Source organism: Carica papaya, chromosome 9, assembly GCF_054855325.1.
Source record: "Carica papaya isolate Zhongbai chromosome 9, ASM5485532v1, whole genome shotgun sequence".
Classification (NCBI taxonomy): domain Eukaryota; kingdom Viridiplantae; phylum Streptophyta; class Magnoliopsida; order Brassicales; family Caricaceae; genus Carica; species Carica papaya.
In genome coordinates this window covers 3,711,084-3,780,839 of record NC_142317.1, presented here as the reverse complement: position 1 = coordinate 3,780,839, position 69,756 = coordinate 3,711,084, and the positions used below count along the sequence as shown (strand labels likewise).

Genomic DNA, 69,756 nt, shown 5'->3' with positions numbered 1-69,756 from the left:
GTATGATAATGCGATTGTATTCATTTGATGCATGTATTGCTTGTTTTATGTGATTACGATTGAATTGAGAAATTAAAAACTAAAGGTAAACGGAAAATTGTTTGATTAAGTGGATGGATGAACGAGGATATCCTGGAAAATGGTGGACGGACCGAGTACATAGAGAATCCTACCATGAACATTGCCTTATACCGGATGGAGTATCGAAGATTGGTAATTTAGCGCTCATACCAGACATGGTATTAAGGGATATTATCTTTTGGCGCTCATACCGAACAGGGTATGGGGACGACTTATTATTTGAAAATGTTGAATAAAGGTTCACATGTAGTGGAGATATCTCTATGGACTCCCATAGATACCAGTAGACTGATAAAAGGGAAAGTTGTTGTTCCGACTGATTGTATATGAAATTATGGTTTATGAACTTATGGTATGTGTTATGTTGTTGACTCTATATATTATTTTTGGAAATCTCGCTACAGTAAGTATGCGGTAAATGATTTTATTTATGAGAAACAAATTTTCTTAAATTAAGAGTTCTATTAGTTATTTTCATGATTTCTACCAACCTTTATTTCTGTGTCGGTGAGTAGCGTGATATTCTTACTGGGCTAGTATAACTCACTCTTTCATTAACCATTTCAGATCAAGAGGAGTAGGATCCAGAGCCTGATCCATAAGAGGGTTGCGAGTAGGACATTCAGTTTGTTTACTTTTAATTTATTTCTTTGGTTATTAGTTGTTCTTTTAAAAGGATTATTCCCGTAAGCTCTATTTGGTATTTTCAGTTATTGTGTAAGGAATATAAACCCTGTAAAGGCCCCGGAAATTTAAAATGAAATATGTGTATTAAAAATATCAAATGCGGAAACTAAGTCAAAAATTCGATTAACATCCCTTACACTAAAACCAAAAACGTGTTCACAAAATATGAAAGATCAAACTACCTAAAGGAGAAACTTGAAAGTAAAAGCTACGAATATGACTATGGAGTCTTTAGGCATCCCCTTCGTCGTCCTCCTGCGGAACGGGCTCGGGAACAATGTCTTCCTGATCTGAAATGATTAAATAAGGAATGAGCTACACTAGCCCAGTAAAGACATCACGATATCTCATAATCACGGAGGTAAAGGTGGGTAGAAAACACAAAAAGACCAATGGAGCATAATTTACGACAAATTCTTTTATCAATAATAAATCCTTCACCATCCACTTATCTCGGTGAAATTCATAAAACAGTATACGAAAGCAATACATTATCATCATCATGAAATCATATATAAACTGTATAACATAATACTTATCACGCCTTTTGTAATTCAATCATTACACAACATATTTTCCTCATTTACCAGCCCACTAGTATCCATAGGGGTCCCGCTACTCGTTAATCCTTAACACTTGAAATCAGATTCCAGGGCCGTCCCCATACCCCATTCGGTATGGGCGCCAAAACTATAAACCCCATTACCCCGTCCGGTATGAGGGTGAAACGGGCCGTCCCCATACCCCGTCCGGTATGGGCGCCAAAACACATAAGGTCTTCATACCCCGTCCGGTATGAGAGACCACAATCCCGGTAGGGTTCCCTACGGACCCGGTCCGTCCACCATCTCCCAGGATATCTAGTCAGGCTGACCACATTATACAATTACCAATTTACATAATCTTTCATTCTCTTTTTCCTCAGTCAGCATCATCAATTCATATACAAACAAGCAAAACAGTAATTTATGCCAAACGGACAACATACAGCATCAATATCCCAGTCATTCAATCCATAATCAATAAAACAGTAAAATATACACACGAAACTATAAAATAAAAACATCAAACCTCATACTGCATTTAAAACTGTAAAATAGGCCAAATAACAGTTAACCGACAAACACACTAGACTCGGGCTCCATTAGCGACCTTAAGCAATTTCACACATTCGTTGATTCAAGAAATACCGTTTTATCATTATTGAACTTTAATACCGTGATAGGAAATAGGGTGAGGGGTCCTTACTCGTTTCGGGGTCCGAACACGGCTTCACAGTGCGCCTACAGGCTGTCCCTAATTTTTCCTGAATTTTTTTCGGGGAACTGAAACGCACTACTGGTACCTGCACGTGTTCCAAAAAATCCCAAATTAGGCCCAGGGCCCCTTTTTGGCCAATATCGCAATTCCGGCACGGCGGCTCCGCCGTGCTCCGACGACGGCGCTGCCGCTTGCAGCGACGATTCACCTCGGTTTGGCCGTTTTCGGCCACACTTGCATCGGTCCTTGCGATAAAACAACCATAGGGCCCTCGGGGGGCCAGAAAATTACGAAAAACAGAAGCTTACCGGCGGCGGTGCTCTCGGGTGCGGCGGCTCTCCGGTGAGGTTCGTGTTTTGGTGATTCGGCTCCGATCAACCTGTAAAGAAAAGAATGGTGATCACGGTGATATAAAAATTGCATCAAACGGAGGCCGGGAAGGGCCTCATCGGAGGTAAAAATCGAGGAGGGACGCGGCGGCGCCGCTGGGTTTCGGCCGTGTTTTCTGGCCATTTGGCCGGGATTTTGGCTTCAATTTGGCCACAGGGGAAATCAGCGTGGAAAAACGAGTCGGGGTATGAAATTTACTTCGGTCAGCGGTCGGAAATCTCCCCGGTGCGGCGGCGGGTGGCGGCGGCCGGCGTCTGGTTCGTCTTCTCCGGCGAGGGCAGGCGGCTAGGGTTTTTGTGGTCAGGTGTGGGGGTTCTATTTATACCCTTTTGCCTTTTGATCTCAGCCGTCCATTTTGATTGAATCTGGGCCGTTCGTTTTTGATTGAATCTGAGCTGTCCGTTTTTTATTGAATCTGGGTCGTCCGTGCGATTGCATCTGGGCCGTCCGTGCGCACGCTTGATCTGGGCCGTCCGATCGCGCGTACGCGGATCGCCAACGTGGTCCGTTCCCGGTCGACGTGGTTTTGCCACATGGCAGGTCCTGGTTGGCCAGGACTGCTGACTGGGTCAGCTGACGTGGCTGCTGACGTGGCGTTTTTTTTAAAACCTAATTAAAATATTTAAAATAAAATAATCAATTTTCTTTTTTTTTCATATTTTCTGGGTGTTACAAACCCTAACTATTTATTTCGCTTCCGCACTAAATTTATAATTTATCTCTTTTGGAGTTCCGGGGTCGTTATAGAAACCTAGTCCAAACATGGATAGGTGTTTGTGAATGGGTCACCTAGTAAACATAACTGTTGTGACCAATGTGAGATTTTGTGTGTGCTATTTATACCGATGGGGGATCCATATCGCATCTCCTCGACGACGATATAAACGGCATCGCGCGATGTTAACCTAACTAAGTATTAAAATACTAAACAATGTGAAATTATAAATCTGAGTGGAGTGATGTGTATCTGAGTAAACCTGTTTTGGTTTGAGGAATTTGTGATTCTATGAATGTGATTTGAAAGAAGAACAAGAATTAGGTTAGAAAAGTGAGGATTATAATATGTTTTGTGTGATGATTTATTATATTATGTATTTTGATTGTGATGCTTGTTTGACATTTTTCTTGATGATAAAAATTATTATATTTAACATATTCCATGAATGTATGTATGTAAGTCTCCATTATAGAATCTTTTTTCTTACTGAGCTCGCGAAACTCACCCCAATTCACCCCCATCTAGGTCAAAGGAGATGAAAGAACAACTTCAAGATCAATAGAAGATGGTGAATAAAAACTTTATTAACTTTTATTTTAATATTGTAAATTAATTTAGATGCCTCAATTATTAGTAAACGAATAATTATTCTGTCATAAGGGATGTGTATTAAAGTTTAGTTTTGCTGTATGTTTAATATTTATCTATTCCACTAGTTGAAAATATTGTGCTAACGTCCGTACCAACCGATGCAATTGAGAGCAATTGAGAGCAATTTTAGAAAAAAAATGGATGAAAATTTGAATTAGGTGGGTGTTTTTGAAAGAAAAATTAGAAACAGGAAGTTAAACTGCAAATAGAAAAAAGTTCAGCTATATAGCACTGCCCAGTCAGCAGCCCCGAAAAATCGGAGAACGCTGCATGGCAAGACACGCTGATGTCGGTGCCACGCAAGAGGCCATGCAGCAATCTGTGTTCCTCACGATCGGACGACCCAGGATCGATCCCGCGCGTGTGGACAACCCAGATTTGTTTTCATTTTAGGCGTGATCAGACGGCCGAGATCAATCGAGATGGACGACTCAAATTCATTTCCTCCTTAAGCGCAATCGGATGGACGAGATCAATTGCGATGAATGGTCCAGATCGATGCGGGATGGATATAAATACTTCGCATCATACGGGAACCCAAACCCTAGCTACCAGCCCCCCTAGAGAAGAAAAACCAAGCATCGGAGAAAGAGGCTGACCGCCAACCGCTGACCGCCGCCACACTGGAGCCACCGTTGGCTGCCAAAAAAGGGAAAAAAATCCCCATACCCACTTGAAATTCGATTCTGAGCACCTATGTGGCCAAATTAGAGTAAGAGAAATGACGGATGAGCTAAAAACTGCGGGTAAAGCCCGGTGGAGCTGCCACAGCCAAAAATCCAAAATTCTTCTGATGAGGCCCTTCCCAATTCCTGTTTTACGTGATTTTTTGATTATTGTATTCACCATCCTTTTTTTGTACAGGTTAGCAAAAGAAGGAACTCCAGCTGCAAATGAGGACCGGCGGAGCCGCTGCACCCGGTGATCCCCCGCCAATAGGTTGGATGTTTTTGGTGATTTTTTGGCCAACTAAGGCCCCTGACATATTTTTCTACAGGGATACATGTAAAATCTGTCTGGCTGAGGAGGATCGCCGCCATGGGCAGTAAAGCCGGCGACGTGGTGGAACCCCAAATTTGGCCAAAAAGAGTTTTGGATATTAATTTTAGATTTTTGAGGTATTTTTAGGTACGTGACAAGTGTTTTGAATTCTGCAGAAAAAATTCAGGGAACTCAGTACCCGTTAAGAGGTATGGTAGATAGTGGATATCTTGAGATACCGATCTAGGTAAGGATCCCTCACTCTATTCTCTGTTACGGTAAATTAGGATTTAACAATGTATAATTTTGTGTTTTTGTGAAAAATTAAAAAAATTTAAAAATAATTACAGGTTACTAATAGAGTTAGAACCGGTTAGTTCACAATTTTCGTGATTTTCTGTTTATTTTTCTATACTATCCTACTTATTTGAATTTTGTATAGTTCATATTCTAAATTTATAGTTAAATGGTTTTATCAACTTATCTGGTTATTTTGATTATATACCGTCAGTATGAATATAGTTTAATTAATATGTGAATATGATATGAGATATTGATATGTGTTTGTTGGTTATTTGTTGATAAAAATCTGTATATGAAAGATTTACTGGTTACCTAGGGAAAGGGCGAACGAGCCCGGTACATAGGGAACCCTACCCTGAATGCTACCTCAGTTAGATGGGGCTAGGAAGTCCCTTATTGAAAAAGTTTGGGAAATATGGTTCACTCTCATACTGATGAGTATTGAGGCGATGGAATGTTTGGTGCCCATTACCAGACGGAATATGAGGACAGTCGGTTAATTATAAAATTCGATATTGAGTTCACGAGTAGGGAGAGACATCTTTATGGACCCCCAGAGGTACTAATAAGTAGATAAGAAAGTAAAGTTATTATTTTTTGTTCTCTTATGTATGAAAGTGAAAAGTGGTATAGATATGAGTTTTCATAGGTTGCTTTTTGAAAACTCATTACGGCTAGTATCAAATAAATATCTTCAAGTTTAAAGGTATTTAAATAACGAAAATGGCTCAATTAGTTATTTTTTAAAATTTATACCAATCTTCAGTTTTTCCATATCTATAATTAGTGTGATATTTTTATTGACCTAGTATAGTTCACTCTTTTATTAACCATTTCAAATCAAGAAGAGCAGGATCCAGATCCCGATCAGTAAGAGGGTTGTGAGTAGTTCACCACCCAAACTCCTTTTAAGTGTTAGTGAAGATTGTCTTAGGGTAGTTTTGTATTTGCTATTCTTTTCATTTTTTTTAATTACCGTTTGTCATTCAGAATGGACATTCCCATAGTCATATTAAACATTTTAAATTATTGTGTAAGGAATGTAAAACATAACTCTATTAATCTCTTCCGCATTTAATTTTATGAATTCATTTCCCTTTAAGGTTTCGGGCCTCTAATGTTGGTATCAGAACCACATTCCTCGTAACCATTTCTTACACAAAAACTTAAAAACACCAAATACAAACTATCACTCAACCCTTTCTTATGAAATGCAGAGTACTTCCTAAAGCACATCCGATATTTGAAGGAAATGGAGTTTGCACACATAATCCATAGTGATATGACTGTGTCAGAGTATACCTGAAGGTTTCTAGAGTTAGGGCAGTATTTCCCTGAGAGCATGATGGATGAAGGCAGGAAGGCAAGGAAGTTTAAGTGGGGCCTACGCCCTGAGATCAGACAGTAGTTGTACGTATTTGAGCTCAGTACCTACTCAGCTATTCTGGCCGAAGCACAGCTAGTAGAGAGGAACCTTCGTATCTTTTCTCCAATAGTGGAGAATCTCAAACCCCCGATTTCACACCGCAGACCAGCACTCACTGCACCAGTTCAGCAGAACAAGAGGCCTAAGCCAATGACTCAAGCTCCTTATCAGGCTCCAGTAATAGGACGCAGAAAAACTTGCCAGCACTGTGGTAAGGATCATGGGGACTGACCCTACTATCGTCTCAATAATACCTGATATATATGTGGGAGTACCCAATACTATGCGAGAGAGTGCCTGCGGAATCAGAACTGGGCCAGACCTCTTATCTAGGGAAGAGCTTACAACTTTACTCAGCAGGATGTTGAAGCCAACCCGGACATGATACGGGGCAAACCTAAAAAAAAAGTTTGCATTTAAGAGATCCCAATAGTCTGAGACTTCTCGGATGTATTTTCTGACGAACTATCAGGACTGTTAGTGGACAAAGAAGTTGAATTCACTAAATATTTTCAGCCTGATATTCAACCTATCTCGGTGGCCCCTTATCGCATGAGCCATATCGAGATGGAAAAACTGAAAAAGTAGATCAATGAATTATAGGACAGTGGGTTCATCAGACATAATGTATCTCCTTGGGGTGCTGGAGTTACATTTGCAAGGAAAGGGGATGGAATGTTACGATTGTGTATTGACTATAGGGGATTGAATAGAGTCACGATCAAGAACAAGTACCCCTTCTCAGAACTGATGACATTTTTGACCAGTTGCAGGGTGCCTAGGTCTTCTTCAAAATAGATTTACGTTCGGGTTACCACTAGGTAAAGATCATAACAGAGGACATTCCCAAGACAACATTCAGAACCAGGTACATATATTATAAATTCATGGTCATGCTCTTTGAACTAACCAATGCACTAACTATTTTTATAGACTTGATGAATAAGGTTTTCAGACAATTCCTGAATTAGTTTATTTTTGTATTTATCGATGATATCCTAGTATATTCAAAGAGTAGAGAGGAAAACGTTCACCACCTGACTCAGGTTTTGCAGATTCTTAGGGAGAAATAATTGTATGCAAACGTTCACCACCTGACTTAGGTTTTACAGATTCTTAGGGAGAAATAATTGTATGCAAAATTGAGCAAGTGTGGTTCTGGAAGAGCATACTACTTTTCTAGGACACATTATATCAAGGGATGGAGTATCAGTGAACACCAAAAAAGTTGAGACAGTGCTTGGATGGGAGAAATTGACATCGGTTAAAGAGATTTGTAGCTTTTTGGGAATGACAGGTTATTATCGCATGTTTGTAGAAGGATTTTCTCTTAGTCGCTCCTTTAACTCGGCTCGCAAAGAAGAATGTTAAGTTTGAATGAGACAAGAACTGCAAAATGAGCTTTATAGAACTTAAGAAGCAATGTACTACTGCACCTGTGTTAGCCTTACTGAGTGGGACAGGTGGATATATAGTGTATAGTGATATCTCCTACTTGGGGTTGATTTGTGTTATGATGCAGCATGATAAGGTCATAACTTATGGGTGTAGACAATTGAAGAGTCGTGAGAAAAATTACCCTACCCATAACTTAGAACTTGCCGTCATTATCCACGTCTTGAAGACCTAGCGCCACTACCTATATGGGGAGACTTTTGAGATTTTTACTGATCATAAAAGCTTGAAGCACATATTCACTTAAAAGAATCTGAACATGTGTAAGAGGCATTGGATAGAGCTCCTCAAGGATTATGATTGTAATATCTTGTATCACCCGGGTAAGGGCAACATAGTAGTTGATGCGCTCAGTAGAAAAAGTACTGATATGTTAGCTCACCTAATAATTTCTGAATGCAGGATAATAGGAGCTGCACAACAAATACAACTTCAGAACTTGAAGAGAGTTACATGCTTGGTTCACCTGACTGTTCAACCCAAATTGATCTAGAGAATAAAAGAAACTCAATTAATCGATTCCACCATAGCCACCCTCAAGAAAAATGCAGAACAGGGAGTACATCCAAAGTTTCGAGTCTTTACTGATGGATTGCTCAGGTTTTAGGATAGAGTGTATGTTCCAGCTGATAGTGAACTAAAAAGGGACATCATAATAGAGGCTCACAGCTCCAAGTTTCCCATACATCCCAGAAGTACTAAAATGTATCAAAGTATGTGACTCTAGTTTTGGTGGAGTAGGATGAAAAGAGATATAGTCGACTTTATCTCCAAGTGTCTAGTATATCAACAGGTTAAGACTGAGTATCAACGACTAGACAGGTTACTTCAGCCATTACCGATCCCGAAGTAGAAGTAGAAGTATATCACAATAGACTTCGTGACAAGATTGCCTAAGGCATGCACAGGGTATGATGCTATCTGGGTGATTGTTGACCAGCTCGCCAAGTCCTCTCACTTCTTGGCTATTAAGATGACCGACCCTTTAGATAAGCTAACAAGAACGCATATCCAAGAGATAGTTAGGCTAGATAGAGTTCCAGTGACAGTGGTCTCCAATAAGAACCCTAAATTCACTCTTCAATTTTAGTCTAGTTTTCAGTAAGCCATGGGAATGAAACTATCCCTTAGTACCACATTCCACCCTCAAACCGATAGATAATCAGAAAGGACGATTTGCAGACTGGAGGATATATTCTGAGCTTGTGTTCTAGATTTCGGGGGCCATTGGGATAATCACCTACCTTTGTATGGCAAGCATCGGCATGGCCCTGTACAAGACATTGTATAGCCACCCTTATAGGTCGCCAATATGTTGGTAAGATGTGGGTGATAGAAAATTGTTCGGTCCAGATCTTGAGGAGGAGACTACAACCAAGATAATTAAGATCCGGAGGAACATCTAGACAGTTTAAAGAAGACAAAAGAGCTATGCAAACACTTAAATGAGGGATTTGAAATTTAAGAAATGTGATAGAATATTCCTCAAGGTCACCAATTTCAAGGAAATCAGTAGGTTTGACAAGAGGAAGAAATTAAATCCCTAGATCATTAGGCCATTTGAAATCTTAGACAGAATTGGTACAATCGCAGTGATCAAATCAGAGCAAAAGAGACAGTAGGTGAGCCGAAAACTGTGGGCAAAGTTTGGTGTCGCCGCCGCAGCCAAAACCCCAAAATTCCTCTGATGAGCCCCTTTTCGATTTTTGTTTCACGCAATTTTTCGATCATTATTGTAATGACCCAGAATTTAAAAAGAAATAAATTATAAATTGAATACGGAAACGAAATAATAAAGTTATGGTTTATATTTCTTACACGATAATTCATAATACTCAATAGGGTTACGGAAATGACCATTCAAAAAAAATAAACGAAAAATCAAATAAATAAATAGAAAATAGACAACTGGGCATCCTATTCGCAACCCTCTTATGGATCGAGATCTGAATCTTGGTTCTCTTGATCTGAAATAGTTAATAAAAGAGTGAGCTACACTATCCCAGTAAGAATGTCACACTACTCACCGATACAGAAATGAAAGTTGGTAAAAATTATAAAAATAACTAATAGAGCTCTTAATTTAAGTAAATTTATTTATCATAAATAAAACCATTTATTACATACTTACTGTAACGAGATTTTCAAAACCGATTTATAGAGACAATAACACAAACAACATCATAATCTCATTTTCAATTAGTCAAAACAACAACCTTCCCTTTTTATTTGCCTACTGGTATCCATGGGGGTCCATAGGGATGTGCTCACTACGCATGAAACCTTATTCAACATTGTCAACTAACCGTCGCCATACCTTATCCGGTATGAGCGCCAAATACTAATCTTCAATACCTCGTCCGGCATGAATCAACATTCACGGTAGAGTTTCCTATGTACCCAGTCCGTCCACCATCTCTCAGAATATCAAGTAACACTACCATTCATCAATTCACTTAATCAAAAAAAATTTCGTTTATATTTAATTTACAGTTTCACAATTTAACTGTAAATCATGCAAAACAGATATACATGAATCAAGAAAATAATCGAATTATCTTACCAATTCCAGTGTATAATCATGTATTCGAAACTGTAAAATCAAACAATCAGTTAAAACAATACAAACAGTAATAAATAACCAGTTCCGACTCTATTACTAAGCTATAATTAATTATCGATATTTTCGAAATTATGCAAAATATCGTATTATTTATAATTAAACTTAAATTTTATAACAGGGAATAAGGTGATGGATTCTTACCCGAATCGGTGTCCAAAATACTAAACTTTCAGCTGTGCCTACTACGGTTCCCAAGTTCACTGAATTTTCATTCAAAGATTAAAACACACTTCAAGTACTTAGAAATACTCCAAAAAATCCAAAATCGATGTTAAAATTCATTTCTTGTCAATTTTAAAATTCTGGCACGACGGCAGCGCCGTGCTCCGACGGTGGCATCGTAGCCCATGACGGCATTTTTCCTTGAACTAGCCTTTTCGGCTAGTTTTGGCCAATTTCGGTCAGTTTTATACTCATTCTTGCGAGAAAATATGTTAAGGGGCCTCGGTTGGCGGAAAAATTCAAAAAATAAAAACTCACTGGCGGCGAATTTTTCTGGTGCGATGGCTTCGCCGGCTCACCTTTGCAGTTGGGCATTTTTCTTCGGTCAACCTGTAGAAGATGGAATGATGATTACAATGGTGAAAAAGTTGCACGAAATAGGAATCGAGAATGGGCTCATCGGAGGCAGTTTTTAGTTTTTTTCGCGGCGGCACGGCGGGGCTTTACCCACAGTTTTCGGCACATTCACCAGTTCTTTTACTCTGATTTAGCCATGGGGTGTTCAAAATCAAATTTCGAGCAACTGAGAGAATTTTTACCTTTTTTGGCGGGCGGCAATCAGCTCCCTTCCCGGTGACTGGTTCTTCTTCTCCGGCAGGGGGCTTAACGGTTAGGGTTAGGGTTTGGTATGAAGTGAGCTATTTATATCCGTCTCCCTTTAATCTGTATCATCCATCACGTTTGATCTTAACCGTCCGATCGTGTTTATTGAGAATATAAATTTGAACCATTTATCGTGATTTGATATGGACCGTACGATCACGTTTAAAGAAAAAATAAATATGGACCGTTCATCGCTTTTGATCGCGACCGTCTGATCATGGGTGAGGAGGAAACGGATCCGGACCGTCCGATCGAGGGCACGCAGATCGCTAGCGTGGCCTCCCTTGTGGCACTGCGTCAGTGTTCCTTGCCACGCGGGGTGCTCTAGTTTGTCGGGGTTGCTGACTAGGTAGTCCCACGTGAAATATTTTTTTTAAATTACGTTTTGAGCCTCACTTTCTTATATTTCTTTTAAAAACACCCACAGAATCCAAATTTTTACCCCTTTATCCTAAAATTATTTTCAATTTCATCATCCACCTATTTTTTTCTAATTTTTACATTAAATAAAAATTTATAAATTAAAAAATTATATTTTATACATTAATTTTAAAATTTAAAAATTATTTTCAAGTATTACAATTGTGTTCCCCATCTTTTTCTTTGCAGGTTAGTCGAAAAAGGAACCCCAACCGCGAAGGAGGACGGATGAAGTTGCCGCACCCGGTGACCCCTCGCCGGTAGGTTTGGTATTTTCGGTGATTTTTCGGCCAATTGAGGCTCTCTAACGTGTTTTTTCACAATGATACGTGTAAAACCGACCAAAACTGGTTTGGTCGAGGCAGACCAGCGCCGTGTCGAAACCCTAAATTTGGCTGAGAAGAGTTTTGAACACCGATTTTATATTTTTGGAGTATTTTTAAGTACATGATGAGTGTTTTGAATTATGCATGAAAAATTCAGGGAATCTGGTACCCATTATAAGGCGTGGTAGACAATGCAATATCTCGAAATACCGATCCAGTTAAAGATTTCACACCTTATTCTCTGTTATGGTAAATTATGGCTTAATTATGTATAATTTTTTGTTTTGTAGAAAATTAGAATACTCTAAAAATAATTACAGGTTACTACTGGAGCCGGAACTACTTAGTTAACAATTATCTTGATTTTTTATTTATTTTTCTGTACTGTCCTACTTGCTTGAATTTTGTATAGTACATATTCTTAATTTATAGTTCAATATTTTTATCAACTTATTTGGCTATTTTGCTTATCAATTGTCAGCATGAATGTAGTTTAATTAATATGTGAATGTAATATGAGATATTGGTATGCATTTGTTGGTTGTTTGTTGATGAAAATCTGTATGTGAAAGACTTATTGGTTACCTAGAGAAAAGGCAAACGGGCCCAATACATAGGGAACCCTATCATGAACATTACCTCAGTCGGACAGGGCTGGTAAGTCCCTTACCGAAAAAGTTTAGGAGATATAATTCATCCTTATATCGGATGGGATATCGAGGCGATAGAATATTTGGTGCGCATTACCGGACGGGATATGGAGATGGCCGGTTAATTGTAAAATTAGATATTTGATTCACGAGTAAGGGGAGAGACATCCATATGGACCCCCATAGGTACCAGAAAGCAAGTAAGAAATGAAAGTTATTGTCTCTTGTTCTTATATATGTGAAAGTGAAAAATGATATGGATATGAGTCTTTATAGGTTGTTTTTTGAAAACTCGTTACAGCTAGTATCAAATAAACACCTTCAAGTTTAAAGGTATTCAAGTAAAGCAAAGGCTTCGTTAGTTGTTTTTTCTGATTTTTACCAATATTTAGTTTTTCCGTATATATGATCAGTGTGATATTCTTACTGCACTAGTGTATTTCACCATTTCATTAACCACTTCAGATTAAGAGGAACATGATCCAAATCCTGATCAGTAAGAGAGTTGTGAGTAATTCACCACCCAGACTCTCTTCAAGTGCTAGTAAAAGTTGTCTTTAGATACTTGTGTATTTACTTTTTTTTTTATTTCTTTAATTACTGTTTGTCTTTCAGAAATGATATTCTCATAACCCTATTGTGTATTCTAAATTATTGTGTAAAGAATGTAAATATTAATTTTATTAATCACTTCCGCATTTAATTTTATAAATTTATTTCCCTTTAAGGTTTCAGGCCTCTACAAAAATTGCAATATATATATATATATATATATATAATTTTTGAATGAATTCAATAATAAAATTTTATATATTCTAAAATCAATTTTAGTTTAGAGTAAATTTATATATTTATTAAGTAAATAATATATCTATACCTATCATAAGAGAAATAATTTATTATAGGATAGAGAACGTAACAATTATTTAATTAAATAGCTATTGATAATTTTAATTTAATAAATGAAGATAGATAGCACTTTATTGGATGAAAAATAAAATTTAGTTAATTTGTAAGTGAAATGAATTCTAAAAATTTAATTTCTATATAAGTTTTGATCTTTGCAATAAATATTTATATTTTAAATTATTTTATAAAATTTAGTTGAAGATAATTCTATGTTTTGTGTGTAAATTATATATTTATTTATTAAACAATATGTATACATAAATAATAAAATAATTTTATAATAAAAATATATGAAAATACAATTATACTCAAATTAATAAACATATTGTAAACACATATTTTTTTTAAATATTTAAACCAGCATTAAAATTACAGATTCAAAATAAATTATACGTTATATGCTTTAAAAAATAGCTTGAAATAAATACACCCATATAATCTGAGTTTAATAAAAAATAAATTTTATTCTATTAACCCAAAGTTATTGACGTGACATACATAGTTATACATATATGTATATAATACATTGGTGTTATTATATATATAAATTTAATTAATTGATGTTGAATTCTGAATGACACGTGTCTCTAGCACACCATTCAGTAAGCCCATGGATTTAATTTTCAGTATGCACTAAATTAAAACACATGAGATTTCCAAATCCTCCGAGGAGTAAATATGCATGTACACAGATTTCCTAAACCTACAAGGTCGATACATATAAGATTCTCTATATATACATTCAACTTTACATCCATCGCCATCAACCTATTATTTCTTCTACATCCATATATCGACCTACGTTATCACCCTCTCTGCAGCCTCGCCAAAACATCCATTTGATCCCCCAATCTGTCTCCGATCACACATTCATACACCCATATATATATACATACATATACATATATATTTGTACTCAAGAACTTCATCATGCAACCATCAAGATTTTCCCATGCAGGAATCCAACAAAGTGATGACTTCGAAAATCCTTTACAGCGGCCATCAATGGCGGCCGACGGGGACGACAAACCGGCGCAGCCGCCGCCCCAAGCTCGGAAGGGTTATGTAGCGATTTACGTGGGGGAAGAATGCAAGCGATACGAAGTTCCATTGAAGTATCTGTCGTTTCCTGCTCTGCAAGAACTGATAGGGAAATCATTGAGCGGTGAAGATCAGATTCATGAACCAAAGATCGACGGACCGATTACTCTTGCATGCAAAGTTGGCGCTTTTGATGAATTATTGAAGCTGGCCAAGAAGAACGCCGGCGGATTTAGAAATGTCTTGACCAGTTTGATCCGTTGTACTCGCAATTAATTACCTTTAGGATTCAGTATCTACAATGAAGATATATACATATATATAGATATATGTATGTATATGTTAATATATCTGTTTTGTTTGGTAAACTCTAATCTTGGGATTGTCTCAAAAATAAATTTATAACTTAATTGAAAGTTATTCATAAATTTAGATTTATTTGAATTAGGGAAAGAGAAGTTTGATTAGTAAGGAGATCAAAAAATTGAATTCATGCTTTGAACAATGTATTAAAAAATTAATACTTAAATTTGATAAAAAATTTTAAAATGATTTATTCAATTTCTAAATATAATTCAATTTTTATACTTCATATAGTATTTTTATAGTTGTGTAGGACTTGATTTTTCTTTTTTTTTTTTTTTTGTATCTGTAAGTAAAATTTTCAAAAAAATTAATTTTATCATTATTAAAATTAGTATAATTAGTCTTATGATAGGAAAAAAAATCTACGTTAAAACGAAGGGAGATTTTTTTTTTTTGGGTCTTACTAATTCTACGCTTAAAATAGATAACATAAAGTATTATAAACTGAGATTTAGAAATTTTTAGTTATAATAATTTTATTTTTTTTTTCAGTAGAAAATACGATTATTGTTTTAGTTGAAAAATTTATTTTTTAAATGAATAATTTAATAATTTATTTAATTTTTTTGGTGTTAATATTCAAAAGAGTGCCAAAATCCCCATTTAAGAGAAATCCGAGCGACGAAAAGAAACAAGAAAGGCGCGAAAGAGAAACTCATTTGGAAAAGACCTAATTGAGCTTCAAAGAGACGACGACGTCTCTGGATGGAAGTGCGGGATACAGATCGATGAAAAGATAGACCACCAGAAGGATTGACAGACAACGGAAAGAGTTTTTGTTTGGCCTATAAGGAGAGAGCCAGAGAGAGCTTCTTGGTGGAGGAAAAGGAGGGAGCAGAGAGAGAAGGGACTAGGGCGAAATGAGGGAACTGGGAAAAGAACAATTGAGAGATTGATTTTGCGTGGGGAGAAATTGGGAAGGGAAATCTTCTGGGTTGCAGATACAAATCCAAGGGGTTTTTCTTGGAGATTTCAGGGTTCATTTGGGCTTCGTGGTAAGAGGGAACAGAGGGAGAATTTCGAACTTTTACCTGAGGAATTTGGTGAACTTTCGGGACCATTGAGGTAAAATCTGTTTCTTTGAGGTCTTTCAATTAAAATGTGTGTTTTCTCTTGCTACTGGCTATGATTTCATTTGACGTAAGAACATGGATGAAGGATTCCTAAAATTTATTGCACAGTTATAGCTCTTTAAGTTTCCTTTTGTTGTTCTATAAGTATACATGTATCATGGCCATTCTTGCTTGTTTAGATATTTCTGTCTGTATCATTTTCATTTGTGACAGTCACATTATGATAGTTAACAGCTGGTAAAAATCAGGTGAATTTCTCCCAGACAAGGTCTGCTTTAAGTCTATTGATTTTTGTTTTTGTTATGCACATGCTCTGCCACCATTTTGGGTTGACCTTGGTACTGATTTTACTTGCTAAATTGGAAGGCAAATGAGGTTATGGTTATCAACAATTTCTTTCCAGTTGCTTCACTAACCTAGACATTCTAAGATTTGTGCTTGCCTTAGTTTATTTTATAAGAGTATATAGATCGATGACTTATAAGTTTCCTGATAGCATACAAGCTGATATGATCTTTTTATAAATAAGCAGCTGAATTGTTATTTACATGTTTGGTAAAGGAACAACTTATAAATGTAAATTACCTTAAATTAACGGAAAAGGACAGTTTTTATTATTTTTAGTATGTAGAATTGATCGATGTATACATACATATATATATATATATATTCTTGAAATTCATTGGCTTATTTGCAACAAAAATTTTTAGAGAGCTTAGGAACTCTGTTAAAAAAAAATAGGAATGATCATTTTTCTAGAAATGTTATTGTGAGAGCTTATAAGTTCGTAAGTGTTTGCCAAATGCTTAAAAAGTGTTAAGATGCTGTTAGAAAGCTTATAAGCTCATCTTGACCAGCCTATAAACTTAGCCAAGTATCCTCTAACTTCGCTATTATATCACATATATAATGAATGAATTAGCTTAAGTTTATGCATTCATTGGTCTGCATTGTGGCTTGTTGGTATCTTAATTGGGGCAGTATATAGATTGCAGCTATTGGGACTTTTATTTTCTTGGTTCCCTTTGGCTGTGCTTCAGATGCACCCAGCAAGCCTTCTGCCATGCTAACTGTTGTGATTCTCATTTAGAACATTTCTGCTCTTGTTTATGTGTTTGGTTTTTTCTTTGAATACCCATTCTTAGATGTCTTGAAAAAGTGAAGATTGAAATCAGTTTCTGAAGTATGGAGAAGGTGTTAAGGTACAAAATGGGAAGATGAAAATAAATTAGGACTTTTTTGGATAGTTTTTGTGAATAGCTACCTAGACAATGATATGCACAATTATATAAATGTTTTTTGGTGAAGAAGGTTGATTTAGTTTACCAATGTGGTTTAGTTAGAGTTTGTCAAGTGGAGATTTTTGCGAGTAAAATGGTGAGTCCAATGATCTTCGGGTCTCCTCGATTGAGGGAGGCTAATGACGTGCTCACCTCATTTGGCTAGAACATAAAGTAAACCATGCGAAATTTAGGATCAAGTTGGTTAGCCTGTGCCTGAAGGTGAATGGCTTACATTTGCCCTTCTTGTAGTATTTTGGCCAGATTTTGTTTTAAGCCTATTGCAATTTTAACACTTGACCTTACTTCTATTAGGATTAGTGGCGACGACCCTCTTATTTTGGATGAATAAATTTATCTTTTGGGAGGTTGCTACACTCACCATGTTTATCATTTAATTCACTTGACAGTGGTTGGTCTGTAATCACTTAACAGCAAAAGCTTTTCTTTACGATTACTGTAAATGAAGTATTTCTAATTTTTATCAATTCAAGCTGGCTAGATTTTTTATTTCTCCTTACCAAGAATCAGAACTTCATACCCGAAGAATTTAAGGTAAGAGTATATCGGTTCATATATGGATAAAACATGAATATTATAATCCTTGTTTTACATAACAAGGATATTTGAATAATTAAGGGAAAGTAATATGATTTTTTTAATGATAGAAATCAGATCAAACCTAATTTTTTTGTAGCTGTGGAAATAGAACCATATTAACTTGACACCTCCCTCCTGGTGATTCTTGTGCTGAATTGTTTTAGGTTCATAGTGCAGGTTCCTTGGGTTATTTGATTCTCAAATTGGATCCATTAAATTAGGGAGCCAGATTTAGGGAGACGAATGGGGACTAGATAATTTGGGTAGTGGAGGATTTGAGTTTGAGAGAGAAAAGTTAGGAATGAGAGATTGAAGAGTTAATGTTCTAATAAATGTTCTTTTGAAATTGAGATTGCTCAAGAGTCAGGCAGAAGAAGAATTGGTGTTTTGAAACATAATACATCTGTCTTTTTTTGAAACTTGATAACATACTAACTCTGTTCCTTTGGGATTTGTAACATACCTTTTAAACTTGCCATGCAATATATTTATGTAGTTTTTCAATAGCAAAATAAAGAATTGGGATTTCTTTCTTGCTATAAACAAAATTTAAAACACAAAATCTCTTCGTATAGCGAGTGAAAATTTAATAGAGGTTGAATGTATTGCGAAACAATTACTTGCAATCTAAAAGACAAACCTAAAAAAATGATTTCATCAAATTGAAAACAATCTACCAAATAAGAATACCCCCTTTAGATGTAAATCTAATATCCATTTTATTTGGCACTTGTATCATAGCATGGTCCACACCTACTCCATTTTGGGTAACTGTGAACAGAGTATCAGTTAATTTCAGGCAACTGAAACAGAAGCTTGGAAGCACACTCCCGGCTACAGTTATTATTCTATGTGATCGGCAGTGGTTGTCCACAGTTACTTCACTGGAGAGGCCTTTCATTATAGATACTAGGCTGATGATGGTTTGTTTTTGATAAAACTTTTCATCAGCAATTTGATGGACTAGGGACGAAAATTGCAATGGAAGAAATATCACTGCTGTAACTCATTATGCATCTTTGCGGCAGAGCATTCTTTTTGTTTGATCGAGTGGGCTTAATAGTTTTTTACTGAATCATGGGAATAGTATGTTGATTGACTAATGACTCAGGGGAAATGTGTCGGAGATGTGACGCGCCAATATGGACTGCTTTCTATTTAACTATTATTATCATCACTATGTTGCAACTGTTTCTCTCTCTCTCTCCAATTGCGTCAGATGTAGCCTTTGTTTGTTGAGAGTGGTGATCTATAGTTGCCCAAGTTCTGGTTAATTGCACGTTTGTGGCCCATGGAGTCTTTGTACCTTTGTTGTAATCATGTGGCCAATTTAATGCAGGTAGCAAGATAAGAGTAAATTATTCTCATACCATGTCTACATGACAACCAGTCAGGAAGTTATCAAGTAGAAGTTGTTACTTATTTGGGCTCTGAGCCGATTATTGTGCAGTGGGAGCTTGAGTTGCCTATCCAGTTGTTCTTCCCTTTTGGTTGAAAATTAGGGACTATAATGGGTACCGGGGGAGCCCAAGCAGTTTTAAACCTTGAACCCAGCTCTTCAATTTCAATTGCATATCACCCTCTTTTTGGCCCCCATGAAGACTTGGTTCTCCTTGAACTAGATGAGAGACTTCTCGCTGATGTTCTCCATCAAAGGTCAGTGACAAGTTTGATTCAGCATTATATTTTTTAGCACCTGTAAAAGAAAATGATTTTTATCATGTGCTCTATTCATTTGAGGGTATTCTTCTTTCCAGGGTTACCTTAAGAGGGCAGCCTGATGAGGATGCAGTTTTCTGCACCAACTCTAAAACTTATGCCATCAAGTTTGTTGGAAATTCTAATTCTGTATTTCTTATACCCCCATCAGATCATATAGGACGCTCAGAAAATTCAGAAGATTGTGGTGGGAAAGATTGTAACCAGCTGGTTTCATCTGTTATCAAAGTTGCACCTGGTAACATGGAGCTCGTTGAGGTTGCTCCTAGAGTTGACAGGCTGAAATTGCTGCTCTCGGAAAATCCTTACAGTCCAGATGAGGATGAGGAGATGGAATGTGTTGAAAAGAGGGAGAAAAGGGAGTCAAGGTTGTACAAATGGGTTGATCTTATTAACATGGTTCAAGCTAGTGATGATGAATTGAGGACTGGATTACTGGCTCTTTCAGCTATAGAGATTGATGGTTATTGGAGAATTGTGGATGAGAAATGCATGGATACAATTCTAAGGATCTTGTTGCATAATGCTACATTAAATGATTGGTCACTGGATGCCCTTAATGAAGATGAAGTTGTCAGTATGCTGGAATCAGATGGTTACCCACACAAACTTGCACGCCACTGTTTGCAGGTATATGCTAAAAGGGTGGATGAGCAAATGGGAAGAAGTCGTATGTGGAGGTTGGACCAGAAGCGAGTATGTGTGCATTTTGCAAGAGAAATATTGAGAGGAGGAAAGAAGAGGATAGAAAGTTTCATGGAGGAGTGGATGCAGAAGATTCCAGATGGGATGCAGGCAACTCTGGAAATGTTGGAAGGTGAAGTTTTGACCGAGAAGCTAGGTGTTGAGACATGGGTTTATGCCTTTAGTGTTCATTCTCTGCCCTCTACTCCAGCTGAACGTTTCTCGATTCTCTTCAGACATCGAGCAAAGTGGGAATCAAAAGATTTACTGCCCTACATCAGGTTTTGTAGTATCTTTTTGTTGGATATATGCAAACAAAATATGTTGAAGAAAATGTTACAAGCCAATGAATCTAACTACTAGATTGAACGCTAATACACAAGTACTCACGATGAGACCTCTGGACCTTTTTGCTAAATCCTGGCACCCATGTGCAGAATTTTCTACAGGAATTGAAGTTTTGAAGGCTAAAATCCTTTCTATTAAATAGGTTGACACACACATTTATATAATTATACTCTTTTATATTCCTTACCTGCATTAGGTAATGGAATGAATGCCTGTCTTTGATGCTATAGACAGGCATGTATATGCTTCTAGAAATAATAAAGTCTTGGATTGTGGAAAAGGAAATCCGAATTCACATGTAGTTCTTAAGTATTACAATCTAAGAAACTGTTGATTATAATATTACCTTTATACCACTTCCTTTTTCTGGTCTGATATAAGTTTTAATCCTCCATTGTTGGATTACTTTTCAGGGATCTAAATGTCCCAGGTCTTTCTTTGGAAGGCTTGCTTCTCAAGTACACCCGAAGAACGCAGCCAACCCTCGATGCTGAACCTGTTTTTAGTGCCAGATAGTGTGCTAAGACAGCAACATTGGTGGTCTAAGGTGTCACTCCTTTTCTTACTCTGAATATTTGAACCGAGTGCATGAAAATCATGGACTTGCATGTATTGTTTCATCATGATTTTCTTCTATGTCTAAGCCAAGTGATGATTGAAGTATGCTAATTATTGTTGTTCTTCTCATTTCTTCTGTTTGGAAAGCATGCCTTTTTTTAATTTTCTTTGTTACACCTGAAACGAATTGATTATGGTTAGAGAGGTGGTTCGACATTCCATAAGTGTTTACATGATATAATTCATGCTTCAGATTGCAAATTAATGACATTCATTTCTTTGAGCCAGTGAACCGCGCATGCTGTATATTAAAAAATTGTTCAGGTTGCAGACAGGTGATGCTGATAGTTATATGGGTTGCATGTCTTTCAATATATGTATATATATATATATATATATATATATATACATATATGCGCTGCATGCTAATTTACTAACCTGGCCATAGAGGTTATTAATTTGAAGTCATTCATGGGGTTGAACCAAGGTCTGTTTATTGGTAGTAATGAACTGGGATTATTTAGAATTTTTTCAATTATCATGTAACGAATATTATGATTGAAAAGAAATTAATCTGTGTAATGAATACATATGATATATGGCCTTCTGGTTCATAATTTTAATTATTAGTTTGTTAATCATTAGGGAATAATTTTGAAACTAATTATTTTGTTGTTTTTATTTTGGTTAATATCTAAAATTTTTATTATTTTTAACTATAAAGTTTTTAACATTCTACCAATCGACTGCTAGCAGTTTACGGTCCTGATAGTTAATAAATAATAAATAGTAAGAATGAAAAACAAAATGTAATTTGTGGTATAGCAAAAAGTTCATAAAAAATAATATCAACACCTAATGTTTGAAAAGTCAAAGTTTTGAATAGGTCAATATAATTTAAATAAAAATATCAGACATATATATATATATATATCTAATATACATGATAATTTTTTCATCATATTAATGAGATGGGTATATGCTTATCTAACATAATACTTTTTTTATTTTATTTTATTCGTAGTTAGATTAAAAAAATAATTTTATCAATTATATTGGTTAATTTACTAATGAATTTATAATAATATATTATGTTCGTATATTATATCATACAAAGATCATTTATGTCAAGTAATAATGACGTACTACTTTTTCTTTTTTTTTTTCTTTTGATAAACAATTATTAATGGTTACAAATATTTATATAAAAATATAACTAGCCCATTGTTAATTAATTTATATAAATTAAATAATATATTTGTGAATTTATGATTGTGGGCCGACTTGAAATTCATGGTGGATGTACGTATAAATGCGGTAGCTAGTTTATATACGAGTCTTTAAGTAGCTACGTATGGAAACAAATTCGATATTAAATATAAAAAAGATTAAAAATTACAAACATCAACTTTTGATAATAACTGAACTATTTTATGATGAAGTTATTAAATTGAAAGAAATGCAATCAGTTGAATTTTGTCATTACTACATATGTTTTATTGCTATTAGAATGTAACAGAGTCGTTGCCTGTTTTGAGCATTGGACTTCACATTTCTGGTGATATGCAGAAGAAGATGCTGTCGAATGTGAGGTCAAGCAGCTACGCTTCGTCTCTTTTAAGTGACCAATAAGTGTGTGTGTGTGTGTGTACGTATATGTATGTATATTTGAGAAGTAGCCATATATGTATGCCAAATGTATATGCAAGGATTGATGAACTCTGTCTGTGAAGTAAATAAATACAAGGTAGGAAATGATGAAGGGGAATTTGAAGGAAAAAAAAAAGAAGAATATAATTGGGAAAGACATATATAAAATCTATATATATATACACACATATATGTATATTTACATTTGAGTTAATTCATTTAGGAAAGATTAGAGTTAAAAATTTACGATTAACTTGGATCTCTATCACGGGAGGTTTATTCTGTCTCTCTCTATTAATGAAGGCTGAGTTAACGCCTTTTTGTTAGTGTATATATATATATATATATATCTCTCTCTCTCTCTCTCTCTGAGTTTGTTTTCTATGACATGCAGATTGGTTGGTATATATATATGTATATATGTTATATGAAATAATGAACCAAAAAAAAAAAGATAATGCAGGAGATATGTCAATTATAATCAACTTTGTTCAATTATATATTAAATAAGTATGTGATTCCCGAATTCGGAATTTAGTTCGAAATTAATTTTAACATTTTAAATATATAAAAAAATTATTTTTAAATTAATTTATTTTAATTTTTTTTGTTGAATTTATGAAATTGAAAACAATTTTAAAAAAAATGGATGAAAATTTGGGTTCGGATGGTATTTTTGAAAGAAAAATCGCAAACTGAGAGTCATAATACAAATTAAAAAATTTTTATCACGTAGGACTGCCTAGTCAGCAACCCCGACGAATCGAAGCACGCCGCCTGACAAGACACGCTGAGTCAATGCTACAGGGGATGTCATGCAGGGATCCACGAGCCCTGCGATCGAACGGCCAAGTATTGATCCCGCGCGCGGACGACCCAGATTTGTTCTCCCTTTAAACGCAATCAGACGGTCGAGATCAAATCGCGATAAACGGTTCATTTTTATTTTCTCTTTAAATCCGATCGTACGGTCGAGATCAAACGCGATGAACGACCCAAATTAGCCGCTAACCTCCTGTTGGAGGAGAAGAACCAGTTGCCAGAGAAGCGAGCCGACCACCGACCGCCGTCGCACCAGAGCCACCTTTGACTGCCAATTCTCCTATTCACTCAGAATTTGATTCCGAGTACTTCCATGGCCAAATCGGAGTAAAAGAAACAGCAGGTGAGCCCGAAACCGCGACAAAACCCGCAACCTCCTCCGATGAGTCTTTTTTCGCTTCCCGTTTTGTGCGATTTTTCTATCGTTGTGTTCACCGTTTTGTTTTCTACAGATTGATCGAAGAAAAACTTCTAACCACGAAGGTGAACTGGTGGAGCCGCCGCACATGAAAAACTCCACCGCCGGTAAGTTTTCATTTTATGATTTTTTTGACCAATCGAATCCCCATAACATATTTTTTCAGAGGGATACATATAAAACTGGTCGAAAATGGCCAGGTTAAGGAAAATCGACGTCACGGGCGGTGGTGCCGTCGCTGGAACACGGCGGTACCCCCCGTATTGAAACTCCAAAATTGTCCTGAAATGATTTTTTTCATTGATTTTGGATTTTTAGGATATTTTTAAGTACATGACAAGTGTTTTGGATTCCGCATGGATAATTTAGAAAACTGGGGGACTGCCAGTAAGTGCAGTACAAAGTTCAGTGTTTCGGACACCGATTCGGGTAAGAATCTCTCACCATTTTCTTCGTTACGATAAATTAAAGCTTAATAATTAATAATTGTATATTTTTATGAAAAATTAAAGAATCTTAAAAATAATTATAGGTCATTAGTGGAGTCGGAACCAGTTAGTTTACAGTCATTTCGAATTTTTACTTATTTTCCTGTATTACCTATATTTATTTACTATTATATTATGGGTAACTCAGGTGATGGTTTTTAGGGTCTATTTGGTTATTTTGTTATTTGTTTACCCTGCATTGTTTGCCCGTATTCCGGTCATTGGTTATTTGATTATGTTAAACTATATTGTTGTTTAAGTAAACGGTGAGTATAAAATGAGATTTGGTTATTGTATGGTTGATTGTTATGTTGATGGAAATCTGTATGGGAAAGACTTACATGGTACCCGAGAAAGGGCAGACGGGCCTGGTACATAGAGAATATTACTGTGAACGTTACCTGTAGCGCTCGGGAAATTGAAGAAGAAGAAACAAAAAAAAGGGCCACGTCAGCAGACCCAGTCAGCAGTCCCGGCCAACCAGGACCTGCCATGTGGCAAAATCACGTCGATCGAGGACGGACCACGTTGGCGATCCGCGTACGAGTGATCGGACGGCCCAGATCAAGCGTGCGTATGGACGACCCAGATGAAATCGCACGGACGGCCAGATTTAATCAAAAAACGGACGGCCCATATTAAAACAAAATGGACGACTGAGATCAAAAGGCAAAAGGGTATAAATAGAACCCCCAAACCAAACCACAAAAACCCTAGCCGCCTGCCCCCGCCGGAGATGACAAACCAGACGCCGGCCGCCGCCGCCACCCGCCGCCGCACCGGGGAGATTTCCGACCGCCGATCGAGGTAAATTTCATACTCCCGACTTGTTTTTCTACGCTGATTTCTCCTGTGGCCAAATCGGAGCCAAAATCCCGGCCAAACGGCTGGAAAACACAGCCGAAACCCAGCAGCGCCGCCGCGCCCCTTCTCGGTTTTTACCTCCTATGAGGCCCTTCCCGGCCTATGTTTAATGCAATTTTTATATCACCGTGATTACCATTCTTTTCTCTACAGGTTGATCGGAGCCGAATCACCAAAACACGAACTTCACCGGAGAGCCGCCGCACCCGAGAGCACCGCCGCCGGTAAGCTTCGGTTTTTCGTAATTTTTTGGCCCCCCGAGGGCCCTAGGGTTATTTTATTGCGAGGATCGATGCAAGTGTGGCCGAATTCTGCCAGAAACGGCCGAAAACGGCCAAACCGAGGCGAATCGCCGTCGCCGGAGCATGGCGGAGCCGCCGTGCCGGAATTGCGATATTGGCCAAAAAGGGGCCCTGGGCCTAATTTGGAATTTTTGGAACACGTGCAGGTACCAGTAGTGCGTTTCAGTTCCCCGGAAAAAATTTAGAGAAAATTAGGGACAGCCTGTAGGCGCACTGTGAAGCCGTGTTGGGACCCCGAAACGAGTAAGGACCCCTCACCCTATTTCTTATCATGGTATTAAAGTTCAATAAATGATAAAACGGTATTTCATGAATCAACGAATGTGTGAAATTGCTTAAGGTCGCTAATGGAGCCCGAGTCTAGTGTGTTTGTCGGTTAACTGTTATTTGGCCTGTTTTACAGTTTTAAATGCAGTATGAGGTTTGATGTTTTTATTTTATAGTTTCGTGTGCATATTTTACTGTTTTACTGATTATGAATTGAACGACTGAGATATTGATGCTGTATATTGTCTGTTTGGCATAAATTACCGTTTTGCCTTTTTGTATGTGGATTGATGATGCTGACTGAGGGAAAAGAGAATGAAAGATTATGTAAATGGGTAATTGTATAATGTGGTCAGCCTGACTAGATATCCTGGGAGATGGTGAACGGACCAGGTCCGTAGGGAACCCTACCGGGATGGTGGTCTCCCATACCGGACGGGGTATGGAGATCTTATGTGTTTTGGCGCCCATACCGGACGGGGTATGGGGACGGCCCGCTTCACCCTCATACCGGACGGGGTAATGAGGTTTATAATTTTGGCGCCCATACCGGACGGGGTATGGGGACGGCCCTGGAATCTGATTTCAATTGTTAAGGGTTAACGGGTAGCGGGACCCTTATGGATCCCCATGGATACTAGTGGGCTGGTAAATGAGGAAAATATGTTGTGTAACGATTGAATTACAAAAGGCTTGATAAGTATTATGTTATACAGTTCATATATGATTTCATGATGATGATAATGTTATTGCTTTCGTATACTGTTTTATGGATTTCGCCGAGATAAGTGGATGGTGAAGGATTTATTATTGATAAAACAATTTGTTGTAAATTATGCTCAATTGGTCTTTTTGTATTTTTTACCCACCTTTACCTCCGTGACAGTGAGATATCGTGATGTCTTTACTGGGCTAATGTAGCTCATTCCTTATTTAATCATTTCAAATCAGGAAGACATTGTTCCCGAACCGGTTCCGCAGGAGGACGACGAAGGGGACGCCTAAAGACTCCATAGTCATATTCGTAGCTTTTACTTTCAAGTTTCTCCTTTAGGTAGTTTGATCTTTTATATTTTGTGAGCACGTTTTTTGTTTTAATGTAAGGGATGTTAATCGAATTTTTGACTTCGCTTCCGCATTTGATATTTTTAATATACATTTCATTTTAAATTTCCGGGGCCGTTACATTACCTTAGTCGGACAGGGTTAGAAAGTCTCTTATCAGTAAAGTTTGGGAGATATGGTTCACCTTCATAACGAACGGGGTATCGAGGTAGTAGAATATTTGGCACCGGACGGGGTATGAAGATGGCTGGTTAATTGTTTAATTGGATATTGAGTTCACAAGTAGGAGGACATCCCTATGGACTCGCAGGGTTACTAGTAAACGGGTAAAAAGATAAAATGATCGTTTCTTATTACACAAATATAGAATAAATAGTTTTTTTTATACTAAATGAATTTATATTAAATTAAGCGCTTCATTGGTTGTTTTTCTTATTTTTACCAATCTTCAATTTTTCGTATCTGTGATTAGTGTGATATTCTTACTGCGTTAGCGTAACTCACCTATTCATTAACTATTTCAGATCAAGATGATCAAGATTCAGATCCAAATCAATAAAAGAGTTGTGAATAGGTCACCACCTGAATTCCCTTCAAGAGTTAGTAAAAATTATTTTAGGATTATTTAATTATTTATTTTTCGTTTATTTCTTTAATTTCTTTTATTCTTTTAGATGGAACATTTCTTTAATCCTATTGGACATTCTAAAATATTGTGTAAAAAATATAAATTCTAACTTTATTATTTTACTTCCACATTTAATTTATAATTTTATTTCTATTTAAATTCTTCGATTTTACAAGTCAAATTATAATCAAATTTTATATACGAAATACAGGAGATATTTCAAATATTTATATGTTATTTTTGGAGATAACCAAAAGATCTCATAGTACAGGTGTTATGTAATTATAGCATATATATACATCAAATATATAAATAATTAAAGAGAAATTAAGATAAAACAAGAATATGCATCCTGCATTTCTTTTCTAGCTAAAACAACAACGCACATACTTGTATTTCTTTTCCTTCTCCTTTCAGAATAAAAGAAGAGAGAGTTTAAACGACGTCGCATACAAACAACACACTGAAAACAAAAACCACTTTACATTCACAAACCATTAAAATGCAGCAACAAACCAACCAAACCACAAGAGCTAGCTAGCTTCACACAACTCTCATCAGCTACCTAGCACCTCTTTATATTACTATTACTATTTTTATTTACTCTCCACCTCAACGCCTGCGGCTCGCCGGCTCCTTCTGAGCATTGAAGTAAACGGTGGCTACCGGAAGCCCCAGGTCCAAATGCCCGGCGAACAGTCGAGTGTTGAAGTTGGCACGAGATGGCGGCTGCTCGATCAGCCCCAGTGGACGCTTCTGCTGAAAAAGCACCATTATGTATCGGTGTATTCCCACCGGCGGACGTGGACCCATGTAGGGCAGGATCTCTTTCCCTGCATATTACGTATATGTACATATATACATACACATATACACTTAGATGCTTATTCAAGACCTTCAAAGAAGGTCCACAAAGTGATTAGCATGGGAATAACTAGGTGTATAACATGTACATGGCTGTAAAGTGGAGGGCCATTCAGGAACATGCCACCTTTGACTCACTGGGCCCAGAGAATCCACCTACTACACTTGACGTGTCGTGATGTGGCAGTGTTACTTGCTGGGCTGTGAGTCAACCACGTGTCACCCAGACTATGCAATGCAACGTTACGAAAGACAGAAAAGACAGAAAAGACAAAAAAGAAAAAAATTAAAAATTAAGAAAAAATAAAAGAAGTAAGAAAATAGAAAAGATATTTTCGTAACACGTGGAAGGGAGACAAGCCGTGACACGTGTGAGGGACACGAAAGCGAGACAATGCATTGGCGATTTAGAAAATGTTTGCGGCTAAAGACAGGTGTCAGGATATGATTGGGTGTGGGGCATACTGGGGGAAAGAAAATGAGGACTCATCATCGTGGATGTGATGTAACCTCAGTGATTATCTTAAAAATCCCAAAAAAAAAAAAAAAAAAAAACATTCTCGAAATAATGAATGTTCAAAGTTAGTGGCAGAGTTTTTTTTTTTTTTTCTTAATTATTTAATTCATGCATTTCAGTGCACATTTTTTTTTTTTTAATTTTCAATTTCTTTTCTCCATTAATTATAATATCAGATGCATATAGGACAAGAAATTTAGAAAAATTATATAATTCGATCAGAGTATATATTCTTTCTTTATCGAAAAAGAATAAAATTGAAAAAAAATAGGCAGATGGGAAATAATTATATATCAAGAAATGAAAAAAATTCTGGATTTTCTTTTTGATGTTTAATTAAAGCTTTCTGCATGCATGCATGCAAAAGATAGAAAGTGAGAGAATAATTTCAGCTCTGAGGCTGTGTTTGGATAGAAGATATAATAGAAAAAACAAGGTGGGACCAGATATTTTTCTTCCCACCTCTTGAAAATTAACTAATATAATATTTCTTTTACATTTAACATATATAAATACGTGTGTGTGTGTGTGTATGTAACGTTTTCATTTCAATCCAAACAGAGTGTAAATAAAATACTTTTACCTCGAGTCGGGTTGGTGCCTCCAGGAATGTCCACCACGACCCTGAAAGAAATCAAACAAATAACAAATTAGACTCGGACTTTCTTTTATGAATGGAAAAAAAATAAATAAATCGCAAAAAGTAAAATAATAATAATAAATATGAAATTACAATTTAGCCACTAACCAATGGACCCATTCTCTCATACTAGGCTCACTCGGGCTGGGTGCGTCCGGGTCGGTCATGACCTGCACGATCCGCCACACCCGTCGACATTAAAAACCAAAACCATGCAGAGCCAATCGGTAACACAGAAACAGAGACAATAATTTTACATAAACACAGAAATAAAAGAAAAGTAATTGAAGAAAGAAAGCTCCTGCATGCACCGATTTTAAAAAGACGCAAAGGTTAGATGAGAGGAAAAAAGACAGAGAGGATTGATGTGCATATGTAGGTATATAAATATATATATATATAAATACCAGAGTATAGAGCTCATCAGAATGGCCGGAAATGGTGATCTTGGGAGGATTGACGGCCACGGATGGTTTGACATCGCAGCCGTTGGTAACATGCTTGGGGCCAAAATAAACCGACATGTTAACAGTGGGAACAAACATGTCAACCACATCGCCGATCACTCTACCGACAACGAGGGGATCAACAGAGGCAGCCATGGAAACCGACGAGAAAGAAAAAGTGAAGGAAAAACAGAGAGAGAAACAAAAACCAAGAAGAAGAAAGACTGTTTGTCTTTGCTTTCTTTCTTTCTTTCTTTCTTTCTTTCAGGGTGAGTGCAGAGAAACAGAGAGTTTATACAAGGAGAAATCAGGGGGGTTGGATTAGTGTAACCTATAGGACATGCATAGGGCATTCAAAAGTGAATTGAGGCAGGGGATGCCACGTGTAACCGCCAACCTTTTGTTTACTTCTAACAGGTGGATCAATCACAGCCGTTCATTTTGGCCCACCTGATCATCACATCTCATATCAGCCAACAGTAAAGGTTTTGGTTCTTGCTACATCGAAACCCCAGGATAAGAGCCACACACATGCACCCAGATGCGTACAAAGTTGTTTGCGGGGGCCACGAGGGAAAAAATCAGCGGTTTCTGGTTAAGCTAACGTGTAGCGGATGATGGACTCTAAACCACTTAACCTCGTTTCAGTCACTAATACTTGTCTTAATCTAGTTTTTGTTTTCCTAATCTTGGTAATTTAATTGTGTGTGATGTGATTAATAAACCTATGAAAACCTATATAAAAATAATTTATCTGTAAAGATTCTCTCGATATAAGAGAGACATATAAAATTAAACTAACTGAAAAGATTATTTTTTAACCGTTAAATCTGAATAGGTCAGACTGATATAATTATTGATTATTTTAAATTTTATGTTAAAAAATAAAAATTATTTCAAATCAATCTTCTAGAATATAATTAAATAAAGAACAACGAAAAAAGAAGAAATAAATATTAAAAGTTTAATAATTACTAGGAGAAAAGAAATGGAATCTTGAATCTATAACTCTTCATTTCTCTCCCTAGTGTAACATTTGCAATTCTTCCAATTTGAGAGAAAAAATATAGAAAAATTTTAATAGTAAAAATTAGTAGTTTCTGGTTAAGTTAACGTATAGTAGAAGATGGACTCTAAACCACTTAACCTCATCTCAGTTACTAATACTTGCCTTAATCAAGTTTTGTTTCCTTAATCTAGGTGATTTAATTGTGTGTGATGTAATAAACCTATGAAGAAGGATATGAAAATAATTTGTCCGTAAAGATTTTCTCGACATAGGCGAGAAATATAAAATCGAGGTAACTGAAAAAATTATTTTTTTAACCGTCAACTCTGAACATGTCATACTGATATAATTATTGATTATTTTAAAGTTTAGGTTAAAAAAACTACTTCAAATCAATATTTTAGAACATGTTTGAATAAAGAAAGATGGGGAAAAAAAGAAAAATTAGAAGGTTCATAATTTCTATGAGAAAAGAAATGGAATCTTGAATCTATAACTCTTTATTTCTCTCCCTAATATAACATTTGCAATTATTCCAATTTGAGAGAAAAAAAAAATTAATAGTAAAAATCAGTGATTTATGGTTAAGTTAACGTGTAGTGTAAGATGGACTATAAACTAGTTAATCTCATCTTAGTCACTAATACTTGCCTTAATCTGGCTTTTGTTTTCTTAATCTAAGTGATTTAGTAGTGTATGTGTGGGTGTGATTAATAATCCTATGAAGACACATATAGAAAGAAATTGTCAGTAAAGATTCTCTCGATATAAAAGAGAAACATAAAATTGAGGTAACTAAAAGAATTATTTTTTTAATTGTCGATTCTGAACACGTCAAATTGATATAATTATTGATTATTTTAAATTTTAGGATATAAAAAAAAAATTACTTCAAATCGATATTATAGAACATGTTTGAATAAAGGAAGATGGAAAATGAAGAAAAATTGGAAGTTTCATAATTTCTAGGAGAAAAGAAATGGAATCTTGAATCTATAGCTCTTTATTTCTCTCCCTAGTATAACATTTATAATTCTTCCAATTTGAGAGAAAAAATAAAGAAACAATTTTAGTGGTAAAATGAGAAGGTGAAAATGTGATATAATATATGAGAATTCACACGATACACCAAGTTCATTGCTTTTACTTGCCCACTGAGTTTGTTCCTATTTTAACCTATGCAATCCTTAATTTTATGAGTTAAAAGTTTACAATTTGAGGATTTTTCATTTTTAATTACAAGTTTTACAAATGAAATTTACCAAGTTTTACTACCATTAAAAATCATTTTCATCTCCATGTTAATATAAAATTTTAGTGAGAATTGAAAGTAAAATTATTGGTGAATAAAAATGTATAGATAAATATGTTAAATAGATATAGTAGAAGGTGATTCTAGTAATTCAAATCTTAAAGAGTATGATATGTTTGAGATTAAAGACGTAGAAGAAAATATATTGAATTAGCCGAGAACAAAGTAAATTGGGTAGTTCAATTCTTAAAGAATATGATTAATAATATAATGATGCAAAAACCTAGAAAAAATTTGATGTACTTACATTTGAAAAGTAAAAGAAGATATACTGCTTATATTAGATACCAAGGTAAATAAATTAATTTAAGTTTCTTTTAAATAATATTAATTAATATCATGAAACGAAGTTAATATATTAAATATTATATGTAAAACTTCTAAATGTAGATAGAATAAACAAGAGAGAAATATATATAAAGGAAACGATTGTTTGTGTAAGTGTTTAAGTCTCGTACGATTGATTGATGTGATATATTAAATATCTTAAATTTTAAATTAAAAACTAAATGAAATATAAAAATATAATTTCACATAATTATTTTGTCTAACGTTATTATTAAACTTGCCTATATACAATTAGCCTGATCGAGAGAAACAAAACTCATAAACATAACGGATACATGGATATTCACGTGCCTGCTCGCATCCCAGCGCGCACAGATACCTATATATATAAACGGATGAAACCGACAAAAAGATATTTATGCGAAGTAGGAGAAAAATAATTAGTAGATAAACCCTCAAGTATGAGAACAATTAAGTAGAATGACACACATTTAAGTATATTATTGTAATTTAAAAGATTATTACAATATATATTTATTTACATTATGTTCATTAATTTCTTTGACACATGAAATGAAAAACATAAAATAAATAATGGATAGTCAAATTTCCTAATATCAATCCAAGCTCCAAAAGAATAATGTTAAATTATAAAAATTGTTCTATATATAACATAATGGTTTGGTAAATTTTCATGCCATAAATTTTTATTAATCATTTTAGACTTTTATATAACTAGTACATAAGAAGTTATTTCTTTTTGTGTTGTTTTATTCTCAAGCATGACATTTCTAGTCAAAGGAAACTCTATTTCTTTTACCAAAATGCATGACTCGATAAGAATCATCAACAATTGTGCAAGTAAACACAAAGCTACGGAATACATAAGTTACGAAACTTTAAAACAGATATATTAATTTTTTATGGAAGCGTCAAGACGAGAATTAATAGGAGTTTAGAAGGAGGTCAATGCTTTCGAATGCTTAATTAACTCAGATAAAATAATTAACCAACTAATCGAATAAGTCCAATATGAAAAATTAAAGTCCATAATCCTCAAATCGAGAGAGAAATTGTTTTAATTCAATATTCTAGAATACGTTTGGATAAAAGAAGATGGAAAAGGGAAAAAAAAAATAGAAATTTCATAATTTTTAGTACAAAATAAATGGAATCTTGAATGTTAGCTCTTCATTTTTCTCCCTACTATAACATTTGTAATTCTTCCAATTTGAGAGAAAAAAATACTAATGGTAAAAAGAGAACCAAGTCCATTGCTTTTGCTAGCCCTTTGGGTTTGTTCTTGTTTTAACCTACGCAATCCTTAGCATCATGAGTCAAAAAATTTACAATCTTGAGGACTTTTTAAAATAACGTTTTAGATATTTAATTTTGATAATCTTTAATTAGAAAGTTTTGCAAATAAAATTTATTAAGTTTTATTACCGTTAAAGTCATTTCTGTTGCTAAGTTGATATAGAATTCTAGTAAGGAAATAAAATTATTGGTAAATAGAATCGTATAGAGATATATGTTAAAACAATATATTATATGACGATTTTAGAAATCCAAATTTGAGAGAGTATATTTGATACTAAAATGTTTGAGATTAAAAAACTAAAAGAAATATATTGAATTGGTAGACAACAAAGTAAATTGAATATTTCAATTCTTAAAGAATATCTTTTATAATATAATGATATAAAAATCTTGTGAGAAATGTGATATAATTAAATTTGAAAGGTAAAAAAGATACACTACTTACAATACATAACAGGGTAACTAAGATGATTTAATTCCTTTTAAAAATAATAGTAATTAGTATCAGGAAAAGAAGTTAATGTAATAAACATTATATCGAAAATATCCAAATACATATAAAATAAACAAGAAAGAAACAAATATAACAGAAACGACTATTTTCGTAAACGTTAAACTTGATACACTTAATTTACGTATATTAATAAATACTAAAAATTAAATAAAATATAAAAATCTAATTTCACGTAACTGTTTTGTCTACTGTTACTATTAAACTTGTCCGTATATAATTAACTTAACTGAAAGAAAATAAAAAACTTATAAACATAACGGACGTAGAGATATTCACGTGCCCGCTCGTACCCCCCACTCGCACACATACCTATATTTGTAGAGGAATGAAACCGACAAAAAGATATTTATGTGAAGTATGAGAACAATTAACTAGTAGTTAACCCTAGTACGAGAACAAATAAGTAAAATGAGAAGACTTAAGTACATTCTAATTTAAAAAATAATCATAACATATGTTTATTTACATTATGTTTGTTAATTTCTTTTATAAATGTAAATAATAAAATAAATAGTGGACAGTCAAAATTTTCTAATATCAATCCAACCTCCCAAAGAATAATGTTAATTATAGAAATTATTCTATATAATTAGTACATAAAAATATAATATAATTGTTTTGTAAATTTTCGTTCAATAAATTTTTATTTAATCAATTTAAATTATCATTTAATAAATTTATTAAAATGTACTAGTAATGTACCAGTTTCACAGGCTACTCAATTGAAAATGTGAAATTATAAAAAAAATTAAATTAAATTAAATTCGGGCTGGGCTGGGCTGCAAATGGGCCGTATCTATCAAGTCCAAAACCTCGAGAGAAAAGCTGGAATCAAACTCGTACAAGAATAATTTCTATCTACGTCGTCGTTTTCTTCCGCCATCTTCAGTAACCGATCAAAGTACGTGGGCGTGCATGGAAGAATAATGGGGCCGTCGATCTTGATTTCAGCCCGATCATCACCGCCGATCGACCGCTTGATCATATCTCGAATTGCAGGGAATGACAGATACTTCACCGGAACTTCATATCTTTTCCGCTCTAACCCCACGTAAATCGCTAAACAATTCGCTCGAACTTCAAGAACCCGATCTCCATTCTCGTCGCTGACCCCCAATAAAAGTGGGTCGAGTAAGGGAGTCCCGGAGTCACGGGTCGGACCCGGTTTTGTTTGGATACCGGCATGGGAGAAAAACCTTGAGAGGTTCATGATACAGAGTTGATTTGCAGAGGGTGGTGTTCTTGAGATCAGAAACAGAGGGAGAATGAGATGGAGATGGAGATGGAGAGGGAGAGTTTTAGAGACGATTAGAGAAATTAGTAGGAAAGGAAGTGATGGATTGGAGGTGGTAGTGGCAGAAAGGTTTATATTTATAGGTTATCTTTTTCTGACTCCTGGTAGGATTAGAGGAGGGTTTAGATAATTATTCAATTTCCAATCGAAATAGAAATATTTACATTTGGGTTTTTATTTTTCCTTTTATTTAATTCTTTTTTTCAACAGCATTTGAGTTATTGGGATGTGGGATGATCGTTTTGGGCCGTGTAAAGACCATAATCCAGCCCACTGTAATTTCCTTTTTTTTAAAAAAAAAAAAAAAAGAAATATTTACATTTCATAATAAAAATATTATTCATATTAATATTTTATTAACTTTATGTTTTAAAAAAATTTAACAGCGTACATTTATCTGAATGTAATTATCATTAGACATGATTATGAGACTATTAACTTTTTAAATAGTTAATTAACAAATTATTAACTAAAGTAATATTTTTGTGATAAAACAAAATAGGAAGATGTTTTGTACTTACGTTTATATTAAAAGGGTATTATTGTAAATTAATTTTTATTTAAATGGCATAATTTTTTTTATTATATGTACATGTATACATAATACTTAAATTAATAATGATAATTATTCAAGAATAATACATCGTTCTGGGAATCAAGAATTCAGCTGGGATTATTAGAAACAAAACTTACCCAATCTACTTGATACAAGAACCAAAAGAGGGTATGAAGTCTGAAGATATTCTTGTGAAAATTTGACTGACTTACGTACATACATACATACATACATACATATATACATACATACAACTGTCATGCACTGCTTCTTCAATATAATGCCACTACACTTGTGACTCTTTGTCTTTCCATGACAAAGCACCAGTCCCCATGCCACATGTTTCTCCAAATTCCAACCGGCTCCTCAACATTTGTTCACAATTTTTTATTTATCTAACTTGTAAGAAATTTTGAATTCGAAATAAATTATATATTTTTGTGTGTTTTTATTAAAAAATTATATTATAATAAATATATATGTGTCAATATAATTAGTAAAAAATGTATATTTTTATAGATTATTAATAAAATTTTCAGGTGAATAGTTAGTAAATCATTAACTAAATAATAAGTTTTAAGTACTCTGTATATTTTTGTTAAAGAATTATGTTATGATAGATATATGTATATTAATTAATTATAAAATGTATGGATTTTATAATGAGTATATGTATTATATAATTTATACATTCTTATGTATTTTCATTAAAAATTATGTTATATAATAAATATATGAATATCACTTGATTAATAAAATAGATGTATATATATATATATATTTCTACTCAAAATACTATCAACAAAGTATTCATGTGAATATTAGTAAGTCATTGGCTAAACTATAAATTTAAATTACTCTTGTATATTTTTGTTACAGGATTGTGTTATAATATATGCATATTCATTAATTAATTATGATATGTATGAATATATAAAGATTATTAAGGAATTCCAATTTTCAACGGATGATATATAAATTTAACTTGCCCTAACATGACAGTAAGAATTTTAGGGAGATGCATATAAAAAAATCACTTGGGATGTCATAATACAAAGACATAGGCAGAGTACAAACACTGGTACGGTTAAGATTCTTCTACTAAATATGAGGCCAGTGGAACTCTAGCTAAAAGTGTTCAGATAAAGCAAACATGATGCATGTGTAACAAGCAGTAGCAAGAAAACTAAGAAAACACTAGGTGAACGAAGAGTGATTGAGAATGATTGATCGGAGATTTCGGAAGAATCAACAGCGAGTGGCATTCCATCGCTGCTGAGAGCACAGGATTGCAGATGAGAACCATCCTTGCTCATCATAATAGCTCGTAACACTGACGAAACAGTGTGAATATATGCAGTCCTGTTCTTGGCTAGGAGCCATGTGAGACCCATTAGTTGACAATCTTTGTTGTGCATTTTGGTGGCTCTGTCCTCTGTTTTTTTGCTTGAATTCGAAGCTTTCTTTTTGTTAAGCTGCAACAAGAATTTAATTGCTCAATTAAAAAACCAAGAGTACTAAAAGCTTGTACATGATTACAGTTGGATAAACAAAGAGTTTGGTATGTGTATTACTTTCATTTGGTACTTAAGTTGGTGTAATATCTAATCAAGGTACGCTCCAAACTGCATTTAAATTCTTTAAAGTCATAAGCACTTCTCAACCAAACATGTCCAATCTGGTGAGTTCAGTACTTTAATCTGGTTCATGTGGTAAACCCATATCAAATCTAAAGCAAAAACTTAGCAACACTTGACATAGTGATGATGATGATTATGATTACGATTATGATTATGATGATGAACAAGTGGGTCATAGCTTCATGAATAACTTGCATTCAGTACTTTAATCTGGTTCATGCGTTAATTCAGTACTTTAATCTGGTTCATGCGTTAAACCCATATCAAATCTAAAGGAAAAACTCAGTGAGACCAGACAGTGATGATGATGATTATGATTACGATTATGTTAAACCCATATCAAATCTAAAGGAAAAACTCAGTAAAACTAGACATAGTGATGATGATGATTATGATTTTGATTATGATGATGAATAAGTGGGTCATAACTTCATGAAGAACTTGCAAAAATATGCATGATTTTTTACATGCTACTGAGCTGCACCAGTTGTGCAATTCATCCAGAAGAAATTGCCTAGAGAGTAAATTAATTACAGGATCAAGTAATTGAAGGAAAAAAGAAAAGAAACGAAATGTATCCATTAGAGTGATTAATTAAAGTTTCACAAGTTGAAACAATAAAGAAAAACATTTGCATCTCAACTGACAAGTTTCTAAGACACATTACACTCTCTATTGTCTCCCATTGGCAGAACAATATCATGAGGAGATATTTATATATACCAGACATGCATTAAACATCTAGTTGGACGGCAGAAGCTAGATGTCTTAATGGAAATAAACTACTGGTATTTAAGTACAAAAAAGTTAGTTTGATTAAGCAAAATACACTTATTTGTAAGTATTAGGCTATGTTTTGAGCAAATCAGAATATTTTGTCAAGTGCTAGACAGAGCACTTCGCATTTTCCCTTCATTGTTAAGTTAGCTTTCTGAATCTGCTAAAACAAGAAAAGAAAGAGGAAAAAGTGAAAAGTGTGATGTTCCCTAGCTTCAATGGCTAGTCCATGAACTGGAAAAAGCAAAAAGAAAGTGACTTTCCCAATTTACCAGTCATGGAAGAAGCAGAGCAATCCCTAATCATCTGCTTCCTCCTCCTCCATTTTCCCTCAATACCCATCAGACAGCAAATTGAAACAGACCCAAAAGCAGAAAAAATGAAATCAAACAATCAATTTGAGGAATTAAAGAGAAAAGACAGAGAGAAGGAGAGAATTACCAGATAGAGACTGTTCAAGCACTTGGAGCACCCACCAAGACCAGGGAACCCATTCACATTGGTGCTGCTACTGAGACAATTTCTCTCTAATCTCTTCACACTATCATCCCCTTCAAGCTTCCCATCTTCATTGACTGAAAAAGCATCAGGACAGGTCAATGGGTGCAATCTAATCCCACAATAACAGTACACCACATCACAGGTCTCATTAGGCTTAACCAACTCTATCCCTCTCTGTCTCAGAGCTTTCCCCAAATCATCCACGCAAGTCTCCGAATCATCCGGCAAAAGCGGCATATCATACGACGGCGTACGACCCGCCACCACCGGAACCACTCTGCCGCCGGTCCTACCCAGCGCGGTGGCTGAGTAGGCAGAATAAAGCCAAGCCGCTAAGACCGGGCAGCAACGGATGCGGTGGAGCTCGCCGGTGGGGTCACCACCTTTGGGGACACCGCAAGCGGACTTTACACCGTGGAATAGTTGCTCGGGGAGGTCTAGTGGACAACCGACGACATTGGATTGTTCTGGGAATGCAGGAATGGTTGCAGGTGGAGCTGAGTTTATCAAAAATGGCTGTATTGCCGCCGGGTCCGGGTTGGGAATAGTAAAGAATGCAGGTAAAAGACCCGAGAAGAAGAAGAAGAAGAAAAGAAAGAATGGCGGGTTGGCAACCATTGGTGAGAAGGGTTTTTGGTGTCAATAGGTTTCGTCTGTGATGAGAAGGAGGTAGGGGATGATGGTGGGTGCTGGTGAAGATAAAGAAGAGAAAAGGAAGAAAAGGAGTAATGGTGGGGGAAGGTGAGGCCTGAAGCTGATGACTGTGGGGTTGGGTAAAGTTTTGGCAGTTTGTTACCTCGGTTAAATCTAATTTAGCGGGATTAGTAAATCGTATCATGAATAAATCATTCGCGGTAAAAAAAAAAAAAAGTTGAATTTTACGAGGTAAATTTTGTAATTTTGGGTGAAATAAAAAATTAGAAATATGTATGAAAAGAAAAGGGGAATTTTAAAAAGGAAGGCATAAAGAAACTCCTACATTTTGTTTTTAGAAAGGATGAAGTGAAAATTACAGTACACTGTCGGCTTAAACTTTTTAAGAAATGACAGGGAAGATAATTGTTGGCAAACTTGCCAGTAAATATGCATATTTGTATCTGTAAATATATATATACACATATATTTACCATAAGAAATTCACCCTACTCAGAAAAAAAAAAGGGTAAGAAATTTAAGAAATTCACCAGGCAAAAATTTATAAAATTAAATTTATTTTTAATATTGACAATATGCAATAATTATATAGTTAGATACAAGTCTATTTCAGTCTTCTTTTTTAGTTGATAGTCTTGTCTTTTATATGCATAATGTATTTTAGTTTACAGAATTCCATTAACGTATAAATTAGCTACATTAATGATTAATGGTCCAAATAAAAGAATAGAACATGTATTATTAAATCTGAATGTCTGGTACTACATGCTTTGTATATATACATATATATATTTATATTTATATGCGTATGCATGTGTATTATATTATATTGTATTATATGAGAGTATTATAATGTACGTATATGTATGCAAAGCTATCATTTTTAAAATGATTTTCTTTGAGATCTATGCTTATCCTATTCCCATATATTGGAATGCCATAACCACACTTTCAATACGTGTTAGATCTACATCCTTCCCTCTCCATATCCACACTAAAAAAAAAAAATACACATACATATATATTTATACTTTGCGTATATACACACACATATATATTATACGTACACGTTTAATTATTGTGTATATATATATATATATATATATTCCTATACATGTGTTTAAGCATACGGAGACCTTTGAACCGTTAATTATTGAAATAATGGAGTTTGAAATAAGAGAAAAATTAGTGCATGTTATTTATTTAATTCCCATTTCATTTATTAGGAATTATTAAAATATTCATAATTACATAATTATTAATTATTATTATTTACAAGCAGCTATGGGTTGCCTCCTTGCTTGTGTACGTGTGTATGTTTATATATAATAATTATATTTACAGCTATGGTGTTTTGTTCTTCCAATATGAGGTTTCACTTATAGGGGACATGTAATATAAATATTAAAAAAAAAAAAAAAAAAAAACTTTGACTATTTATAGGATATGGTATGGTCGAATTGTTTTAGGGTGGGATTATAATAATAATTATACATAAATACATATACATATATATATATATATATATATATATAATATTTACAGATGGTTCTTTTTCAGATTCTGCCTCTCATCATCTGGGTCTCCACTAAAACAAAGTATGAATTTAATAAAAATTTGGCACTTTGAAAATATGGAAAAGTTCAAGTTTTAAGATACCAAACCATGACTCACCAACTTAATTGGCTACTTTTTGTTTACAATTATTATCAGTTAAAAAATATTAGGTACTTTATTGCATGTAGAGGGCATTTGACATTATATTATATTTTTCAAACATAATTCTGTGAGCACTACATAATGCTGATGATATAATATGTGTGTATATATATGTGTGTGTGTTTTTGCCGAGCATAGAACTCACAAAAATATTGCCCAGCTAAGGCAACTAAATCTTTATCTTATATTTATATGCTATGCTATTTAATAAATTTCGTGTATTATTTTTTTAATGGTTTTTGTCTTTGTGGTTCATATAATTCTACCCTTATGTGTATCTTCATATATATATATATATATATATATGTGAGAACATAGATATGCTCTCCATTTCTATAACCAATGTTATCATTCACAAATTTATTGTATTACACTTAGCCACTTTGGTTATTACTTTTACTTTTCATGATGAATGGATGACAGATTTAGGATATGATTAAAGTTCTATAAAAATAAAAATAAAATCATATTTAGCATATATATGTATTGAAGAAATCAATAATTATTTCAAAATTTATCTTTAATTACAAAAGCTTTAAAATTTTAATAGAATAAAATAAAAATAAAAATAAAAATTTTAAAAATTATAAATGAAATGAAATAATATGTTAAAATAATTAAATTGAACTATTTTTTTTTAAAATAAAAATAAAAATAATTAAAGATTACCAAATTTGTTATTCTATAGTTAATGAACTATAAAAAGTTTGGGCAACTTTCTCAAAAGTTATAAATAATAAAAGGTACCTCAACTTACCACTGATTTATATTATAGTTTTAATATAATATCAAACTATATATTACTACATCCTTTCAAAATATACAAAATATTACTATAAATTCATAATGTTTGATTTAATAAAATTTTATATTTAATTTATTAATATATTGATTTAATTAAAAAATATATATAATAATTAAAATTTATTAATTGGACTAAATATGTGCAATTAAAAAATATGAATTAATTTTTTTAATTAAAAAAATATATATGAAAAGAGAAGGAATTTATAAAGCATGCATGCATTGGTACTGGAGCTATTGGTGGGCTTGCACGCGTTCAGTCCAAAAGCTGCTGCAGGTGTTTAAAGAAGAAAATCAAAGCTTAAATTTTTGCAGCGATGGTTTTATTTCATAAATGTTGATGGTGTGTATCACGTGACAATTAATTTTCATACTTTTATCTATAATTAATTTTTCCTGTTCCACATATAATGCTGTTTTTTGGTCACGGGGAAAGTGAAGCTTATATTTATATAGTTATAAAAACAAAATAAAATAACACTACTGATATATAAATATATTGTACAAAGGAAAAAAAAAAAAAAAAAAACCCCTTTGAAATTTTCAATTGCAATTTATATTAATATATGTCAAAATTTTATTATAGCATTTATTAGAAGAAAATTATTTATATCCAACTATATTCTGACCATGGAAATATAATATATATATATATATAGGATATAGATGTACATAGCAACGTGATTAGCCAAGAATGAAAATTTGGACCACCATGTTCTTGCTTTATTTGTTTGTTTCTGTAAAAGAAAATAATAAAAAATATAGGTGCATCATATAATTTAGTTTGGTTGGTCCACCAAAATGATAGGTAACATCAAGCATGATTAAAGCAAAAAATATATATATATATATATATAGATTGGTGTAAAATAGTGTTGGTGTTAACTCAATCTACTAATTAACTATTTAATCCTAATTATTAGTTTAATAAAATAAATTAATCTCACAATAATCGAGGTTCTTATTTCAATGGAAGCAAAAGAAAGAATGTGGTAAAATATTATAAATTAAATACCACTAATTTATAATATATTAATAAATACTAGTAATAAAATATAAAAATGAATTAATTAGTATATTAATATTTTAATTTAGGCAGCTGTTTGAGAATAATGCAATGTCTAATCTTCTCCCTGGATCTTTCCGATATAAGTCTGAATGGATTGACATTGCAAAAAACAGACGAAGAAAAGTACAAAGAAGGAAGTTCTTCTAGCTACCAGTCATAATTACTACTGGGTATTTTTCGTTTGAAACAAACAAGCTAATCATGAAATTTGAGCAGTAGCAATCATTAATTAAGCAGTTGTATATTGCAACTAATTCTGATTTCAACATTTCTGTTTCAGCACTAGGAATGAAATCATCACATACAGCAGATACACCTCGAGACATAAGAATAGGGTAAAAATTCCTCATTCCCGACTATATGCATATATATTCATATGTATTACAATATTGTTGTTTATTTTTTAACAAAAATCTAGACAAGGAATCCGAAGTACAAAATATGGTGGAAAAAGGTTGGAACTTTGCTGTAACTTTACCTTTTATATGGAGTTTACTGTTCCTGCACCAGGACGTAAATGACAGGCTTGAGTCGTACAATATTGTTGTACAACTCAGACTTCATAGTGGTTTTCTTTTTATAAATCTGCTGCTATGGTATCGTCTTCATAGATTTTTTCCAGGATCTTGTCTGCTAACTGTTCGATAAAATGTCTAAGAGGTTTTACTGTTCTTTTCTGAGATTAGAGTTTATTGAGTCATCGACATTGATTATATAATCCATAAATGAGTTTTGTTTGTATTCGAATTGATCTTTAACAAGCCTGGTGGTTTCAGGTTATTTCTTCTTTTAACTGCTGATATAGGTTGCTGCTGCAGAAGACAGTCGTACGCTGGGCACTTTCAGCAGACAGCTAATTCAATTGGGTAATTTTTCTTTGTTCTCAAAAATGGAAGTTTAGTGTGTGAATCATGAAAAGTTTTGGGTTAATAGAATCAGATTGAGGCTTCTAGAGAGCGTATTTTCATTGTTTTGTTTGTTAATCGAATGACTACTGTAAAATTCATGAGTTTAAGAAAGTTAATTAGTTTAGTTCCCACATGAATGCAAATTGAACTTCTCAAGTTATTTTCATAGAGCTGACAATGAAAAGCATTAAATGTTTCAGATTTCCAAGCCGTGCTATTGTCAATATTATAGTGCTCGGTGTTGCTTCATTTAGTGCAATTGAGTGTTATGTTCTGTTTTGGCATGGAGATGATAGTGTGCTAACGTTCTTCTCTGTGCAAGATTTGGATTTCACTAAGATTAATTTATAAACCAGCTTGCATGTATATAGAATCCAAATAATTCGACAATGTTTCCCATGAATTTTATGTCTAATTCAGACACATAAATTCTTCGTGGTTTCTCTTTTTGCTAGTTACTAGACAGATACCAGCTACGAACTATGCAATATGAAACAAGAGATAATGTGACCAATGATATTTATATCAAATTTTCCTGCAATCATCGGCATTGCCACTTTATTACTTTGTCGGATCCTTAGCAGCACCAAAGTATAGAAGCCTGCTAACGACAAGGAAAAAGCTGTGGCCATGGACATTAATTGGATGGTTCTATGTGTTAAAAAGACTTGTACCCTGCAGCACAATTTTAATGTCTGTGCCATAAGGAACCACCAGAAGCTTCTTCAATTTCAGGGTTCTTGTTTTCATCTACTCCAGTGTAATCAAATGCTTTCCAAGAGGATTGGAGGAGCAGACCTTGGTAGTGAGATTCTTGTAGTGGCTTTCCAATGCTGGAACAGAGAGACAAAGGAAGAGGATTGATTGTTTATCGAAGCAAAGAATCTCTTTCCACGGTAACCTTTGCTTATCTTGTCTGTTTTGAAGGACAGTCTTGAAGATTAAGGCTTATAGTTGTGATGAAGCTCTTATGGATTTTCTGTGGAATTTGACATGAGTACTGGAAAGGTGCAAGGCTCTTGATTCTATCGTAAAATTTAGTTGCAAAGGCGGTACCTTTCGATTCAGGCAGGTCTAATGTTTGAATTAGTATCAGTTTTGATCAGTGCAGGGTTAATTTTTCTTGTGCTGGGATTTGAAGGAATTGTGGTTGAGTTGTTGAAAGGGAAAAGATTGATGAGACATGGGTGGCCAACAGTCGGTTCGGTCGATTAAAAAACTTTTACTTTAATTGTTGTGGTTTTCGAGGGTTTTTGCATACCTTACATAACTAACATATGATCACATAATTTTTACTTTTAATTTCTGTTGTAATGAAAGATACCTGATGAATGAGTGAGTATTGCAAGTCAGTTTGGTACCATTCTTCCTTGTATATGGATACGTGTAGATATATTTTTGTATCTAAGTAGTTACCTTTGGTAGAGCAAGGGTAGAGAGGTCCAGGGAAGCCATTAGTGATATATGATATGGAAGCATTCGTTTATGTATTTAACAAATATATCAATGAAGTACTCTAATTTTTAGAAGCTAAGATCATATACTTCATACACTGTCAGCAGCTTCTTTATATCCATGCAAACATAATTGCTACTACAACCGCTGAAATCCAAAACGCTCTCGTTTTGCTCCTTCATTATTCTCCCATGCTCTTTTAATAACTCTCACTATATTTTCCTCGAATTCTTTTGTTCTTCCAAATTGAGACAAATTGTGGGGAAAAAAAAGAAAAAAAAAATTGAAAAAGATTTCATCCTCACCTATATAATTTGTTGTTCAATTAAGAAAATAAAAAGATTTTCCACATCTTTTCTTAAAGTAATAGTTTAATTTTAAAATATTAAAAAAAAAATCTTGTAATAATATATTATTTTCCTTTGCTCTCTTAATTTTAATTTTTATTATTCTCTTTTAAAAAAAAAAAGATTAATTTTACTATTCAAACCAAAATAATTTCTTTAAAACCTCTATTCATTTTTTTTGTTTCCTCGGATTCCTCCTAATTCTTTTTTTTAATTTTTTCTTTTTTTTCTTATGCAATATAAATTTTTATTCAATCATAGTAAAATTTATTAAATATAAATAAGCTGAGAGAAAAAAAAAAAAAAAAAAAAAGAACACTTGCAGTAGCCACTGGGCAAAGTGTAGCAAAAATCTGAATTTGAAGCTTAAGGCAATGCGCGGGAAGTACCGTTTAAGACAGTTTCACATCAGCGCACAGCAGAACGAAGCACAGACCTTAAATGAACTTCGAAGCATAGAAAAGAATCCATACCCATCCAAGAAAACTCTGTCTTCAATGCATAAAACCAAGAACAAAGCGCCACCAAAAGTCGGAGACTCGGACATTAAGGAATTCAACATGACCATTACCAATTACATGCGCAATGGACGGTGCGACTCCGCTGTCCGTGTCTTCAACACCATGCCTCGTCGAAGTTCTGTTACCTACAACGCCATGATATCTGGGTATTTGATGAATGAAAGATTTGATGTTGCCAGGGAGGTGTTTGAGGAAATGCCCGAGAGAGATTTGGTTTCTTGGAATGTGATGATCAGTGGGTATGTTAGGAACAGGAGTTTGAGTGCTGCAAGGAAGTTATTCGAACAAATGCCGGAGAAAGATGTTGTTTCATGGAATACTATGTTATCTGGGTACGCTCAGAATGGGTGCGTGGATGAGGCAAGGAGGATTTTCGATAGGATGCCCAATAAGAACGCAATTTCCTGGAATGGTTTGCTTGCTGCGTATGTGCAGAATGGAAGGATGGAGGAGGCTGTTAGGTTGTTTGACTCCAAGAATGATTGGGAGTTGGTTTCATGGAATTGTTTGATGGGTGGGTTTGTCAAGAGGAAGAGGATTGGGGATGCAAGGCGTCTTTTTGATAGAATGCCCATGAAGGATGAGATTTCCTGGAATACTATGATCACAGGTTATGCCCAGAATGGAGAGATAGCAGAAGCACGAAGATTGTTTGAAGAATCTCCTATTCGAGATGTGTTTACATGGACAGCAATGGTGTCTGGGTATGTGCAAAATGGCATGGTAGATGAAGCTAGAATAATTTTTGACGAAATGCCAGATAAGAATGCAGTATCCTGGAATGCAATGATTGCAGGATATGTGCAAACCAAGAGAATGGACAAGGCAAGGGAACTGTTTGAAGCAATGCCTTGTCGGAATGTTAGTTCATGGAATACAATGGTCACTGGGTATGCCCAAAGTGGTTGTCTTGATCAAGCCAGGAACTTGTTTGATAGGATGCCTAAGCGTGATAGCATTTCTTGGGCTGCCATGGTTGCAGGTTACTCTCAAAGCGGTTATAGTGAAGAGGCATTAGGCCTTTTTGTACTAATGCAAAGAGATGGTGAAAAGCTGAATAGGTCCTCATTTTCCTGTTCTCTGAGCACATGTGCTAATACAGCTTCTTTGGAATTGGGCAAGCAGTTGCACGGGCGGCTGGTTAAGGCAGGATATGAGACAGGGTGCTTTGTGGGGAATGCACTTCTTTTGATGTATTGCAAATGCGGAAGCATAGATGAAGCATATAGTGCATTTGAAGAAATAGCAGAAAAGGATGCTGTCTCATGGAACACAATGATTGCTGGTTATGCCAGACATGGATTTGGCAAAGAGGCATTGAGGGTTTTTGAGTCAATGAAAGCAGCAGGTACTAAACCAGATGATGCTACCATGGTAAGTAACAACTTTTTTATTTATGAAAGGATCCATTTTACCTTTACAATTTAGAGACCATATTGCGTGGGATCAAGAAAAAATCATGCATTAAAAGGAAAAGTAGAAAACGGAATGATCTATACCATCATTCTGGGATGAACTAAACTTGATACGTTCTTTCACATTCTTGTAATTGACCTTTCACATATTCTCCCAGGAAGTAAGAATAATTCCAATGGAAATACTTGTCGGATTCGTCAATATATGTCCCATCCCTGTGATAGGTTATGACTTCTAAATTTTTATTTTACCTCTTGAAGAAGTTGTGATCTTGGAGGCTAGCATCTTGTTGCATTGCCTAAAACGGACGATGGTTTTGTTTTTCAGATGTCAACTTTTCCCCATCTTTTCATACATAATGTTTCGGCAAAGTTCTGTTTGAGTATGGACCTGACGTAGTGTGGATAAAAAAAAAATCTGACTACAATGCTCCACCTATGCGATTATTCATTACATCTTTTCTTGTCATTTCTTTGATTTCCATCAAGCAAAGATTTCCTTTGTAGTGTACCCCGTATACAGAAAGCTCACATGCACACGCACAAGGTGAACGTGTATCTTTGCTGCTTCTGATGAAAAATCCAGTGACTACATCTGTTTGATGCTTTTGTTGTTTGGAAATGTTTTTCCAACTTGAGCTAACCTATTCTTCTAGTTATTATATCTTGGATCAACAGATGCAATAGATGGAATATAATGAAAGAAATGCATGATGTCTTTTAGCCAATATATCTTATTTTCTGTAGTCCATTTTTCCTATCAAATCATTCTTACTTTTTGTTTTCCTTTTTATTTGCATTTCAGGTTGCTGTATTGTCTGCTTGTAGTCACACTGGATTAGTAGAAAGAGGCAAACAATATTTTTATTCAATGAACAGAGATTATGGTATAACAGCAAATTCACGACATTATACTTGCATGGTTGATCTTCTTGGTCGTGCTGGGCTGTTGGAAGAGGCCCAGAATTTAATGAGAAATATGCCTTTTGAACCAGATGCTGCAACATGGGGTGCTTTACTTGGTGCGAGCAGAATTCATGGAAATACTGAGTTAGGTGAAAAGGCTGCTGAGATTATTTTTGAAATGGAGCCCGATAATTCTGGGATGTATGTCCTTCTCTCTAATTTATATGCAGCTTCGGGCAGATGGGCTGATGTTGGTAAGATGAGACTAAAAATGAGGGACAAAGGTGTAAAGAAAGTGCCTGGTTATAGTTGGCTTGAAGTGCAGAACAAGATTCACACATTTTCAGTTGGGGATTGTCTTCACCCAGATAAGGATAAAATTTATGCCTTTTTAGAAGAATTAGATTTGAAAATGAAGCGTGAAGGGTACATCTCTTCCACCAAATTGGTCTTACATGATGTTGAAGAGGAGGAGAAAGAGCACATGCTCAAGTACCACAGTGAGAAGTTAGCTGTGGCCTATGGGATTCTATCTATACCAGCAGGAAGGCCGATACGTGTGATAAAAAATTTGCGTGTTTGTGAAGACTGTCACAATGCCATAAAATGCATTTCCAAGATTTTCGGAAGATCGATAATTGTAAGGGACAATAACCGCTTTCATCACTTTAGCAGCGGTTCATGTTCTTGTGGGGACTACTGGTGAGTCCAAAGATTGCCTATGGAACTTTTGCTGCTCCTAGAAGGAAATAATGGAAGTGGGTGTTGCTGCTGATTGAGAAAGAAAAGTTTCTTCTGGAAATGCCTCTCGAAAGCAGTTTGATTGATTTCGAAAAGATAAAGATTTGAAGTTAATGGCTGCATTATGCAATCAAGTTAGTCCTCTCTTTGGATCAGGAAAGCTGATATGAATGCACTTCTTGACTGTCATGACATGTAAGAGAGCTTCTCTTATTTGTAGGATCAGTCTAATTCTACTAAGAGATCTGTATATACCAGGTTTAAGGACCTCTAGAAGTAAAATTTGGGTGATCAACATGCGGAGAAAAAGTGAAATGAAAAGAAGCTTAGAGCTTTTCTCTAATACAAATACAGGCAGGCAATGGCTGCACATTGTTCTTCAAATAAGGTTAATCTCCTACTACATCTTCAAAATTTGAATATTTGGATTTGAGCATACCTTTGATTTCTAGATTCTTTTTTGTACATATGATCTCTTCTGCTGACAAATCACTGGAAAGTGAAATGATGGGTGCCAGAAATCACTCGGAAGCAAAATTCATTGCTGGAAAAACTAGATATCATTTATATCCATATTTCCAACCAAATGAATTATCAAGAATATGCTTTCAGCAATTATTTTTGAGGTATTAGCTTGTTATCTATATACTATTTTGTCTGAATGATTTAACTAAAAAAAGAACATATTGTTTTAGATGTACGAGCAGACTAGTGCAGAAACATTATACACAGCGGGATAACTTTTTTTTTTATCTTGGTTTTTCGGTTATTTACAGTTAATTTGAAGCAAAATATTTATTGGTGAGGAGCTTAGCATTGATTTGCCGCAGCATGATCTAGAGGGCTAATTGTCCTGTTCTCATATGGAATCGGTCAGTAAACTGCTCCTTAAACATCGTTAATGCATTTCCTATGCGTACTTGCCTGTGCTGATAAGCTTGAAGTGCTGAATCTTGATGTGAAAACTTTTGGAAGCCTTTGGCTTAGTTTTCATATAAAACTTATATTTTGGGAATAATTTATAAAAAAATATTTTCTTAACTTAAATGTAATTATTAAATTTTCATCTGTAAGTTAACTGTTGAAAAATTAATAATTTCCTTAATAATGTAAAATTACTTTTAAACTGTTTTACTTTCAGATAATTATTGAATACAAACTTTTGACATAAGAGTTAATAGAATATCAATATATAAAATATTTTTATAACAAAAATAATATGTATTCTTCTAATCATCTAAATAATCACAGGTGGATGGAGCTTGTTCCTTACTGCTTTTAGGTGAATTTCTTCATATTTGATCAAAGGTTGCAACACAATCGCCTAAAATTTGATACGGTTGAGATCACTTCAAAACCTTTTTCATGCTAGAGTGTACCTTCTAGCGTTTAAGTTTCATGGAGATCGAAGTATGCACATATATATAATCACTCTTGTTCTGGCAGGAATACCGTAGCCATGCAGTTCCATAGTTGCAGATGTTTCTCGAGGAACCAGGAGAGGTGCAGAAGGGTGCAATCTCATACCTTCTTTAATGGTGCATTTCAAGTAATTAATTCATCATGATTATATCATCACCTTCTACCTTTGATTCTTACCCGCCACTCTTCACACCTCCTCTTGAACTCTCTTGTCACATTCGGGTTTCTCATCAGTTCCAGCATTGTCCAATCTAGTGCTGTTTGCGTTCCGTGCAACAAACATATCTTGAAATTTTGAAAAGGATAGATGCAATTTTCTTTCCCGAGTCAACTTAAAGTCAAGCTCTTCATTATTTGTCTGATGCTTCTCGATCAGGAAAAAAAAAAAAAAAACATCAAAATTTTTTGAATTTTGTTTAAGGTTGTGTGATAAGACGAGTTAAAACATTTATAAAACATCTGAAATAAGGAAATCCATCACTAAAATTAGACTTGTGAAATTTCTCCCTTCAACTTGGCTAATTTAATACTCTTCCACCATTTTCAGCTTTTCACTTCATAATGTATTCAGACATTATGCTAATATAATGAGTACAGAACAGGTTGCTCATATTTGTAAACCTTAAACTGGTCATAGAGGTGTCGTCATTCATTCTGCAACCTCCTGAGAAATTGATGGGAAATTATTGGGCCAGACTGAATTCAGCCCATATTTATATATGATTATGAAAAGGAAAAGCACCTGATGAGGTCGACTCAATTCAGCCCATTTAATTATTGGGCCAGACTAAGCTCCGTCTGTAAATTTAGTTTATAATTTGTTATATATTATATTTACTAAAAAATATTTTATTTTTCAAAATTTAAATTTGTGTATTTAATTATTTAAATTTGAACTTTAAATTAGTTCAGTGCCTAATATTCTCATTACTTTATCAAAAATTCATTTCTTATGATTTATTTTATGCTCTTATGACTTAATTTGTAACACTCACAAAAACTTTTTTTTTTCATTTTTTATTAATAAATATAATTTTTTATTTATTTTATTATATTTTAATTTAATGGAAAAAAAGTTAAAATTTATTAATGATTAAATTGAAAATAATTTTGAAAAAAATGAGTGAAAAATTGGATTTGAGGGGTATTTTTAAAAGAAAAATTAGAAATCGGAGGTTAAAATGTAATTCTAAAAAATTTTGCTACGTCAGATGCCCGGTCAGCAGCCCCGACCAACCAAGATGCGCCAAGTGGAAGAAACGCTGATGCGAGAGGCCACGCAGGGGGGGAGCCAAGTGGGCGATCCACGTGTGCGCAATCGAACGACTGATATCCATTCCCGCGCGCACGGATGGCCCAGAGTGAATCGCGCACGGACGGTCCAAATTAGATCACGATGAACAGCCCAGATTCACTCCTTATTTAATCGCGATCGGACAGTATAGATCAAACACGATCGGACGGTCCATATCAAAAGCGGATGGGTATAAATAACCCCATCCGCACTCAAACCTTAACCCTAACCGCCAGAACCCCTCGCCGGAGATGACAACTCAGCCTCGGAAAATTTCACAAACCGCCTCCGATGAGGCACTTCACGATTCCCGTTTCGCGTAATTTTTCCACTATTGTGATTACCGTTTTCTTCTCTACAGGTTGACCAAAATGAAACATCCAACCACAACATGAGCCGGAGTAGCCGCCGCACTGGAGAGCCCTGTTGCCGGTGAGTTTCGATTTTTTATATTTTTTTGGCTCACTAAGGCCCTTTAGCGTGTGTACTCGCAGGAATCGATGCAAAAACGGTCGACCCGAGGTGGACTGCCGCCGCCGGAGCTTTCGAAATTGGCCGAGCGGGCCCTGGGAATGATTTTGGGTTTATTTAGAACATTTGTAGGTACTATAAGCACGTTTCAGTTCCCAGAGAAAAATTTAGGAAACCCAGGGACCGCTCGTAGGTGCAGTAAACTGTTTAACTTTTCGGCGACAAATCAAGTAAGGACCTATCACCCTATTTTCTATCATAAAATTGAAGTTTAAATAAATAATAATACGGTATTTTGTACAAATTAAATAGATGTGCATAATTAATTGCGGATTGCTAATGGAGCCCGAACCGGACATTGTCTCTGTCGATTTATTTTACAGTCTAAAAGCATGATAGTATCTGATTTATCTATTTTATTGTTTAAATGCATGCATTACTGCCTTACCTGACTACTGTTTGATTTGGAATTTGAGACATGATTGTATTACCGGATGCATATTTATTTATTTATATGATTATGTTTGATTTGGTAATGGAGACTAAAGAAAAATAGGAAAGGGTTGTGATCAAATAAACAGATGGAATGACAGTCTTACTAGATATCCTAGGAGATTGTGGACGGACCGAGTATATAGGAAACCCTACCGTGAACGTTGTCTCATACCGAACGGGGTATGGAGACTTGGCAATTTGACGCTCATACCGGACGGGGTATGGGAACAACTCACTTCACCCTCATATCGGACGAGATATTGATGTTTAATATTTTGGCGCTCATATTGGACGGGTATGAGAACAGTCCTGTAATTGAGATTGTTAAGGAAAATGGTTCACGTGTAGCAGGGACACCCCTATGAACCCCCATGGATACTAGTAGGCTGGTGAAATGAGAAACAGTTATGATTTAGTTTATTGTTAATAGATATGAAATTATGATATGTTCTATGTCGCTGATTATTCATAGAGTTATGATCTGTATGATATTATTGTCTCTATAGGTTGTTTTCATAAATTCCACTACGGTAAATAGTTTTATGATTGATAAACGCATTTGCTAAATTTAGTACTCCATTAGTTATTTTGATTTTATACCGACATTTACTTCTGTACCAGTGATATAGTGTGATATCCTTACTGAGATAGTGTAGCTCATCATTTATTTAACCATTTCAAATCAAGAGAACTTAGTTCTAGAGTCCGATCCGCAAAAAGATTGCGAGTAGATGCTAAATACTTTCTATTTTATATTATTTTTCTTATTTCTCATGTTTCTTTCAGAGAATTCATTCCGTAATATTATTCAGTACTTTTAAATTATTGTATAAGGGATGTAAACATTAACATTTTATTTCGCTTCCGTACTTAAATTATTATATATTTTCTTTTGGCTTTCTGGGGTTTCTACATAATTAATTTATGCATATTAATGATTAAATGCATCACTATTTTTTTTTAATAAAAATATATTTTCGTGCTTCAAAATATACAAGAGCAATAATATATTTGAACGAAGGCTTAAAATAAAACTTTGATTGACACAAAATCTCATTTGCTGATTTACAACATCCATACAAAAATAATTTACGTAATATAATTTTGTTTCCTTTTAAGGGTTAAGTCGGGAGTATTTTAGAAATAATTTACTTTTTTTCAATTCTAAGTTTTCTATTTAACATATATTACATATGCGTGACAAATTTATGTTCAATAAAATAACTGATTTAAAGAAACTATGAAAATTTATTTTTTATTTTTTTTAACATAAAAATATTACAGAGGTTGCCCTAAATAAAAAATAAAAAAATACAGTAATTTTTTATATATTTTAACCTTTAAATTGTTACTGTATGTGTCCAATATTAGTTTATGTATGTCAAGTAATTTCCAAGTTATCAAAGCATGTCTGTATTTCAGATTTTCCTCCGATCAACAAAACTTACTCCTCTCTCACTTTTATATTTTTATCAACTCACGTAATAATTCATAATATAAAATAATTTATCAGTAATTAGTTATATTTTGAACAATAAAAAATTTAAATAGCTTAAAAATACTGAAATAAATGGCAACAATGAATATATCATATAGATTACGGCTTAAAGAAATTAATGTATTATAAACAACATTAAAGATTATTGAGATTTCAATCAAAATGAAAAAGATAATACGTGTCACAAATTATTAACTTTTTTTAAAATAAATATTTATAACACAACCAAATTATCTTTGATGGATCAATTAGGTCTCTCACTTTCTCTTTCTATTGAGAGGATAGAGGTTTAAAGGTTACGACCCATCTCCAGAGGTTATAAAAAAAACAAATATTTGTAATGCAAATATATTATTTATAATAATGTACACCGCACTTTAGTTAATTAATTTCTTTACTATAGATAAACAAAAGCTAAAAGCGATGATGATGTTAGAAAATGATGGAATTAGAAAATTCTAGAAGAAATAATCTTTGGACGGATATTAGAAGAGCAAACTCTGCAAAAACTAGAATTATTCCCTCAGCTTCTAAAACAAAATTTGGAAAGAAAATAAGATAGAAAATAATAAGAAATTAACGTACGAGCACATAAATAAAAAATAACGAGATCAAAAAATTTCACAAGCCTCGGACAACTATTAAAATACCAAATTCCGTCAATGCTTAAATTATTCTCTTATCTCCTAAAACAAAATTAGTAAGAAAGAAATTAGAAAAGGATAAAAAAATAAATTAACATGCGAGTACATGAATTTGAGTAAGAGAAGCATTACCTATCACATGAGGTTGTTTAGCGAGCTCAAGTATTAGTTCCTTGATCAATGATACAAGAAGTGCAACCGAGCTGCGCCAGGCATGTTGTAGCACCCGGAAAGGAGGAAAAAAAAAAAAAAAAAGGGGGGGCCACGTCAGCAGGCCCGGTCAGCAGTCCCGGCCAACCAAGGCCTGCCACGTGGCAAGATTGCGTCACTCCGAAAGGAGCCACGTTGGCGATCCGCGTGGGTGCGATCCGACGGCCCAGATCAATCGCGCGATCGGACGACCCAGATTCAAATGCACGGACGGCCCAGATTCAATCAAAAACGAACGGTCCAGATTAAAACGAAATGAACGGCTGTGATCAAAAGGCAAGGGGTTATAAATAGAACCCCCACACCAGACCACAAACCCTAGCCGCCAGCCGCTCGCCGGAGAAGACGAACCAGAGGCCGACCGCCGCCACCCGCCGCCACTCGCCGCCGCACCGGGGAAATTTCCGACCGCCGATCGAGGTAAATTTCATACCCCCGACTCGTTTTTCCCAGCTGATTCCTCCTATGGCCAAATCGAGGCCGAAATCCCGGCCAAACGGCCGGAATACGCGGCCGAAGCCCAGCGGCGCCGCCGCGCCCCCTCTCAGTTTTTGCCTCCGACGAGGCCCTTCCCGGCCTCCGTTCGATGCAATTTTTATATCACCGTGATCACCATTCTTTTCTCTACAGGTTGACCGGAGCCGAATCACCAAAACACGAACCTCGCCGGAGAGCCGCTGCACCCGAGAGCGCCGCCGCCGGTAAGCTCCATTTTTCCGTGATTTTTTGGCCCCCCGAGGGCCCTAGGGTTGTTTTCTGACAAGGACCAATGCGAGCGTGGCCGAATTCGGCCGAAAACGGCCGAAAACAGCCAACCCGAGGCGACTCACCGCCGCCAGCGGCGGCGCCGTCGCCGGAGCACGGCGGAGCCGCCGTGCCGGAGTTGCGATTTGGTCCGAAAGGGGCCCTGGGCCTAATTTGGATTTTTTTTGGAACACGTGCAGGTACTGTTAGTGTGTTTCAGTTCCCCGGGAAAAATTCAGGGAAAATTAGGGACGGCCTGCAGGCGCACTGTGAATCGTATTCGGATCCCAAAAATAAGTAAGGACCCCTCACCCTATTTCCTATCACGGTATTAAAGTTCAAAATGATAAAACGGTATTTCTTGAATTAACACATGTGTGAAATTGCTTAAGGTTGCTAATGGAGCCCGAGTCTAGTGTGATTGATGATTTACTGTTATTTGGCCTGTTTACAGCTTTAAATGCAAAATGAGGTTTGATGTGTTCATTTTACAGATTTGTGTGCATGTACTACGTTTTTATTAATTATGGGTTGAATGACTGAAAAACTGATACTGTATGTTGTCTGTTTGGTATGAATTACGATTTGCTTGTTTAAATGTGAATTGATGATGCTGATTGAGGAAAAGGAAAATGAAAGATTGTGTAGACTGATAATTGTATTATGGGGGTCAGCCTGACTAGATATCCTGGGAGATGGTGGACGGACCGGGTCCGTAGGGAACCCTACCGGGATTGTGGTCTCACATGCCGAACGGGGTATGGAGATCTTATGGTTTTGGCGCCCATACCGGACGGGGTATGGGGACGGCCCGTTTCACCCTCATACCGGACGGGGTATTGAGGTTTATGGTTTTGGCGCCCATACCGGACGGGGTATGGGGACGGCCCGTTTCACCCTCATACCGGACGGGGTATTGAGGTTCATGGTTTTGGCGCCCATACCGGACGGGGTATGGGGACGGCCCTGGAAACTGATTATGAATATTAAAGGTTAACGGGTAGCGGAACCCCTATGGACCCCCACGGATACTAGTAGGCTGGTAAATGAGAAAAAAAAGATATGTTGTACAATGATTGAATTACAAGAGACGTGATAAGTGTTATGTTTTACAGCTTAGATTATTCAATGATTATGATAATGTTATTGTTTTTCTCATATTGTTTTCATAAATTCCACCAAGGTAAGTGGATGGTAAAGGTTTTCATGTTAATAAACGAGTTTGTTGTAAATTATGCTCCATTGGTCTTTTTGTGTTTTTCTACCCACCTTTATCTCCGTGACGGTGAGATATCGTGATGTTCTTACTGGGCTAGTGTAGCTCACTCCTTAATTAACCATTTCAGATCAGGAAGACATGGTTCCCGAGCCCGTTCCGCAGGAGGACGACGAAGGGGATGCCTAGAGACTCTGTAGTCATACGCATAGTTTATTTTCGAGTTTTCTTTCTTAGTTAGTTTAACCTTTTATATTTTAAGTACGTTTTTGGTTTTTCGTGTAAGGGATGTTAACTGAAATTTTGATCTCGCTTCCGCATTCGATATATTTAAATACTCATTTCTTTTTAATATTTTCCGGGGTTGTTACAGTTGGTATCAGAGCCGCATTTCCTCGGACCCATCCCTTACACTATAGTCCTTTAAAGAAATACTCACCGATTGGTCGTTACTCAACCATTCCTTGTAAATGCAGGTACACAGAAATGAGGAGAGGAAGGCCCCCACTAAACCGAGCGGCCCAAGATAATTCGCTTCGGGAGGATTTGGACAGATTATATGAGATGGTGGAAGCTCTCGTAGCTGCTCAGCGAAGGCAAGAGGAGAGAAGGGAGTTACCCGGACCTCCCCCGCTAGCGCAGGTTGAGCCCCCGTTACAGCAGGCTGATCCCGAGCCACCCCGGCAGGAGCCTGTTCCTCCACAGTACCACCCGACACCACAGCCGCGGTACGACCCGGTACCCCAGCCACAGTACCAACAGGTACCGCCACAACACATTCCAGTGCCCCCACCCCATCAGCAGGCGCCACCACAGGGTCCCCCAGTTCACCCTCAGCCGGCCCCAGTCCCTCTACCTCGGGACCCCGCTCCCTCCTTGATCGACCCCGGCTTCATAGAGAGGTACAAGAGACTGAACCCTTCTACTTTTTCAGGGGGATCCTCTTTCGAAGAGGCCCAATACTGGCTGGCGGAGACTGAGAGAGCATTTGAGACCTTGGGAGTAATTCCTGAGCAGAGGGCTGCCATTGCCTCCTACATGCTGGTAGGGGAAGCAGTACGCTGGTGGGAGCTCAAGCGGGCCACCTTGCCTGTACCAGTTACTTGGGAGCAGTTCCTAGCGGCTTTCCATGCGGAGTATCTCCCTAAACACATCCAACATTTAAAGGAAATGGAATTTGCTCAGTTGGTCCAGGGTAATATGACAGTGTCGGAGTATGCCCGCAAGTTCCTGGAGCTGGGCCGACATGCCCCGGAGACATTGTTGGATGAGGGCCGAAAGGCCAGGAAATTCCAGTGGGGTCTCCGCCCGGCGATCAGACAGCACTTGTTGGTGATGGAGCTCGAGACATATTCGGCAGTCCTGGCAAAGGCGCAGATCATAGAAAGGAGCTTCGACACCCGCCCTCAGCTAGCGGGAAGTTCCCGACCTTCAGCCCCGCTCCGCAGGCCAGCGCCTGCCATGCCTGTCCAACCCAGTAAGAGACCCAGGCCTGCCGCTCAGGGCCCTCCTCAGGCTATGGGGGCAGCTCGTGGGAAGATCTGCTAGTACTGCGGCAGGGATCATGGGGACCGACCCTGCTACCGCCTCAACAACACCTGTCGCATATGCGGCAGTGCCCAGCACTATGCAAGGGAGTGCCCTAGGAACCAGAATCAAGGGAGGCCTCCAATCCAGGGCAGAGTTTACAACCTTACCCAGAAGGATGCCGATGCAGACCCGGACGTGGTACATGGTATGTATACTATCTCTGGCCACATTGCTCATATTTTGTTTGATACTGGTGCATCACATTCTTTTATTTCACATGTTCTTGCTTCCAAAATTTGTGTATCACCTGATAGACTTGATTCATTATTGTTTGTATCACCGCTGGGGGGGAGACATTACTAGGAGAGGTTGTCTACAGGGCATGTGCCGTGGAGATAGCAGATAGGAAATTGAGGGTAGACCTGATAGGGTTAGACACAGGGGATTTTGATGTAATCCTAGGAATGGATTGGCTGGCGGCGTATCACGCCACCATAGACTGCTTTAATAAAAAGATTGTATTTAATCCTCCCAACGAGGAGCCATTTACAAGTTAATAAAATTATTCGGTACTGATTCTCCCTAATGACAAATTCTTTTCTTCTTAATTCCCAGTGCGTTGATATTGTATTTTCCCTAACTAGGTAAACCCAAGAAGGAAGTTTGTATCCAAGAGATTCCAGTAGTCCGAGACTTTCCAGACGTATTTCCGGATGAACTGCCCGGTCTACCAGGGGACAGAGAGGTCGAGTTCACCATAGACTTACAGCCAGGAACCCAACCCATCTCGGTAGCTCCTTACCGAATGAGCCGCATCGAAATGGAAGAGCTAAGGAAACAAATCACTGAGCTACAAAACAGTGGCTTCATTAGACACAGCATTTCCCCATGGGGTGCCGGGGTTACTTTTACAAAGAAAGGAGATGGAACGTTGAGACTGTGTATTGATTATAGAAGGATAAACAAGGTAACAATTAAAAACAAGTACCCTCTCCCCCGGATTGATGACCTTTTCGATCAGTTGCAGGGTGCACAGGTCTTTTCTAAAATAGATCTACGATCAGGTTACCATCAGGTAAAAGTGAGAGCAGAAGACATCCCCAAGACGGCATTCCGAACCAGGTACGGACACTATGAGTTCCTGGTTATGCCGTTTGGGCTAACCAACGCCCCGACCATCTTTATGGATCTAATGAACAGAATCTTCAGAGATTTTTTGGATAAATTTGTCATCGTGTTCATCGATGATATCTTAGTCTACTCAAAAAGTAGAGAAGAACATGCTCATCATCTTGCCCAAGTCCTCCAGGTACTCAGGGAAAAGAAGTTGTATGCAAAGTTGAGCAAGTGTGGATTTTGGCTCGAGCAAACCGCCTTCCTAGGACATGTTATATCGAAGGAAGGGGTGTCGGTGAACCCCGAAAAGGTTGAAGCGGTACTTGGTTGGGAAAGACTGACAACAGTTAAGGAAATTCGCAGTTTCCTAGGGATGGCGGGTTATTACCGCCGGTTTGTCGAAGGGTTCTCCAGTCTAGCGGCCCCTCTAACCCGACTCACAAAGAAGAATGCAAAGTTTGATTGGAATGAGAACTGCGAAAGGAGTTTTTCAGAATTGAAGAAGCGACTGACTACTGCACCCGTGCTGGCTCTACCGAGTGGATCAGGAGGGTATACAGTTTATAGTGATGCCTCCTATCTGGGCCTGGGTTGTGTCCTGATGCAGCATGGAAAGGTTATAGCATATGGGTCTAGACAGCTAAAGAATCATGAGAAGAACTATCCTACCCATGATTTGGAGCTTGCCGCAATCATACACGCCTTGAAAATCTGGCGCCATTATTTGTATGGAGAGACCTTTCAGATCTACACCGATCATAAGAGCTTGAAGCACATCTTCACTCAGAAGGATCTCAACATGCGTCAGAGAAGGTGGATGGAACTCCTCAAGGACTATGATTGTGACATCCTATACCATCCAGGTAATGGCAACGTAGTAGCCGATGCCCTCAGTAGGAATAGTGCAGGCACCCTAGCCCATCTGATGGTTTCGGAATGCAGGTCCATTGGGGCTACGCAGCAGGTTCGACTGCAAGATCTGAAGAGGGCCACATGTTTGAGCCACCTAGCAGTCCAACCCGAGTTAATCCAAAGAATAAAGGAAGCCCAGTCAATCGACCCCGCCCTAGTAAACCGCAAGAAGGATGCAGAACAGGGAGTGAACTCAGAATTTCAGATTTCTGCCGACGGATTGATTCGTTTCAAGGACAGAATGTGTGTCCCAGACGACAATGAATTAAAAAGAGACATCATGACAGAGTCCCATAGTTCAAGGTTCGCCATGCATCCAGGAAGTACAAAAATGAACCAAACTATGCGACCCCGATTCTGGTGGAATGGGATGAAGAGAGATATAGCCGACTTCGTATCTAAGTGCTTGGTATGTCAGCAGGTCAAAGCAGAACATCAACGCCCAGGGGGGTTGCTTCAGCCCTTACCGATTCCAGAATGGAAGTGGGAACACATCACCATGGACTTCGTATCGGGACTACCCAAGGCACGATCGGGACACAATGCCATATGGGTAATTGTTGACCGACTCACTAAGTCTTCCCACTTCCTGGCCATCAGAATGACTGATTCGTTGGACGAATTGGCAAGGATGTATGTTCGGGAAATAGTCAGACTGCATGGGGTCCCAGTAACAGTGGTATCCGACAGGGATCCCAGATTCACTTCTCGGTTTTGGAATAGTCTCCAGCAAGCTATGGGAACAAAGCTGTCCCTTAGTACTGCCTTCCACCCCCAAACCGATGGACAATCAGAGAGGACAATCCGTACGCTGGAGGATATGCTCCGAGCTTGTGTCCTTGACTCCGGAGGCCATTGGGACGACCATCTACCCCTGATAGAGTTTGCCTACAACAACAGTTACCAAGCAAGCATCGGCATGGCCCCATACGAGGCGCTATACGGTCGTCCGTGCAGGTCACCGATTTGTTGGGAGGAAGTGGGCGATAGAAGATTGTTTGGCCCGGATTTGGTGGAAGAAACCACGTCCAAGATAGTTAAGATCAAGAAGAACATCCAGACGGCTCAGAGTAGGCAAAAGAGCTATGCTGATACCCGGAGGAGAGACCTGGCCTTTGAGAAAGGTGACCGGGTGTTTCTTAAAGTCACCCCCTTCAAGGGAATTAGTAGGTTCGGCAGAAGGGGAAAATTAAACCCCAGATACATTGGACCCTTTGAAATCTTAGACAAGATTGGTACCACTGCCTACAGACTTGCACTGCCCCCTGAGCTCTCCCGGGTTCACAATGTGTTTCATGTATCTATGCTGCGCAAGTACAATCCGGACCCTTCTCATGTCGTGGCTCATGAACCGCTTTCACTCCGAGAGGACTTGTCTTATGAAGAAGTACCGGTCAGTATCACGGACCGAGAAAGCAGAATACTCCGTAACCGGGAAATATCATTTGTAAAAGTCTTGTGGCAGAACCACACGCCTAGGGAGGCGACTTGGGAGCTGGAATCAGAATTTAGGGCCCAATATCCTCATCTGTTTGATCAAGAGTAATGAGGCAAATTTGGGGACCAAATTTCTTTATGGGGGGGAGAGTTGTAGCACCCGGAAAGGAGGAAAAAAAAAAAAAAAAAAAAGGGGGCCACGTCAGCAGCCACGTCAGCAGGCCCGGTCAGCAGTCCCGGCCAACCAGGGCCTGCCACGTGGCAAGATCGCGTCACTCCGAAAGGAGCCACGTTGGCGATCCGCGTGGGTGCGATCCGATGGCCCAGATCAATCGCGCGATCGGACGGCCCAGATTCAAACGCACGGACGGCCCAGATTCAATCAAAAACGAACGGCCCAGATTAAAACGAAATGAACGGCTGTGATCAAAAGGCAAGGGGTTATAAATAGAACCCCCACACCAGACCACAAACCCTAGCCGCCAGCCGCTCGCCGGAGAAGACGAACCAGAGGCCGACCGCCGCCACCCGCCGCCACTCGCCGCCGCACCGGGGAAATTTCCGACCGCCGATCGAGGTAAATTTCATACCCCCGACTCGTTTTTCCCCGCTGATTCCTCCTATGGCCAAATCGAGGTCGAAATCCCGGCCAAACGGCCGGAATACGCGGCCGAAGCCCAGCGGCGCCGCCGCGCCCCCTCTCGGTTTTTGCCTCCGACGAGGCCCTTCCCGGCCTCCGTTCGATGCAATTTTTATATCACCGTGATCACCATTCTTTTCTCTACAGGTTGACCGGAGCCGAATCACCAAAACACGAACCTCGCCGGAGAGCTGCTGCACCCGAGAGCGCCGCCGCCGGTAAGCTCCGTTTTTCCGTGATTTTTTGGCCCCCCGAGGGCCCTAGGGTTGTTTTCTGACAAGGACCAATGCGAGCGTGGCCGAATTCGGCCAAAAACGACCGAAAACAGCCAACCCGAGGCGACTCGCCGTCGCCGGAGCACGGCGGAGCCGCCGTGCCAGAGTTGCGATTTGGGCCGAAAGAGGCCCTGGGCCTAATTTGGATTTTTTTTTGGAACACGTGCAGGTACTCTTAGTGTGTTTCAGTTTCCCGGGAAAAATTCAGGGAAAATTAGGGACGGCCTGCAGACGCACTGTGAATCGTATTCGGATCTCGAAAACAAGTAAGGACCCATCACCCTATTTCCTATCACGGTATTAAAGTTCAAAATGATAAAACGGTATTTCTTGAATTAACGCATGTGTGAAATTGCTTAAGGTTGCTAATGGAGCCCGAGTCTAGTGTGATTGATGATTTACTGTTATTTGGCCTGTTTACAGCTTTAAATGCAAAATGAGGTTTGATGTGTTCATTTTACAGATTTGTGTGCATGTACTACGTTTTTATTAATTATGGGTTGAATGACTGAAAAGCTGATACTGTATGTTGTCTGTTTGGTATGAATTACGATTTGCTTGTTTAAATGTGAATTGATGATGCTGATTGAGGAAAAGGAAAATGAAAGATTGTGTAGACTGATAATTGTATTATGGGGGTCAGCCTGACTAGATATCCTGCGAGATGGTGGACGGACCAGGTCCGTAGGGAACCCTACCGGGATTGTGGTCTCACATGCCGGACGGGGTATGGAGATCTTATGGTTTTGGCGCCCATACCGGACGGGGTATGGGGACGGCCCGTTTCACCCTCATACCGGACGGGGTATTGAGGTTTATGGTTTTGGCGCCCATACCGGACGGGGTAGGGGGACGGCCCGTTTCACCCTCATACCGGACGGGGTATTGAGGTTCATGGTTTTGGCGCCCATACCGGACGGGGTATGGGGACGGCCCTGGAAACTGATTATGAATGTTAAAGGTTAACGGGTAGCGGAACCCCTATGGACCCCCACGGATACTAGTAGGCTGGTAAATGAGAAAAAAAAGATATGTTGTACAATGATTGAATTACAAGAGGCGTGATAAGTGTTATGTTTTACAGCTTAGATTATTCAATGATTATGATAATGTTATTGTTTTTCTCATATTGTTTTCATAAATTCCACCAAGGTAAGTGAATGGTAAAGGTTTTCATGTTAATAAACGAGTTTGTTGTAAATTATGCTCCATTGGTCTTTTTGTGTTTTTCTACCCACCTTTATCTCCGTGACGGTGAGATATCGTGATGTTCTTACTGGGCTAGTGTAGCTCACTCCTTAATTAACCATTTCAGATCAGGAAGACATGGTTCCCGAGCCCGTTCCGCAGGAGGACGACGAAGGGGATGCCTAGAGACTCTGTAGTCATACGCATAGTTTATTTTCGAGTTTTCTTTCTTAGTTAGTTTAACCTTTTATATTTTAAGTACGTTTTTGGTTTTTCGTGTAAGGGATGTTAACTGAAATTTTGATCTCGCTTCCGCATTTGATATATTTAAATACTCATTTCTTTTTAATATTTTCCGGGGTTGTTACACATGTAATAACTGAAAAAGGGGGGGGGGGAGGGGAGGAGGGAAAACGACGTCGTTTTGCAGAGGGGAGAAAACGACGTCGTTTTGAAAAGGAAAAAAACAACGCCGTTTTGGGGAAACTATTGGGATATAAATAGGGGGCAGGGAAGGAAGGAAAAAGAAGGAAAGAAAAAGAAAAAAAAAAGAGAGAAAGAACAGAGGAAGAAGGGAGCTGGAAAGAGAAAGAGGAGAAGAAGGAAGGTTCCAGAAGGAAAAAGAAGGAAAGCGGAGTGAAGGGAAGCGGAGTGAAGGGAAGAGGAGGTCGCGGACGGTGATATATTTTAAATTCGTGTGTGTTGATTTGAGATTGAAAAGCTTGGTAGGGCTTTCCTTTCTAGCCTTATCTTTAGAGCTACCTCCTTCAACCCCTTGCCTTGAAAGCCAGTCCGCAAGTGAAGAAAGGAAGCCAAACCAGTAAGCAATTTTAGGCGTGCTGCCCTTCTTGGAGTTCTCAATCCCTAAAGTAGACCAAAAGAGTGCAAACCGCGAACCAGTGCCCGAGCATATGCTCCATAGTATGCCCCAGCGACAGTCAGAAAGTCCCGAAAGCTTGTGCCCAAGGACTATCCAGTCAGGGCAGGGTTTGTCCTACAAGTGAGGACCAGCGTAGGCAAACCTGCCTACCTATATCTGGATGCAAAATCTGCAGTTGTGGTGTGTGTTTGTGAGTGTTTATGGAGGTAGTAGTGTACGGAGGAGGCAGTATAGGGGAGTGCGTGCGTTAAGGTGTGTAGAAGGGATTTGGTCGTGTGAGAACCGAGGGGGGGGGGAGAGAGAAAAAGAGGTTATCGGTGTGTGGAGTCCGAGAGTACCGAGAGAGAGAAAGAGGTTGGCGGTGCATGGAGTCCGAGAGTGCCGGGAGAGAGAAGGAGGTTGGCGGTGTGTGTGTGAAGTCCGAGAGTGTCGTGAGAGAGAAGGAGGTGGTGTGTGTGGAGTCCGAGAGTGCCGTGAGGGAGAAGGAGGTTGGCAGTGTGTGTGGAGTCTGAGATTGCCGAGAGAGAGAAATAGGTTGGCAGGGTGTGTGGTGTCCGAGAGTGAGGTAAGGGTGGGGGTGAGTAGGGGCCGGGAGTGAGAGAGGGGTTGGTGGAGTGAGTGGAGGCTGAAAGAGAAGTAGAGGTGTGGAGTGAGTAGGGGCCGAGCGAGAAGTAGAGGTGAGGCCGGGAGGGAGCAAGTTGTGTGAGGTAGTGAGTTGTGTGGGAAGGAACGAGGTTATGTGCGCCACGCGGGGGAGGAGAGAGAAAGAGGTAGTGGCGGTGAGGATGAAGCCCGAGAGAGAGAGATCAGGAGATGAAGCGAGTGAAAACCGATGTTGGTAACGGGATAGAATGATCAGAGTGTGTGTGTGTGGCCCGATAGGGGTCGGTAGGTGGACGATGGTCGCCGAGGTTGGTGACGAACGTGAATTAAAATGGTGTGCGTGCGTGGCCTGGTAGAGGTCGAGATATAGCCAATGGTCGCCGATGTTGGCGATGGGAGAGAATGATGAGTGTGTGTGTGTGTGGCCTGTTAGGGGTCGAGAGGTGGTTAATGGTCGCAGATGTTGGTGACGGGAGAGAATGATCAGTGTGTATGCGTGGCCTGGTAGAGGTCGAGAGGTAGCCAATGGTCGCTGATGTTGGCGACGGGAGAGAATGATGAGTGGGTGTGTGTGTGTGGCCTATTATGGGTCGAGAGGTGGTTAATGGTCGCCGATGTTGGTGACGGGGGAGAATGATCGAAGTGTGTGTGTGTGGCCCGATAGGGGTCGGTAGGGGGATGATTGTCGCCGATGTCGGTGGCGAAAGGGAATGAAAATAGTGTGCGTGCGTGGCCCCGTAGGGGTCGATGGGGGGTAATGGTCGCTGACCTTGGTGGTGGGCGGCATCGCCAGCACGCCTGGGGTGGCGTTGGGGAACGGAAACCCTAGGTAGGTGAAGTTGTGGGGTACAAGGGGGGGGGGGACTTTGGTTAAGTAGTGAACCGTTGGTAGAGGCATGGGGTTTTATATTGTTGCATCTCACACATGTATTTTGATTTTCATTGTACTGAGTTATATGGACTCACTCTTTACTCTTCACAGATGATGTAGGAACGGGGTCCGGATCGAGGTTGCTGGCGTCCAAACCTAGTGTGTAGAATAACAGGATAGAGATTTTCGTTTTGTTGACTGAATTGATTGTGAACAAAAAAAAAAAGAAATTTGATGGTAGTATGGATATTGAGTACGATTGTATTGTATGCGATGCCTTGTGCCTGATTGTAGGTTTATATTGATCGTTGAATAAGGGATCGCGATAGAGTTTTCTTGTGCATGACCAATTGATTATAGTATTGGTTGTTTTGTTAACTACGCCCTAAATGTGAAAAGAGAAAAAAAAAAGGGGTGTTACAAGGCAACCACATCCACTTGTGAATAATATGATGATTTTTTTTATTGTATCTTTTTTACTATATGCCTAGCTTAAATAAAGTCTAGATGAACTTTTAAATCATAAAATCAGATTTTAAATTTAATAACATATTTATAATTGATTTTGTAAAATCAAGATATTAGATCTTTTATATCTGTAAATTGATTTTTAACTTTTGAAAAATAACTATGAGTTCAGAATAAAGTAATTGTTCTAGTATTATATTAATATAATATTTGGTTCTTCTCTTTTTATGTTTTTTTTATACTTTTAAAGCGTACTATTATAAATATTTGAATTGAACATGATAAGAAAAATATCACATAAGAACAATATGTTAATTAATTAAAAATGCTCGAGCACACAACTACCATTCTACTGCACTTGTGCCATATTTTTATGTATTTTTAATATTTTATATTTTTAACTGAGTATATGTTGTTATAGATGAGATTTAATAATGAATACGGCTTGCTCAATAAATGGAGCTTGTTTGGTGTATGTCAGGACCATTTCTTGTAATGATCTAGTCAAGAAATTAAAACCTAACTACACAATGCAATCATTATTCTCTAGCAAAATTCTCTTTTTCTCTCTCATTATTTTTTTGTCAATAAATATTAATTAGTTTTTTATATTTATTACTGGGCATTTATAAATTGTACATATCGATATATTTTGTAGGTAAATAGCAACTCCATGTGTGCTACTTGTGTGACAACCTAAAGTTAACGTAGACTCATGAGTTATCATTTCTACTCGACTATTCATAAAATTATTATATATGACATAATTCATCATAGAATTTTATCAATTCAACATTTTCATCCCTTGTACGACAATGTCATTTAGTAACATCATCTTAAAGAGTAGAATCTCGCTACTCGAACATGCCAAATAGTTACTTAGGGTTCGAAATACTGAATTAACATAAATAGAAAACGTCGTATGCCCTATACCCTTCTTGAGACTACTTACTGTCCTTGTTAGTTTTGGTTCAACTCTTAGTTCTCCTGTTATAAAAAAAATAAATTAGTATGAACTACAGACGCTCAGTAAAAATAAAAATAAAAAACTCCAATTTTTTGATCTGGATGGAAATATATATAGCTTCCCGTACGTCTTTCTTATTTACTTATCATTTAGCCCTTTTTTTGAAAGATTTATCTACTGAAAACTATTCATATCTCACACAATTATATTAGCTTGTTTTAATTCACATATACCATTTTTATTTAGTAACCTTAATTTTCTATAAAATTTATGTCTTATCAAATCCCTTGCTATCCTTCCATTTTCTTTTTGAATTTACTATTCACAATTTTTACTATTTCATAAAATTTTAACACAAATTATGTTCCACATAATTCCATAACACATCACGGCATGATGTAATATGATGCAGTTCACATATCCTGATCACAGTTACAATACAATTCAGACACACACTTAGACTTTAAAATATTATCATATAATATTGTTTTAATTGTCAGTATTTTCTATTTTTTACATATTTGATAGATTGTTCTATGAATGATAATGTGTTTTTTTTTACTTAGTAAGTGAATGCTCACCCAAAATTTCTGTGATTCTTCTTAGATCATAAAACTATAAAAAAGTACATTAGGGAAAGATCAAGGAGCCAAGTATGGACGATAGGAAAATTTGAATTCTGGATAATCTAAATCATATGGGGTAATTTAGTAAATTTTTGTAGTGAAAACCTTAGTATAATGCCTTATGAGTTTATACATACTTTAAATTATGTATGCA

At 36.8% G+C, this 69,756-nt stretch overlaps 4 protein-coding genes across 10 annotated transcripts; 2 read left to right on the top strand and 2 right to left on the bottom strand.

The window, feature by feature from the left end:
- Positions 1 to 15,705: 15,705 nt before the first annotated feature.
- Positions 15,706 to 21,661, top strand: LOC110825810 (zinc ion binding protein). Of its 2 annotated transcripts, none has more exons than XM_088211550.1 (4): positions 15,706 to 16,177; positions 19,405 to 19,721; positions 19,936 to 20,749; positions 21,230 to 21,661. In XM_088211550.1, the coding sequence occupies exons 2-4, from the start codon at positions 19,688 to 19,690 to the stop codon at positions 21,330 to 21,332; spliced, it is 951 nt and encodes a 316-aa protein (XP_088067676.1). In that variant the 5' UTR covers positions 15,706 to 16,177; positions 19,405 to 19,687; the 3' UTR covers positions 21,333 to 21,661. The 2 variants fall into 2 exon arrangements, with proteins under 2 accessions (XP_088067676.1, XP_088067674.1); XM_088211548.1 differs by having other exon boundaries at positions 15,707 to 16,177; positions 19,823 to 20,749.
- Positions 21,662 to 28,248: 6,587 nt separating this feature from the next.
- On the bottom strand, positions 28,249 to 30,674 carry E12A11 (PEBP (phosphatidylethanolamine-binding protein) family protein). The gene is made up of 4 exons (XM_022056336.2): positions 30,307 to 30,674; positions 30,008 to 30,069; positions 29,843 to 29,883; positions 28,249 to 28,711 (listed from the first exon to the last, which is right to left on the bottom strand). Exons 1-4 carry the CDS (start codon positions 30,499 to 30,501, stop codon positions 28,491 to 28,493), a joined length of 519 nt encoding a protein of 172 aa, XP_021912028.2. The 5' UTR covers positions 30,502 to 30,674; the 3' UTR covers positions 28,249 to 28,490.
- Positions 30,675 to 37,634: 6,960 nt separating this feature from the next.
- Positions 37,635 to 40,313, bottom strand: LOC110823518 (GPI-anchored protein). The gene is made up of 2 exons (XM_022053913.2): positions 39,497 to 40,313; positions 37,635 to 38,113 (listed from the first exon to the last, which is right to left on the bottom strand). The coding sequence occupies exons 1-2, from the start codon at positions 40,172 to 40,174 to the stop codon at positions 37,763 to 37,765; spliced, it is 1,029 nt and encodes a 342-aa protein (XP_021909605.1). The 5' UTR covers positions 40,175 to 40,313; the 3' UTR covers positions 37,635 to 37,762.
- A 6,381-nt stretch (positions 40,314 to 46,694) lies between these two features.
- On the top strand, positions 46,695 to 51,848 carry LOC110823348 (Tetratricopeptide repeat (TPR)-like superfamily protein). 6 transcript variants are annotated; one of them, XM_022053712.2, is made up of 6 exons: positions 46,695 to 48,407; positions 49,254 to 50,229; positions 50,354 to 50,721; positions 50,872 to 50,967; positions 51,347 to 51,434; positions 51,542 to 51,848. In XM_022053712.2, the coding sequence occupies exons 1-2, from the start codon at positions 46,887 to 46,889 to the stop codon at positions 50,058 to 50,060; spliced, it is 2,328 nt and encodes a 775-aa protein (XP_021909404.1). In that variant the 5' UTR covers positions 46,695 to 46,886; the 3' UTR covers positions 50,061 to 50,229; positions 50,354 to 50,721; positions 50,872 to 50,967; positions 51,347 to 51,434; positions 51,542 to 51,848. The 6 variants fall into 6 exon arrangements, with proteins under 6 accessions (XP_021909404.1, XP_021909403.1, XP_021909402.1 ...); XM_022053711.2 differs by having other exon boundaries at positions 49,254 to 50,290; XM_022053710.2 differs by having other exon boundaries at positions 49,254 to 50,483; positions 50,548 to 50,721.
- Positions 51,849 to 69,756: the final 17,908 nt, after the last annotated feature.

What these genes read in the sequence shown, in the direction of transcription:
- LOC110823348 (XM_022053712.2), top strand. Translation starts at nt 46,887, where the DNA reads ATGCGCGGGAAGTACCGTTTAAGACAGTTTCACATCAGCGCACAGCAG. An exon ending in AACCAGATGATGCTACCATG is followed by an intron (nt 48,408 to 49,253) that starts GTAAGTAACAAC and finishes TTTGCATTTCAG; the next exon opens with GTTGCTGTATTGTCTGCTTG.
- E12A11 (XM_022056336.2), bottom strand. Translation starts at nt 30,501, where the DNA reads ATGGCTGCCTCTGTTGATCCCCTCGTTGTCGGTAGAGTGATCGGCGAT. An exon ending in CTGATGAGCTCTATACTCTG is followed by an intron (nt 30,070 to 30,306) that starts GTATTTATATAT and finishes CGGATCGTGCAG; the next exon opens with GTCATGACCGACCCGGACGC. An exon ending in AGGCACCAACCCGACTCGAG is followed by an intron (nt 28,712 to 29,842) that starts GTAAAAGTATTT and finishes CGTAATATGCAG; the next exon opens with GGAAAGAGATCCTGCCCTAC.
- LOC110825810 (XM_088211548.1), top strand. Translation starts at nt 19,576, where the DNA reads ATGGGTACCGGGGGAGCCCAAGCAGTTTTAAACCTTGAACCCAGCTCT. An exon ending in GCTGATGTTCTCCATCAAAG is followed by an intron (nt 19,722 to 19,822) that starts GTCAGTGACAAG and finishes TCTTCTTTCCAG; the next exon opens with GGTTACCTTAAGAGGGCAGC. An exon ending in GATTTACTGCCCTACATCAG is followed by an intron (nt 20,750 to 21,229) that starts GTTTTGTAGTAT and finishes ATTACTTTTCAG; the next exon opens with GGATCTAAATGTCCCAGGTC.
- LOC110823518 (XM_022053913.2), bottom strand. Translation starts at nt 40,174, where the DNA reads ATGGTTGCCAACCCGCCATTCTTTCTTTTCTTCTTCTTCTTCTTCTCG. An exon ending in GCTTGAACAGTCTCTATCTG is followed by an intron (nt 38,114 to 39,496) that starts GTAATTCTCTCC and finishes TTCTTGTTGCAG; the next exon opens with CTTAACAAAAAGAAAGCTTC.